The following is a 68,382-nucleotide window of genomic DNA, read 5'->3' as shown; positions in this document are numbered from 1 at the left end:
AATGATTTTTGTTATAGGTATTCTTTTTGATATTCTTGTACATTAAGCTATTCTTTGTCAGATAACTTACAGTACTTGTTTGATATAAAGTAATTTTATAAGCCTAATGGCATTTTAGCATTTTGCTAAAACTTTTTTTCAGATTTTAGCTTTTTTGCTAATGAATTTTTAGACTCAGCTTAAACCCTGTGGTGTACCCATCTTCCCCTGTTAAAGACCTTTTAAACAGTTTGTTTGATATATAAGTGAAATTTCTTCTAAAATAATTCGAAATGAAAGTATATAGTATCATTTAGGCAGGTTAACTGGTTGTTTTTAATTTACGCTTTGTTCTCTATCGATATATTTTTAAAAAAAAATTAATTGTCCCCGTCTTCCTCATCATCAAAATACCAGGTGTTTCTATATGAAATGAATAATCCTAAGAAACTAAAGTAGCTGTTAGATTCAAAATTATTCAGGCGAAAAAAAATCGACGTGCTTCGAGCGCTCAATAACATGACCTTACCAGGCAGGTCTTGAAAAAGGATGCATTGTTTTGTGGCGTTCGAAACAAGTCGACTTTTTCCACCTTAGTAATTATTGACAGGGAAAGAGGTTTTTTGTTGAAATTATTATTATTAGGAATTTCAACAGTATAAAATTACTTTAAGGTTTGTCTGTTAGCCTTTAAATCTTTAATAATTTTATAAATGATTCCAATAAACCAAATCCTAAATTTTATTTACAGTTCCACCTTGTAATACTTCTTTGTATGAACGATGTGTTGTAGCACCCAAGATGACAGCAGAGCCCTCTTGCTTTATGGCATCAGATACTGCTCTCCTCATCAATCAAATGAAAAGACCCTATATTTGCCGTTGCCATCCATGTCTCTACAGAAACAGTAACCATATTTGTGTCCCAGTTTGTCCAGTAGAAGAGACAGATGATTCAAATTAGAAGAAATGATTAACATATGCATGCATAAAGCACACATTTACTTTTGCACTCATTAAAAGTTCATATTTACTTTTTTATGCTTGTTAAAAGTTGCATCCTGAATTAAAAAGTGTCTCACAATAGAGAAAAAAGCTGAAAAAGTGCTTTGAAAGTTGATTGTAAATTCATGTTTTTGTTTTTTAAAATGTATTATAATTAAATATTGTATATCTATAGAATGAATTTCATCATCTAGAAAAGTTTATAGAATCTATATAGAATTTGCGTATGGATTAGCTATATATATTGAATTTCCTAGAAATCTGGATAAACGTTTAATTTTCTAGAAATCAATATTCTTTCAGCTTTAAAACAGTTGAACTTGTTGTACAGTACTAACGGAAATATTTGATTCTTTAAGAGGATGCTTTAACACGTGAGAAATCATGAGGAAAATGTATTTTTTTTCTTCTTCAAATTATGAAATTACAATCAAATTAAGGCAGGATTAGCTGTTGTTGTGGAGAGAGGAATTAAATCTGTTTTATTTTCATTGCAATTTGAAATTTTTTTCTAAAAAAAAATTTCATCATTTAAAATATCATAGTTTACTCTTGGTTTACCTGAATATTTTTATTTTTATTTTAAATCACTAATATAGTTGAAAATAATTTGAGATGCTGCCATGTTATAGCCTCCGCTTAATGTAACTTATTAGAGTCTACTAAATGTATGTCTGTAATATTCTATCACATTTCAACTTTCATATCGTTTGACAAAAAATATGCGATTTCTTTATATACATAATTGTAAGCTAAGTTACAGTGAGATACATTTGAAACTGGTTTCATATGAAAGAATACTTCCCGAAAATATCCATCCATACATGATATATCAAGTATTAAAATTGACGCTCTAGTTATTATAAAAATGACATTCGTTTAAACAGCAGAAAGCTTTTTACCCATATTTTTAACGAAAAGAATATAACAACAATTCCATATATTTAGACGATTTTCCGACATCAGAAATAATTAAACAGCAGAGAAACCTCTTTAGTCGATGATACCATAATTCTTCATTTTCTTACCCCGCAGCGACTTCTCAATTAAAACTGCCTTATATTATCACTACAGTCTCTATACTCTCAAAACAGTTCCGAAAATCACGTCAGCTTTTTTAATCTATCTCGTTGTACTACTTTTTATTATTACTTTACTTCTTATTATATTATTTATTTTATTATATATTTTTTTATTTTATTATATATTTTTTATTATAATGTGTATATTATATTGTAATATTAGTTTATAACAATGAGCAAGAAAATAATAAACAGAAAATTACATTTAATTGCTTTTTTTTTAAATGAAATATTTTTACAATTACAAATTATAAGGAGAAAACTTACAAGGATACAAACACTAATGTGATTTCTGTATTGTTTTAATTTTTACTAATTCTTTTATATTTAAAATTTTTAAAAAGAATTATTATTTTTTCAATTTAAATTAAGTTTGTGTGCCACATAAAATGCCACCTCTGGTTTAAAGTAACTTTATTTTTTATATGTCAAATATAGCATACACGAATCTGAATTATTTAGTGTTAAAAGTCATGTTTCTCTATTCAGATATTACCTTAAATTTTACATTACATTATGGGAACATACCAATTTTATTTTAAATTACGCTTGATGAAATCTTGAAAATTAAAGAATAAGAATACTGTATAAAATATGTATATATGTATAAGAATACTGTATATTAGATAAAAAATTATTTTTGGAAAAATTTTAAGAAATATATACAGAAAAGTTCGTTTTGTTCAGATTATATATTTTTTTAAAACTCAAAATTTCAGGAGAGGGATAACATGGGCCCTTTGCTCCATCACTGAGTAGAAACAAATATAGCCCATGTTAAAAATAAAAAAAAATAGTGTAGAGCTTTATTCTGTAATAATTCCAGGTAATGTTTGAGTATAGATCTTTATATTGAGTTATTTAGAGACTTTAAAAACAAACACACTTCAAAGAACCTTTATTTTTTTTAAAAACTTTTATGTATTCAAAGAACCTTTATTTAACTTTTATGTATTTTTCATATTAATCAACGATGATTGAATCAGCCTAAGTAAAAACATTAGAAAAGAAATAAGTTCTAGTTGCTCCGGAAGTTTGTGCGGACTGCAAGCGAAAATAAGCCCCGCCTACAGATCAGGTGAATACCCAGTATATAGCAAATCTAAATTTTTATTCACCTTTATTATCCAGTATATAGCAAAATTCTTAAAAATAGGTTGCAATTTTTTTTAAAACTATGCTATTTTATAACCATCGTTGAACAGCCAACCTTATTTCCGGTTTACGACTACTTATTCTGTAGCCTTGTAATTTTGAACCCAATCCAGAAGATAAAGGAACTCTTGGATCAAATATCGGGAGATACTCGTCTTCATGGAGGACTCTTTTGATGGAACTAACCAGCATTTCGTTACACGCAGAGGAAAACCACGAAAATTTTCAACGGTTAGCCTGACAGCAATGGGACTCTCACCCATAATCCATCTACCAGTGACGATATTTTATGTCAGCACTGTGATCGGTGTATCCCGAATGCGAAGTTCGGATCGACTAGCCATCGCTGGGATTTGAAACAGGTTCTGGGGTCCATCAACCATTGGGAGGCGAGTGCTCTATCAAATGCCCCCGAAAATTGGAGCATATTCACAGTTATTTATGTTACCCAAGAAAAAAACAAGAAAAATGAAATAAATATTAAAAAATAAACTGCTGAATTAATAATGCTTGATTATTTGGCGTATAATATGCATGGCCAGCAAATTTTCAATTTCAAACACGTTATTTTGAAATGCATACATACTGCATTTCAAAATGCATCTATACAATACTTGATCCATTTTCTCTAACATCACATTTACTTTCCAATTCCAATACTTTAAACTTAATTTTTTAAAATTGATTTCAGTAAATATTCCTTTTCGATAGCAAAAGAAGAAAAAAACTTTTTATATCCGCATTTAAATTTTTATAAATTAAGAAAGTATTAGCAGTGAATCCCGAAAATAATAGTTACTTATTTATCAAAGCTCTTCGATAATATAGTAAGATATCGTCAATATAATCTTTTTTTTATTGATACATTGGATTAACCACAATGAATTTTGCAAACCTAACTTCATATTCGTCAAGCGATCCTCCAAAACCATAAGTATTACATTAATATACTCTTTATCAAAACGTTTAGGTTTTCAGCCAGTTTTTTTTAGATCCAGACCACTCTGTGCACTGTTTTGAGTGTTCAACTTAACATTACATCTACTATTGCAAAACTGCATGACTTAGAAACTCGAAATTACGACAGTGTGTAAAAAAATGTACACGGAGTACAACAGAATAATAATAATAAAGCATTTGAGAGGTATTAACTGTCAAACTTGTAAGAAAAAACACCATGCGTGCCGCTCTACGGGCTGCAATTACATAGTTGAAATTCGACATGCTGAAAGGGCCATTTTTATTTATGTAACACGAGCTTCTACAGCGAGAAATTACGAAAGTATGTGAAAAACTGCACAAGGAATTCGATGGGGGGGGGGGGACAAGATTATTTACATATATATATGTCAGCCTATTTTTGCCGATTGAATTGTAAATACAGAGTAAGAATTTGACCAGATGAAAGGGGCATTTTCAGTTACGAACTTGAGGTGAATTTTTCTCTCGATATTTTAGTCCTTTCGAAAGTGACTGCATTTTAAGTGCTTTATTTCATGAATTTTTATTCATTTTTTTTTCTTTACGTAACATTTTGTTTTGCGACTCAAAATCAATTAGGTTTAGAAACTTGAAATTACGAAGGTATGTCGAAAACTGTGCAAAGAATTCCATGAAATAAAAAAAAAATTTAGATAATTATTTATTCTTTGTTATCAAAAAATGTATCTTTCTGGAGGTCATAAGTTCCTGCTTAATTTGTTGTCAAAAGTAACAAATAAAAATAAATAAATAAGAGAAAGTAAACCGATGCTGCCAGACATAAAAATGATAACATTCAAATAGAAATTATAAATGTCCACGAGAGAGAGAAAAACAGTTTCCAATTGGAACTGTTATACAATGTCAAATTATCATTATATATTTTGTTAACAAATAAAGTTACTTTTCATTTATTACTTCTTATTGTGTCACACATCCTGAAATTTTTCTTTTAAATGCAGTTGATCATTTTTCAGATCTAAACAATCGTTCATTTTGCTACCATTAACAAATTAATAAAATGTTCTTAGATAAAATTGTAATAATTATATATTTTATAAACAAAGAAATCATCGCTTTGAAAGGTATCCAATTTCAAGGAGAAAATAAAAAAAAGCAAAAACGAATGAGAGGCTGCCACTGGGGTTGGCTAGCAGAGCGAGCAGGGGGTGAATTCTCCTAGTCATTTAAAAGAATGGACCTTGTATACAGTCGAACTTTGAAGAAAATAAAACTCCCTTCAAATTTCCTATACACTCAATGTTAAAAAAAACTTGATTTCACGAATTTTTTTTTCTAATCCCTCGATAACTTGAATTTTTTTTCTCCACAAATAGTGCAGATTTTTTTTCTGAAATTAAAAAAAATATTCCCAAAATTTCTTTTTAAGAATGGCTGACAAGGCATGGAATGATGTGTCTTCCTCTACGATAATGAATGGCTTCAAGAAGTCTGGATTCATTAAAGATCACAAAAGTAGTCAAACAATCAATATCGTTAATTCTGCCGGAAACTACACCGAAAATGATTGGAACAGATTGACCGGACTCATGAAACTTGATGACATGGAATTTCATGACTTTGTAAACATAGATGATGCAGTAACAGTGTGTGGTCAGTGGGATGACAGTGATATCATCGCTCAAACGAAAGCTTCTTGTGAACTATCAGAAGAAGAGGATGAGAAAATCGAAGATTTACCGCCCAATGTTACTAACAAACAAGCTCTTTCTGCAGTGGACACTGTAATGAGATTTATTGAAAGGCAGCCGAATATGTCAGAGGAGATATTTAAAGCTATAGTCCACTTAGAAAGTGTTATAGAGAAACTTTCTTACACATCTCTAAAGCAAACAACAATTGAATCTTTTTTTAAATGAAATTGTAAAAAGTGTTTTTAGAATAAATATGGAATAGTAAATAAGGTATGTAAAGAGCATCTTTCTTTATTCTACCATCGATAACATGCGATTTTCGATATTTCAAATTTTTTCTCCTCTCCCTTCAAGTTCGAGATATCGAGGTTTGACTGTATTTCCTTAAAATATTCACACATGCAGTCAAATGCTTGTTTATAGAATTTTTTTAAAAACTTTTTCGAAGATTATTTTGATTTAAATTAGAATCTTGATTTAAATCAGATTTTTTATATTTATCAACCAATAATTCGTGTTATTACTTAAAAACAATATTATAGTTAATTCTAAGGAATTTTATACAGAGGAAATTTATCATTTAGATATTTAAGGAAGAGTAAATTAGATTAGATCAGAAAACATTATTAAAAAAAGCAATTAATTATTATTTACTTAATTATCATTGTATTATTGATATACAACAACTACATACTTAATAAGTTTTAAAAGCATTATAAAGCAATAAATTTAAATAAATATAAATCTAAGTAAATGTGGGAATAATTTAAATATATTTATTACCAGCAAATGAGTTTACTTACAGCCAATGGAAAATTTTAATTTCAAAGATTCATGAAATTCTTATGTATTTTTAATATCCTTTTTCAAATTATTTTTTAGCATAATTATTTCTTTGACCTTTCATTATTCATTGGTACAAAACATTCATTACTAATTAAACAGATATTAAAAGAACATACATGCACAAACAGCTATGGTTTAAATTACACTAGTGATTTAAATCATACCAACCCTGGCACATCTCGGAGAGCAATAGCAATTTGAACCATCTTTATAAAAAAAAAAAAAAAAATTCAATTGTAAAAAACAAATAAGAAGAAAGCTAGTACACCTATGAAAAATGGTAGCAATCAACACATTTAATCTTAAAAAAATTACAAACATAAATTATGTAATATTTCTTTTTAATAAAGATATTTTTATGTACTACTATTTTAAGTAATATTATAATATTAATATAAATTATGTAATATTTTTCAAAGAATGAAATTTCTTCAATAGTTTTCATAAAGCATTTATTAGTAAAGCAATTGCAATGCAAAAGGAGCTTATAGTTTGTTTTAAATAACTTTGAAATGCACAAATAAATAAATAAAAACTTGATTATGAAAAATGAAAAACAACTAAATTATTTATAATGAGTGAAGCAGATAAAAGTATGTATGAAGAACTATACATATATATATATACATAATTAAGATTGATTGTATTATCATAATTTTCTTTAGATCATTTTGAAAGTAGTAAAACCTATACAAAAATAATAATTTTAATATTTTAAACAATTATATAATAAAAGTTGTAATTAATGAAATGAAGCAGGAAAAAGTCAGTTTTAAATTTGCACTGTATGTTAAAAAGTACTGTAAATTTTTAGCCGAATGAAGGGCAACAAATATTATTCAATAATTGAATGAATAAAGTCTTAAATTCTTATAGGTAAATTAGATAATAACCATGTTTTCAAATATGAAGGTAAATTTGGGTATACTATTTTTAATTACTTAATTAGTCTTTTTCTTCTTCTTTTTGAATTAAAGGTGATACAGGAAGAACAAGAAGAAAACTCTGCTTAATTGCTACTTATAAAAAAATGTAATTATTATAAACCTAACTATACTATGAATAATAAATAAATTACAATATTAATTAATTATAATAAACCATTTCTTGTGCAATAATTATGAGTAGCATGGCAGAAATTTTTTAATTTGAATTTCAAAATATATGCTTGATAATATTTTAGGGTTTTAAAATATCCAATTTGCATTTCCCCTATTAATACACACTAAATACATGAATTGGATGCATAAAAAAAAGGGAATTTTCAAGACAATGAAAATTACTTAACATTGATTTCTTTACATTTTTAAGAGATTGTGTACTTAAACTATAATAAAAAAAAATTCTATCTCATACACATTTTTACACGGAATGTATACTCTAAAGTCTACACAAGATTAAATTTTTAATTTAAAAAAAACTTTTTTTTTTTAAAATAACTTTGTTTTTACAAATTTTTAGATTAAGCCACGAACTAATATTTGGGCTAGTTTCAAAAACATTTTTGTAATTTTTTTTTCAAAAAACAATTATGGAATTTAACTTTTCATTTTAACCAAATTTTTTAGAAGAAGCACACAGCGTTTTGCAATAAAAAATGTTTTCTTTAAATTAGCTATAGGCAGTTCTAATAAACAAAACAACTTGACAAAAATATACATGGATATAAATTTAGTGATTATAATAACTATGAAACAGAAATTTTATTTTTTTAACAATTCTTTTCTTGCACAATTTATGAAGTTTACAATACATATTTTCTAAATTCATAAATAAATTTTGTGTCTAAAATAAATATAGAATTTGCTTAGAAATTTCAATTTTGTGGCAAGGACTCAAATATTTTTCTTGCAATAGGTAGTTCTTAAAAGTCAGTAAACATAGCAGTTCGTTTTTTAAAAACTTAAAATGATTGCGGAATAGAAGCTTCAATTTGAGCCATACTTTCAGGTACAAGCTCTAACATTTCTTTTGCAATAGGTAGTTCAGTTTCAATAAAACGTTCATGTTCAGGATTTCTTTCTACATAATCTACAATATATTTATAGCAATCTTTAGACTTTGAGAGATTGTGTAGTTTGCGATTTATATCAGTCTCTATTAACTTGGAATGTAATCTGCCAATATATAACTGGGCCATCAATACTGGTCTGGCATTATCATCAGAAAATACATCTGGGTCCTTACCATCCTTATCCTGAAATGATTTTAGAAAACCATTAAAGTGTGTTATACCTTGCAAAATAAGAGAGTTAATCTTATTCACAGCATGGGCATTGGGATTTTTAGCCATTCTGCACTTGAAATCCATCATTTCGAAATAAATCTCTCCAAGTTCAAACTGTAATTGTCTACAAACAGACAGGTAGTACTGAGGATTGAGTTTCCTTAGAACATCTTCCAGCAAATCGATACGACGTTTGAACATTTTGCAGAGGCGGCCAAGATCCTTCTCGAAATGGGCAAGACATTTAAACAATGTGTTATGATCTTGCACGATTTGTACATGATAATTTGCATACTGATTTAAAGTGTAATGCAATTTCGCAACAGATATGTGATTCACAGCAAATAAAAAGACATTCTTTGCTTCAGTAAAAGTAGTAACATTAATTGGTATCTCCGCCTCCTGATCTGAAATTTCTTTCTCATCCGTTAATTGGAACTTATCGGGAAATAATTTTTCCATCATGTTCTTTGCAAGGTTAATTCCATTACGAGAATCCAGAAGGAGACCAATGCAATATTTTACCCAGAAACACGATATAGCAGCCTTCGTTTGTCGAACTTCATTCCACACATCTTTTTCTTCATCCATTTTCTTTTCATTTAATTCCTTTTCTTTCTTTGCCATGGCATCGGTGGCGCAACATAGCAAATGACGGGCCACAACATACATTTCATTCTTAGTATAATATTGTGACAATGTTGCACAATTGAGAGCCCAATCATTCACATCATAATCACCACTTTCCCTTTGTCTTTTAAGGGTTTCGCGGCAACAACTAGCAGATTTATCATTATCATCCACCGCTTCATATACTTGGGCCATGTAATACAAAGTATGAGTGAAAGTTTTTTCAAAAGTCGACCAATTTCTTTCTGTTGCATTTTCAAGAACAAACATGTCTTCAGTATTGTAGGGAGAAACATCACGAGTCGATTTGTAGCTGTTGTATATAGTCTCTGCTTTGGTAAGATACTCTAATGCTTTACCAACATCCCCACGTTCACTCCATATAATTCCAAGTTGATTCAGTATTTTCAAGGCAAGATGGCAACCTTCAGGTGCCTCTGCAAAGTCTTTAATGTATTCCCAGCTAACATTTAAAGCATCACAACCTGCTGCAATTTCATCAGTCTCTATAGATATTACACCAATTTCAAAGTTAAAGAGTGCATACAAAAGTTTAACTTGTATGTTTCCGTATGACACCCACTTCTTTTCGATTTCGGATGCCAGTTGGTTTAACATTTCTCTTGCACTGTATTTTGAACGATATGGCTCAGCAGGAGGATCATTTTTAGAATTTTTAAGCAATTCTTTGATTATAAGATACCTATCGTGCGCTGAAGTAACCCACACACTAAATTCAGAGACAAACATTTCGAAGGAACGAAAAATTACTCGATAAAACCCACAAGATAGGCTAGTAACTTTACTGGAGCAGCAATATTTAATTGTTTGCTAACTGTTGAAAAAAATTTGTTTACAAAACGATTTAGTTTTGTTTTAGAGCAAAATCGAAGTGAAAGTGTTTGTATTTGACATTGAAGTTGAAGTAACTATTATAAGGTGCTTTTTTGGCAATGCTCCGGAGCGAAATATTAACTGCAGCTGAAACTTTGGTTTGTTTACAAATAGTTAAATGCTCGAGCATCATCATCGTAAAAAAATAAAAAATAGTAATAATTATTATTTTTACTTATGATAATATCCCCATGATAATCCCCCCATTTATTTTGTGTTTATATCCAAGGCTCATAATACTTAAATTTCTTTTTTATTAGATCTCTTGACTTCAAATTATTGTAAATCAAGGATATAAAGGATCGTAGTTTGGATCACTTAATATGTCAGTTATTCTGACAGCTGGAGGCCAAGTTGATGTTTCTGACATTGTTGCATTTGACCCACAAGTTCAAGCAGAACTTGATCCTCTTAATAATGCAACAAATCTTATTAAAACACTGGAAACCGAACTTGATAGAGCCCGATCTGATTTTAGTTGTTTATTGTCTGAAACTTCATCGAAAGTAAACAGTTTGTGTAAAAAGCTTGGATCATGCGCTGAAAAGTCTAAACTTTGTCGGAATTCTCGAATACATGCAAAAAAATGGCTCACTGAAACAAAGAATACAAGTCATCTGGAAGACCAGCGAGTATTATCAGCACACAATGAATCTGAAAAAGCTGTCCATCAGCTTCATCAAGAATTGAAAAAAAGTATAGTTAAATCATGTCTTTCAACCCGGAGAAGTTTGCTTCAATTAAATAATTTAGCAAATCAACATCAGCTTCAACTCTTGCCGTACTTTGAAATGAAAGCTCAGTTTAATCAAATGTTTGAAGAACAAATAAAGAAAGTTCCTCCATTGGAATATAATGATTCAAAAATAAAAATGACTGATGTTGATACGCAGTTTCATTTAGAAAAATCGAGTGAAGAACTTCTTCAACATTGGAAGTTTCAGGATATGCTAGATAATAGAGAAAACAACACTATTCGTTCCAAAGCGTCAATTTCTATGACTTCATCTTATCAAGACAGCTTGTCATCTGAAAATGTATATTTGGAACATTTATTTTTTGAAGATTTGTTTATGGACCTTCCTTCTAGTTTGAAACTAACTCCAGGATTAGTTAATTGCACTGTAAGTCATTCAAGTAACAGTTGCTTTAAGTCTTCACATCATCATTCATTTGAAATAGGATCTTCCATTGAAAATGTAAGCAGCGAGTTATGTCACGAAAGCCCCTCTCATAATAGCTTGCTTTATGAAGGTAAGTCGAATGGCATTGTAAAGAAATGTTAAAACAATGGTAGGAATTGATGAAGCAAATGAATGATGTGATGTGAATAGGCAGTGTTTTCACTACAGCGCGAGAAAGCGAGAATCTCGTATATTTTTTTCTTTTCCCGCATTAAAAAATGATTACCGCGAGAAATTCGCTCATTCTATAAATTAATTTCAAAATTTGCGAATTTCTCTCATTTTGGAAAAAGCTTTGAATTACGCCATTTAGAATAAAATCCGTTTCACTTTTCTTCCTTGATCTTTCATTATTTTCAACATCTGCCCCATTATCTAGCTTCCCTTAAAAAATAGAAGACGTTAAAAATGTCGTTAGAAATCTCACTTAACTTTTTGAAATCTCACCCTGTTTCTGAGAAAGGGTGAGAAATTCTCATCCATTTTTTTCTATGATGAAAACACTGATAGGGATGTGATATCATTTAAAACTACTGATTCTACATCTTCTGTTTTTAATGGTTCACAATTGAATGTTAAATTTTCTGTTTTAAATGCAAACATTTCTGATGATGAAATTTTAGATTCAGAAAGTGTAACTAACAGTGATGAACAGTAATATGTTAGATTATGATCAAATATAATATTTTGATGCCCTGATGGTATTGTCATGTCACAATTTATTATAAAGTATAAAAATTATCATTTGAACTCCAAATGAAATTTTTTAAATAAAATTATTGCTAGAGAGATCAGTCAGAGAAAAGTATAATTCAAAAGGATTAACTATGAAAATAAATGTTAAATTAAGATATTTATAAAAGAAATAACATACGTATAGCCATTTAATTGCAATATTTTAAAGCAATATGTAAAAAGTGCACATTAAAAACTTTAAACCAGCTGGAATTTGTTAAAAGTTAATCTTGTTGCATTATATTTTTAAAACACCTATTATTAAAAAGGCATTCTAAAAAAATAGTAACTGTAAGCTTAAAATTACAAATACATAAATATAATGATAGTAAATCTTTTGTGTTTACTACGAAAGTAGTGCTTTTACAAAGTTATTTTTTATAAAATTTCAGAATTATCCCTTAAACATTTAAATATTTTACCTAAGTTATTAAGCTGAAATCTTTAACGTAATCTTTACAATGGTTATTGTTTTCTTCCGAATGGTACATTATCAATATATTAATGGATTATAAATTGATATTTATGAATTATATTTCTTGTTATATTTTATTGAAATCTTTTAATATGTATAATTTTTATTGTATGTTTTTGTTGTTTTATTTTGCTTCTAGGATTTGTCTAGTACAATCTGTTATTTTTGATTAATAAAGAGATATAAGTAGTTGAATATTTTGAATCATTTTAATTGGTTTGATGTTAGCAAAACTAGCATTTGAAATAGTTCTGAAAGTGTTTTCTTGCAAATTGGCATTGCATATTTAAATACTTTTTAGTCAAGGATGCTTCATGCAGTTTCAGTTTTAATAAGATTATGTATTAATTGTCTAGACCAAACTAGTTGCTAATTGCAATTTTTCATATTTTAATATTCTGATCTTTTTTATCAGAAGATTTTTTAGTAAAATGTAATAAGTTCTAAAAATTAAAATATAGGGTGACCCGGGGTAATTCACAATCACTCTGTTTCTGGGGTAAATAATGATCACCTAAGTTTTATTTTAAAAAAATAATTTTTTTCTAAATTTGAGACATGGACAAGAATGCTTGTACACTTTACTAAGGTATAACTACATTTACTTAATAATAGTTTCTTGTTTAATCTAACAAAATAAGTATCTTTAAACTGCTTTCTGTATTTTCCATTTCAAAGATGGGTTTCAAAAAGTGTACATTTCTGCAAAGATCTCCCTCCTTCTCTTAATAATAAATATTTTGAGTTACTTTCTTTTTCTTTGATATGAAAATAGTGTAAGCTCTTGTTTAATTGTTTCACATCTACTGTAAACATCATAATTGATTATAGGAAACTATATCAAATGTTGCCCCCTACAGATGGGGTAATTATTGATCACTGGGGTAATTCATGATCATTGTCATTTCTTTTCATAAATAGTATTAAAATAAACTAATAAATAACTAATTGTCTTTTCTTAAGTAACAGTTCATATTTTTCAAATGAAACTATAAAATATATTTTAACTCAATTTAATCACAAAATTTGTTTTTAACCGTATGCTAGACAAATGTGTTCCAATTTGTCTTACCTTGCTTCTATCTTAATTTTATGTGTGTACTTTGTTAGAATAATTTTTAAGTTTATAAATTAGCCTAATATAAATATGGTGAGAAATTATAAGCCGAAAAAGGATACAAAGCTTCTAGAAAGCAAAATTAGTTCTAGTAATTAAAATTTCTTAATTAGTAAATTTCTTTTAGTGATTGAAAATGAAAATTTCAGTTTGTGAGCTGTTGATATACCTTACTTAACTTTACACTCTCCCTTAATGAAGTTACAAAATCCAGCAAAAGTAACCCATGTGGGAACTCTTTCTTATATTCCAGCAGAACATGAGAATAAGTTAGCTGCTTGCCTAAAATGTATGGCAGGATACAAAGATTTTTGGAAAATTTCAAGTGCTAACCTTTATTTTTGCTTTTTAAATAAATCGTTTTATTAGCTGCTTAAACATATATTTTTGGTTTATTTGTTTGATCTTAATGTTTTATTTGTTAATTACCACTGCATAATTATTTTTAAACAGCCCCATTATTATTAAAACTGGTGATCAGTAATTACCCCAGAAGTGATCAGGAATTACCCCAGAAAGGATCAAGAGAAGGGGTAATTCCTGATCACTAAAAATTTAAAATATTTTAAATTCTAATTAAATTTTCAAACAAAACAAGGTAGCCTGGGACTCATCTCATATAGCCTCAAACTTCCAGTAAATATTATAATTCTATCTTGAATAGTTTTCTTACAAAATAGATGTTTGTATTTTTTGATCAGGAATTACTCCAGGTCACCCTATTGTATTAAGGATTTTTTATGCCTTTTAATTGCATTGGGTACAAAATTCAAATCACAAATAAAAAGTTACTTATTATTATAAATTTTTATATGCACAGATTGTTAAGAAAGAACACAGTTAGATTGATGTTAAATGCTTATTAGAGAACGCTTTCAAGATTAGAGAAGAAATTATGTCTAAGAATTCACTGTTTACAGGAAAGTTTATCATGTTTTTTTCTTTTTATTGGGGTTTCTTAGAAGAGCTTGATTTTTTTCCCTTGACACCAGAGTATCTTTCATTGTTGTTAAGAAATGAACGAGTCTTGGGAAAAAATCTTCCCCAAACAACTTGGAGTGTCTCATCGTCGGGGTTTAAAAATATTATAAAAGAACTAAATGAAACAATGCTTGACCAGTTATATTTGATAGGGTTTTAATTTTTTTTTTACATCTCAATACTTATATAATTTGTGTATCAAATCTATTTCTGAGACACTTAATCATTTGAAAAAATTTTTTGAAGAATTTTGAAGAAGTTTTCTCAATATAACTTCTTTTGCTTAACAACTGACTAGGGAGGACTCTGTCTGTTATAGTTCACAATCGACTATGTCAGTTCACCGGAAAAAAATTTAAAAAAATATTTTAAATTGATTCAAATCAAATACTTTTTTAAATGTGTGAAACGGTCATATTTTATTTTCAAAATTAAAATTCTGAAAAAGCAAATAACTCACTTATAGGCAATTTATTAATGAACTTTTTTTTCTAGTTTTAAGGTAATATTTTTTTCTAATGGCGGGCACTTGGGTTCATTTCCCATCGGTCTCAGAATTGCTACTCTGTTATCGTTACCCAGTGGGCACCTGTGGCTAAGCCACTACGGTGGAGTAGCGTCGCCCCGTCATGCAACCAAAAACCTGTTTATAGGGCTGGTTACATTAACACAATCGCAGAGAAGAAAGGACATCTCACAGAGAGAGAATGTTACATCCATGCCTACAGTGGGATTCAAACCCACAGACACTGGCCCCGTAGTCCAGTACAATAACCACTAGAACAGTGATTGGTGTTTTAAGGTAATATAATATTGTTAGTAATAAAATTTATATAATTATGTCCACAGATGAACACCATGCGAACGATAATCATAAAATTAAATATTTTTATACTTCACATTCTCTTCCAATTATAATTGCTATTGTTATATCATATCGTAACATTGTGTGTATTTGTCATATAAACATAAGAACTGACTTTTTTCTTTTGAAGCAAGAAAAAAACTTGGTCATGAGCCTATAATTAATGTACAGTATATACAATATATAGAATGAGTAAAAATGTGGAAGGTTTGAACACATTTATCACTTATAATGCTTCAAATTGAATCAATATTACCAAACTAATGTACAGTCATTATAAATAAATTAAGAAATTTAAAAGGCTGAACTTATTTAAGATGCTACAATTAGTGCTACAAATGGCAATTAGAAAATTGCCTGTTTCAAAATAATTATTGCATTGATTTATCAAATCCTGCAAAATAAGAAAATAAACAAATTTATATATAACTCTTTTATTTATATCTTAAGTATAGCTACTGTTTATTTTTCAACACCACATATATCTAAGTACATGATGTTCTAGTATTTTGCTGAAGTAAGTACAGATGTTCTAGTATTTTGCCAGCTTACTGATCCATTTTGCAAAAAACTCAGTTGCCTATCAATTGCACGTATGCTCTTTGGTTAAGAATATTTGTTCTTTTCTTTGAAATATCTGCAGCTTAAAGTTTCGGACGTATACAGAAGTGGTAAGTTAATACCGCAGTGGAAAAAGACTGCGGAAGAGATTATAGGTTTCTTCCACCCTAAGTGTAAGAAATTCTTTTTAAAATATAAATAGATATACTATTTTAAAATTGTTTATAACTGCACAGTCTAGTTTAATTAAAATATTAATTTCTTGGCTCTTCAATTTATCATTTTTAAATAAGGGAAAATTAAAGAGCTATGATTGGAAAGAAAAATAAATGTAACAAATTTTTAAAAAAATTAAATCAACTGGTTCCATTTTTTTTTTTCTCTAGACCTAATCATGAGATTATTGCATTATAATTTATAAAATAAACTAAAAAATTTTTAATTATGAAATTTCTTCATAGAAATTTTGTTTATGAATTATTGAAAAATTATACATAGTTTTGAAAAAATCTTATTTTCCTTTTTAAATTTAAATTTGATTTTTCTCTTTTTAAAAAAAATAACTTTTTTTTAAAAAATTCATTTCTTGGGAAATAAAATACTTCTCCAATAGCAACTGGATTTGAATATTACTATTGCTTGTCAATGATTTAAGAAATTAAATTATTTTATTGATCTTAACATTTAAACGTCTCATAAATAATAATAAAAAATTATTTTCGAATTGAGAGGGGACGTTTATTTCTGTTTGATGTGTGTAGATGGCGACATTATATACTGGTTATGCCCACGGTTAAATTAATATTTTTCGTAAATGCTATTTTGATCTTTTAGTATCTGGCATTAAGGCTTTTGCCGCTATTTTAACCTTTATATTAGTGGCAACGAATGTATTGCATTTATTTATATTTTTGTTTTCAAGTTTTGGTCCTCCGCATGTTCAGATAATTTTTTATTTATATTGTGGTATAATTCATTATGCAGGTATGATTATGCTTGACTCTTTAAATGTTAGAATATTAAAACGAAACCTTTCTTTTTATCTGAGAAGGATTTAATTTTAAGATATGACTGTTAGTTAATAATGTGTAATAAAATTATTTTCCTTCTCTCTCTCTCCGAGGTTGTGTGGTGTCGGAGTGCAGCTCTAATGTAATGTAATTATAGTACGGCTCTAGTCTAGAATCGAGGGTTCCTTGGTTTAGCAATAATTTTCTTTCAGTGTTGCTGAAATCAGATTTCTGGTTATCATGATGTATTTCGTGATCTTTGCTTTCGATGACATCACCTTCTGGTTACCGCAACTTCTGTTTACATTTATTAGATTGGTTTTAGGGGAATGTTTCAGTATCGTGATCGGTCACGCCATCTACAATCGCTAAGGCGCTAAATTGATTTTAAACAGGAAAAATTAAAAAATAAAGAAAAAGGGTTTGCTTGGGGGTGGCTACCAGTTATACCCTTCGAGTTGGTCCCTTTCTATATTTTTTCGCAGGCCGCTACCGGGATCAGATCCGTAAATCTGCCCGGTTTTTGGTTTATTTACATATATATTTGTTAATCTGGAACTCGCCAAAAATGATAGGGGTAACGATTGTAAACTATTACATAAAGTACTGACATGTCTTCTTTCTATAAAAATAGTTATTTAGTTAGAGGTTTTATTAATTCCGAGTTATTTAATGCTTATTGTGTTACATAAAAATTTGTAGCATGTGAAAAACTTATATATTTTTATAAACTTCAATTAAGATATTGCCAATTAATACGTCAAATGTCAAATAGAGGCTAATATCCAAAGTTTCATATTGACACTTTTCATCGGAAAAAGGATAATTTTAACTTTTTAGTGCACCTAGAAATTGATACAAAAATGTAAGTATTGTGAAAAATATTTGCTACAAATTGTATTGATTTTTAAGATTAATGGTTCAAAAGTTTCTTTCATTCTTCATATTTATTATAGTTAATCTATGTAAATAACTGTGGAAAATGTTGATGTTTCAATGTATTTCAAATTTGTTGACACATTTACGTGCATCTAATATTTTTTTTTGGAATATTATGAAATTACTTAAGATTTAACACATTCAATATCGAAACAACTTTAAAATTCATCAAAAAATTATATAGTAGTGCATCCTAACATAGCTACATTTTTAATGATAATTAAACTCTGCCTATAAATAGAGTTATTTTTTCCCCCATTCAATTGCATTACCTTGCAACAGCTTCCAAAAATGAGCCAAAATTAGTACATAACCTAACCAGTATCGAGAGCTGGCAGTTTTGTTGCAGAATAAGTAATTTTTATCCATCTTGAAAAATCATTAATTCAACTAAAATGCAGAAAAATTCAGGGAAAATAACACATTTGTATTTGAGGTACCCAGAGGTGATTGTGCTCCAGAAAGAATCTGGATTTTTCTCTAAATGCGATCCGGAAGTTTCCGGAAATCCAAGGTCCAGAAGTTTCAAGAAATCATCGATCTCATTTATGTATAAAAATTCTTTCATATTTTATTTAAAAATATTGGAACTAGAATTTATACTTGGCATCGCTTTCATTTGCAAATATTTTTTCTGGTAGAATAATAAATGTGATGAGACATAAAAGTAAACTTAAACATAATTATTTATTTAAATTAAGCTGCATATAATTTATTTAGAATTTCATGGTTTGAAAATATCAATGATTTCAATTTATGATGACATTAATTTTTTGAAATGCGTCATTAATGATTTTACTCGAGAAATTTTCAGGACTTTTGAGTTGGGTTCAAAATCACCCCTGGGTACCTAACAGTCTAATATATTTTTAAAAAATAATTAGTTTCGTAATAATTTTTATTAAATTTTTTTATTTTCAACTGATATTTTCTAACTGGATTGCTGATCCAATGCTACAATGTGATAAGTCATGGTTGGTGAAGAACAGGGTTCATCAGGAATATAATGACCCCTTGATTAAAACGCTGTTGCTATTTTGTTGGCGACATAATTTTTTTTCTCCATCAAGTTGCATCCTCTTTCATCACCACTCAATTTTCGACTTAATATTGAATGTGTTTTGAAGTTTTTCGCATTTATCAGCATGTATATCATTTATCCACACGTAAAATATATAGCTTAGTAATCAACGTAACTTATTCTTCAAAAAAGACGAAAGAAAATCTTTTCTCAGAAAGACTAATAATTTTATAATCATTTTGTTAAGATTAATATAATAATATTATAATTATTTTATTCCTGCGACAAATTATCTCTCTGAATTGTTGCTTACATTAAAACTTTTATTCTTTGTTATTTGTTGTCCTTTTCTATTACTTTTCCAATTCATAACATTAAGTTTATCAAAACAGAGAAAGTTAAAAGAGAAAAGATAAAAAGTTTCTTTTTTAATGAAATTCAGTTTCCATATTTACATTTATTTAAAGGGTTATTCATAATTCCCTCCAGCGTTTCGGAGCGTTATAGTAAAAAAAAGAAGACGAATATGAAAAAAAAAGAAACATAAGAAATTATTCCGAAACTATTCAAGTTTTACTTACATACATTACAGCTGTTCTATGTGTGAACCCTTGGTCACACGGCATGCATCAATGCAATAGTCCAGTTCCTGTCCGGAGGGAATTATGTTTGACCCTGTATAAATATATTAAATAACCATGATAGTAAAAATTAATCTCAATCACAATTTTTCCTTTGAATTTTCTTTTTTAAATTATTTCAATTTTATTTTTGATTTTTCTTGACAGATTTTTGTTGAAGTTAAAAATACAATTTGAATAGCAAAATAAATATGTGATTTCTTAGATCTTTCAAAATCCTAATTCTCGAATGTCACTCAGAATTATCAATTATGATATTGCCTGTGCAAACCTACATAGGAATAAACCACGGAAACCAAACCTACATGGGAACCTAACCTATGTATGAATCCAAAGATAAATAATTAAGAAAAAGCAGGTTATATAAAAATCCTTTTGATTAAATAAAGCTATAAGCTAGCATGTGATTGTGTTTCTCATATTGTTAAATACTTATGAAATCCTGAGAAAAATTCTTTTCTGTGTGATGTAGTGTAAAAGGGAGTCGTATAATGCAGATTGGTCTGTTGTATCTTTAAATGTATGAATGCCAAATTTGGTGCCAATTGGTTCAGAGTTAAAAATCTGTATGTAGTATATACACATATAAACATTCTGCTTTATTTTCATTTAAAATATATGTTCATTATATATGTTTCAGGCTAAAAGAAAGAAGCATTTGCCTCTCAAGATCAAGACTGAAAATAATGTTAGTTTAAATTCTAATGGTATGGCTTAGCAATATCTTAACTTTTGCAGTAATATTTCACCTAATGTATACACTGAACTGTAAACCATGCTCTTAATTTTTAACTGGGTATATCGTTGGCTAACGGCATTTGTTGTTTAAAACTGTAAAAATGAACATAAGACATGCTCATGCTGTGAAAAACAGGTTAAAGTTTTGAGCGACTGTTTTATCATTTTAGAGTAATTTATCTGTGCTTATTTCCAGATTATGTTTACCTTTTATAATATGTCTCTAGTCAATGTTTTATCATATAATTTATGTCAATATTTTATTTCGTATAAAATAAAAATGAAAAAACTGAACTTTTAAAATTTGAAAACTTAATTTTTAAAGCTGAAGAACTTAAACTTGCTGTAAGTTATAACTTCCAATAAGTGGGATGATTTAGTGGGTTCCACAGAACAATTCTACTGATCATTTTTAGTTTCAACCAATTACTTTCAGGTGAAATCCCTATAATACAAGAATGTATGTAAATTTTTATTTTGTTTTGTCTAAATTTATAAAGTTTGAGCTTAAAATCTGATTTATACTTCACTATCTTGTTGTTGTCGACTTATTCCCTTGGTCAGCCGCAGGCTAGACCAAGTCGATGAGCTCGAAAGTCTTCAGGAAATCAAATACAAGTAAGGGACCAGAGTAGAGATCTTTCTTTTCCAGACCAAGACAGTGCAAAATGTGATCGGGAGAAACCTGTGCAGAGTTGCACCTCGTGCACGTTGAATAGGTCTTTCGTCCAAGCTCAAAAGAGAGACACCTGATGTGTCCACTTATGAGCCTACTTATAGTGGACTGTATGGCTCTGTCAGCCCCTTCTATGGTAAGTGCCCCACCAGGAGTCTGTCCATTATACCAAGAGTGGGCCGGAGGGATGTTCCATAGTTGTTGGTTAGTGGTTCTGATCTTGGAGCAAATCTCAGGGAAGGTCAAAGGTCGACTTGAAATTGTGCTATCAGAAGCTCCCTGCTTGGCCAAAAGATCAGCATTTTCATTACCAAAGAGGCCTATGTGAGAGGGAATCCATTGAATGAAGATTTTACGCCGATGAGAGAGTTGTTTAATTTTATTAAGTATAGAGACAGATGTCTTGTCGCCAGCCTTATTCCAGTTACTTAAGTGCTGTATGGCACTACGACTATCGGATAAGATCCAGATATTAGCGGATGATGTTATAGACCCAATAGCGTTGAGTGCCTCTTCGATGGCAATTAGCTCAGATCTAAAAACAGAGCAGAAGTCTGGATTCTTTATCGTAAGTTTTCTAGAAAAGTCAGGAGGCTTAATGAAAATTCCGCTACCACAAGAACCACATTCGTCTTTGCTGCCATCGGTATAGATGAGAATATCTGTGGCTGGTATTTAGTTAATTATTTCAAGAGCAAGTTGGTGTAAGTAATCAGGCAAGTCTTGCTTTTTGTTAATATGAGCTCCAAGATCAGGCTGGAAATGTACCCCTGGAAAGCCCTCCATGGGATTAAAGATTTTTCTCACGGAGTGACTCTCAACATTTATACTTAGTAAATCCATCAGGTGAAAACGAGAAAAAAGGCTGTCTCTTTTTAATCTTTGTTTGTTTGTCCAATTACAGAAATAATTTGCAGTGCGGTTAAAAACACCAAAACTGTAAAGCTTGTTAAAATACCTAGCCAGTAACTCATTCTTTCTTAGCTTTAATCACTATCTTTTTACGTATAGTAGTTGATAGTTACATGTAGTAGTTGCATAAAGTAATCTTGTTACATATTGCAACATTTCACATGATTTGAAAGCATTAATGTGATTCATTGATGATAATTCCACTTTTAAAAAATTGATTCTGAAATATTGTTGGCGTGCAAAAGCTTGGAAATTATTTAAAAATGGTTAAGTTAAACTTAAATGTATTTTTGTATTTCATATGTCTCCAAAATATTTTTCAGTTGCCACCTGTAAATCCAACAGTATTAAATATTTTAATAAAATAAATGATTAATCCTTTCGCAACGGGAAGCGCGAAAGTACGCTTACCACTGAGGCTGGCAGTCTCTCCAGGGCCGAAGGGGTTTTTGCTGTTAAGCCTAATTCCATGAAATTACCGAAATATCAACGCGTTGTTTAATATTGTTCTGTAGTGTATTTAAATGACATATGCTTTATATATTTCTATGGATATTTTATTCAAGTTATTTCTTGTTTAACTATATATTTTACACATTTAATTTTCTATTGTACTTATCATTTAATAGCATTTAACATTACATATCTGAAATATAAGACTTAAAGTTCTTTTTTCGTATGAAAATTTTTAAAACAGGGATCTACAAGATCTAACTATCCACTAAAAACTAAACCGAGAATCGAAAGTAGCGAAAATAAACCTCCCCTGATTACTGTAAACAAGTACCACATGCAAATTTAAAGAGCCGTCATAAAACATTCCTTCCCCCTCCATACCTTCCCTCTAAAAACCATGTGAATGTACTCTCATCTTGAGTAGAAGGTCAAATCTACATGTATCTGGAACCATATGGACATACAATGGCATCTTTTGGAAGAAATTGTATTTTTTAAAACGTTCCAAAACACAAATGAGTGACGGCCGGGGGTGAACGAGAAAACTCTCTGGCACATGGGTGTGTCGACCGGGAAGTGAGCGCGTCTCTTGCTGGCACGTATATGTGAAAATCGGCACGAAAGGGTTAAAGCAAAGATGTTCAAGGTTTATTTATGAACTTCACAAGTGGGGAAAAATTATCAGCGGAAGTGTCAAATGTATTTGCAGCTGCGGAACCATTTCTCATTTTTCTTTTTCCTCTTCCCTGGTGAAGTTTTTTCTTATTTAAATGGTTTTATTGATCATTAATCCTCTTATTTTACTATGTTGGATAATCACTAGTAGAATTGATGGGACTTAACTGTATTTATGAACATTTGAGGTGTGAATGTGTATAAAATTTTAAGAATCTTTGTATTTTATTTCACTAAATATCTTGATGGTGTGGTATTTTTTTCTTATGTGTATGTCCTAAATTACATAAAAAAGCTAATTAATTTCATTTTTTTGTGCTATAAAATATTTTATAATTTATTTTAAATAAAACTTATATTTTTTATTTGTATTCATAATTGAATTTATGAATTTCAGAAAAACAATCTTCAAATCCAAATAAAATAAAAGATAAAAATAAGAAGACTAAGAAAAGAAAACGGCTTATTATACGCAATTTGTCTTTCCAGGTTAGTTCATAATTTTATATTTCATTTTAGTATTATAATAGGTTTTTTCTTATTTCTTTTTTATTACTTTTTTTGAAGATTAAATGAATCAAATAGCTTGATGGATTTTATCTTCAATACTAAAATATATTGTTTATATCCAAAATTTTTTGTTTTGAAAGTAAATTTTTACTGACAAGTTGGCTATCAATTCCTTTTGAGGGCAGGGTGATACTCTGACTATCAAAAGCTGGGCTGAGATCGGCAGCGAGCGCATCATTAACATAACGCAATTAAATTTTATTCAAGGTGTTTTGTTCAAGAGAAAATACCCCAATTTAAAAAAGTATTTTGAAAAAAAAAATTCAGATAGACCTTCACTATGTTTAAATTTGCAATCGGAATTTATAATTATTTGTACTAATTACTGCATCATTAACAGTGTTGATAATTTATCATTCTATAAATATACATTTCTCATCATGCTATTACTTTTGACTAAATATTTACCCCTGTGCATTACAACTATTTTCTAAAAGATTTGTATAATTTTTATTTATTATAATTTTTTTCCTGATTTTTCTGAAAGGATTTTCTTTTCCCAGACAGGGTTTCATTTATTTGACACTTTAATAACTGGGTTGGTTATGTTAAAGAGTTTTATTTTTAAAAGAACTATGTATTTTTTAATAATTCTTTTTAATAAATAAACTTTCTATTATTCACATAAATACTTTAAATCTGAATGTAATAATATGGAAAAAAATATTTCTCATGTCATTTTTAAAATTTTTTTAGTATAGTGCTAATGTGAATCTATCATACTTTAAATAAAAATAAATAAATTTTTTTTTAAAGCATTTATATTTAATTAATTAATGTGAGTACTTTGATTACTTTTGAGTAATATTTAATCTTGATATATTATGAATCTTGAGTAGTATTTAATCAAATTAATTTGATTTTTAAATAAATTAATTTAAGCAACTGTTAAGGTTGTGTCATAATGTTTCTAAAAAGTACTTATAGTAAAATTGAAAATCATCAACTCCATGACCATGTTCTGTTAAGTTTTAAAATTGGTTAAACAATGTAATTATCGAATGCGGGAAGTTTCTTTAACTTCATATTTTTCTCGTTAACTTTGTGTATTTGTTACAACTTTTTGCTTTACTTACTTTTTAAAATTTTAGATTTAATTTTTTTAAAGGTTTTTTTTTGTCACTAGTGTAAACAATTTTTTTTTTATTTTTATGCTGTATGCTTTTGTTCTTTATTGTAATTCTATTTTCAAAATACATTTTTTTATTAAAAAAAACATGTTCAATAAAGAGTATTCCAAATCCATTTAAAATATTTCCAATATCTATACTCTTATTTAATTCTGAACTATATTAATGAGCATTGTACTAAAACCCCCATTATGTTAAAGAAATGACAAATTTTTTTTAAAGATTTATTATTAATCATTAGTAGGGAAACATACCTTTACTATGTAATGCTGATAAAATAACTGAATCTCTGAATTCTGTGTTTATAAACACAAGTTAACTTGATGAGAAATAATCAAACAAACATGTAACACACAAAAAGTGTTACACTTACTAGTGTTGACCTCACTTCTGGTCTCCACACCGCTAACCTTAATTGGTGACCACATTTATGTAAGCAAAGCCTTTTATTGGTATCCTGAAAATTTCAGTAGATAGCAGCACAAATCATTAGTGGGAAAATCACTTTCTATTGATATTTGAACATTAATTAATTCTTTTTGAAGGGTTAAATACATTATTAAAATAACGTTAAGATTTTTTTAATGTTTATTCACACATTAAGTTGAGTTGCAAAATATAAATGTGAGTACATTTAAAATCTTCAGCTAAATTTTTTTTAATTATTTTTTTTTATTTTATCATGATAGCATATTTATAAAATAAAAGTGGATTTATTTGGATTATTTATCGAAAATATTTATTAATAGTTGAAAAAAGTTTCTGTAAAATTCTTTTTTATTTAGTTGCTTTTAATTTCTGGTTTAAAATATGATAGTCTTTTGTTTTACATAAATACATAAACTTAAACAACCTGATTTACAAAGGCAGATTTGCTTTTTTCCTTCAAAACCTCAACAAATATATAACTTTTGATATCATTGGTTCCGTTTTTATGTAGGTTCTATTTTTATATGCGATTTTTATGGTCGCTACTTAATTTTTTTAAATGAGGTAAGGAGGGTGAAAATAGAAAATTAATAATCCTTTTAAAGATGATGATTTGATTAGTATATGGATTTATTTGATTAGTATATTGATAAGTAGAGCCGCTGATTTAGTTTTTTTTCCTTATAAACCTATTTAAAAAGATCCCCCCCCCAAGAAAAGTTTACTTATTGAATCTGCTGTTATCGATAACTCATTTTTTTACGGGGAATAAAGGAAGTGTATGTTCTTTGCTAATTTCTGTTGAAATTTAATTTGATTACAAACTTGATGTTTGTATTTTTAATATTGTAAATATTTTTTTGTGAATATTTTCAATATAGTGAATATTTTTTTAAAATATAAAAATAAATTTTAATTTATTAAAAGTGAATAAGCTGTTTTAAATCATATCTCTGTACACCATAAATGTATCCATTGTTGTTGAAATGATTTATTTTTGAAAATATTTTATTTTTTCATTTTAAGGTATCATCTGATGAATTACAAGAAACTTTTTCTAAGTTCGGAAATGTTGTAAACGTAAACATTCCTTTAAAAGAAGGTAATTATTTTATTATGTACAAGTGAAAATTAAGCTTTTCAAGTAAACATTGAATTTAGGTAAATGTCTATCTTGAGCTAACATTTATTATAAATTAGGTTTAATTATGAAATCTTTATAAAACTCTAAATTTTTAAAATAAATTTCTTACTTACTTTCTTCCTTATACTACAGACTGTGTAGGATAATGTCCTCCCTAACAGTTCTTTTCCAGAGCCACTTACCTCGTGTTTTGGTCTTGGAAGTCTCTATTCAACCTGATCAATACATCTCTTCTCCGGTCTTCCCTATTTTCTCTTCTGTTAGTCTTTAAAAATCTCATTTATGCACCTGCTGTTGTCCATTGTTTCTAGAGGTTTCCAACTATTGAATTCTATTTGAATCTACTTTCCATCTACACGCAAGGTTTCATTCTTTACTTTATCATAACCATTTTATGTCTAAACCATTCTAAACAACCATTAAAGTCCTTAAAAAAATGCAACAAGCATCTTAAAATTTGGAATAGGGTAATAACTTTTATGATTTATTTATTGTCAGCAGTTTCATCTGTTTATTTTTTTTACATCTTATAGTAGTTATTTCTTCTAAAAAAATATTTCTTGTCAGTATAAAATTGTAAATTTATTGGTAAACATTTGAAGTATGTAAAATTAGATCAAAAGGAAGTAAATCTAACTTAGAAACAATGCAAAATACTTTTCAGAAATTTTTTGAAAAAAAAAAAATTAAAATTCTGTCATTATGAATTGTAAACTAAGTCAATATTGACTGCCTATTTATTATTACACTGACTTTGTATTTATTTTATTTTCCCTTTATTCTATACTTTTTATTATAATTAGAATTATAAATTTTACTTTATTATACTTACTATTTCTGCTATATTTTTTCATTTTGATGTATTTACAATCTATGAGGAAATGTGGAATTTTTATTCGATGTTCTTTCAAATCTGAAATCAGTTTAATCATGCTTATCTTGCTTTTGATGGTGCATACATTAATCACAGCTATTAAAATTTTAAAACTGATCTTATTTTTCATTCTATAAATTGAACTAAAAGTTTTAGCTTTGTTTGCATATTAATAATTCAACTTAGTTTTATTTATACTTAAATTTATTTTAAAAAAAATCAGAATAAAATATCTTGATTCAGATTGTGATCATGCTGTTTTCTTATTTGTAAGTTGGATGTAAAATTTTATACTATTTATATGACCTTTCTTTCCTCAATAAAACCCTACTAACTCATGCTATCTATTGTACTATCGCATTGCAAGGGTAATAGAATGCTAGATTACCCTTGAATAATACATTCATACATTCCTTGTGATGAATAGAATTCAAGTATTTAGTAGAACAGTTTATGAGTAAACAAATAAAATTTTATCTTACTCATTCATTGATTGTTCACAATTGTCAAGCCTTAATCATATGGTTTTTATTTTATGTTTTTAGATGGTCGCAAAAAAGGCTTTGCTTTTGTTGAATTTGAGGATTTTAAGTCGTTGATTAAAGCTATGAAAGCTCTGAATAACAAAGAAATTCATGGTAAATCAAGTATAAACCTTTTTTTTACAATAATTTTTTATGTACCATTACTTATGCTGGTGTAAAGTACTTTTTTTATTTTATAATTATATTTTGTGAAAATAATTTTTTATTTATTTTCTCCTTTTTTGTTGTTGTTGATATTACCTTCTATGTTTTGTGTCTGGTAGCACACCAGATTTTGAAAAGTTTTATGCAAACTTCTGAAATAGCCACATATTTTTCTTTTTCATTTAAGAATAACTTTAAATCTGCAATGCCTTAATAATTAAAAAAAAATTAAGGCGAAAAATTGTTTTAATATTTAACTTATGCATTGGCTGAGATAATATATTTTAAATCTTGTTCCAATTTGATCTATCGCAAAATTCTGCTTTTTGTTATAGTTGTAAAATTAAATCTTTTGACTAATAAATGTGATAATAAATCAACCCTTAAATTAATAACTAGCTATAAAGTATTTTTAAACTCTCTAATAGAAAGTAAACTTAATATATAAAGTTTTTGTAACTTTTTTTGTTTGAAGAAGATCTAAATATTGGTTTATCAAACTTTGAGTTGGTTATCGACCTTTCAACATTATTGATCCTTTCAAGATAAGTAAGGGAAAATTAAAAAACATTTCATTTCTGTAAAACCATAATTTGAATTATAGCTTAAAGATGAATTTTACTTTTTTTAATAATATTTTTTTGTGATTTATTTTTTGAAAAAGAAAAAAAAATTAAATTGCCAAGTTATATTTGTTTGGAAAACATTCCTGGTGTCCATGCGGCTTGCAAACTTTTGAGAATCGCAAATATACCTTTATAGTTTTTATCAGAAAATATCGTACTGATGTTGATGCATTTGGTGTAACTTGAATAATTTAATTTTATCCTAAATTTTAAATATTTATCATTGTCTAGTTTGGTTGTATAGTTGAATTCAATTAAAAAGAAAAACATATTTTTTTTTGTGATTGGTATTCGAATATTAAATTTTTTAACTAGTTGAATTATACATTTTTAATATTTTTCAAAAAGGAAAAAAAAAAGATGGTTTAGAGACTAAATTAATGATTTGTTTTATAAATTGTCATATGCTGTGAATCATGAAGGAAATAATCAACAATTCTAAATGTTTGTGCAGAAAAACAATTCTGAAATTGTACATTTGCACTTTTTGTTTAATATGTCATGTTAATTCTTTCATGATAGGTACCTATTCCTGGGAACCTATTTTTTAATATCATTTGCTAGTGACACGCTATATTATGGAGTACATGTGTTATTAGTATAATTTTAAGATGGTTTTAAAAAGTATAAAAAAATTGAGTAACAAGACTAAGAATTTAGATCTTATTTATCATCATATAAATTGTAATAATATTAATATTATGTACCAATGTGTTGCAATATGTATGTGACTATCTGTTTATTCTTAAAAAGCAAAAAATGATTGTAGCTACTGTGAGGATTGGTTAGCTAGTTGCAACATAGTGTGAAATCAATTATGCCATTCAATAGTTTATTTCTTTTTAATTGTGTAAAAATTAATATTGAGTTTATAATTTATCAGTAGATAAAAATTGCGTTACAATTTATTACTTAATTCCAGAGATCCAATCTTTAAATATGGCAGAAAGTGTGATTTTTACTCAGAAATGTATTACATAGAAGATTGTTTACTCATGAATGCAATAAAATATTTTTTTTGGTGCAAAATTCAATTTATTAAACTCAACTATCATTTTTTTTTAGTTATTTTTAAATGTTACTTAAAAAATTGAAAAATTTTAATTTGAAGCATTTTTTGCTTATTGTATGATATTTTTATAGTGTATTTCTTCACATTTTAATCTTTGAGTAAAATCCACTAGACTCAAATAATTAGATATTTATATACCATAAAATTTTCTAAAATGTTAATTGAATCAAACCCCTCTGATGATCAGAGACTGATAGAAGTTGTTAAATTTTAGTAAAAATTTTCAGAAGCCAGCTTTTAGAATTTATGTGCTCTAAAATAAAAAAACTGACTTCTTATAGACAGACTTGAATAACCTTTTGGGTTGTGGGTTATGTGCACATATTTTCTCAGTAAAAGAGTTGTATATTTAATTAAAAAAATCAAATTCACCTAAAATTTTATCGATATCTTTAAAATTGCAATTCCTCTGATTTTATGAAACAAACTATGAAAAAAATTCTAAAACAGTCGGTAATTTAATATTGCTACTTTTAATATAAACATGAATTAGATAAAGAAAAAGTGATCGATTTTGACTTTTTCCCCATAAAGAATCCTACTGTTTATAATAACAAATAATAAGTAATTGAATAATATGTTGAAAAAGTTAGTCATCAAGGGAATTTTTCTAGTGGTTTTATAAAGGCATACAAACATAATAGAAAAAACAATCTTAAAATATTGTTTTTCAAGTAGTTTTAAAAAAAATTGTACCAAATGTTCTCTAATTTTAATGTTGAATAATGCTGGATAATAATAATAATATTTGCAATATTGCGGAGTCTTAAGAGGTTAAGTAGCATCTTAATTTTATATTCTTTCAAGTTAGACAAGGTTAAAAATAATAATTTTTANTGTGTCATTTCAGAAAATATGACAAATGTAAACAAATAATTAGGTTAGTAAAAAAATTCACAAAAAAATGTTCCCATTTGGGAACATCGGCAGGTAAAAGGTTAATTTTATATTCTTTCAAGTTAGACAAGGTTAGAAATAATAATTTTTAATAAAAATCACATTGTTTTTGACATATTACAAGGCATAATGATGTAAAATTAGTATGATATCAGTAGTTAGTTGATCTTTAAGTGTGCTGAAATCAATTATTTATCATCAAATAGAAAATAATATTTATTAAACTTTATGCATTTATTACCTACTTAATCTGCCCTTAAAGTTTGACATGTTTATAATTTTTTAGTATTAATTTCAGTTAAAATTTCATTCTCAGTTTATATTGCAATACATATTGCATTCTAAGTCTTGTGAAATCTATTATGACATCCTTAGTTAAATATTTTGTTATAATACTTGTGCTAAAGTCAATGTTGCAGAGTGTCAGAATAATTAAAGTAAAAACTTTTCTCGCAACTTATTTTGTTAGTTAATAATGCCAGCTTTTTTTAAAAAAAAAAGAAGTTTTTTGTAAAACAGTTCTTTGATTTTTCAGGACGTCGGGTTGCTATTGATTATGCTGTTGATAAGACCAATTACCAATTGAAGTTACAAAGCATTAAAAAGGAAAAGGACGATTCACCACAAAAGCAGTTAAATGCAAAATCGTCAAGTTTATCAAGTGATGATGATTCTGAAGAGGAAAAACCAGATTTAAGTTTAATTAAAGATGAAGAGGAAGATATTGATGAGGATGATAAACGAGTTAATGAATTTCTGAAGGAATTTGATTCTGGTATTGAAGCTGTGCAGGATGATGATGATTCAGATGAATCATCTAATGATGGTGCGCTCTTTTTTTTTTTTCAAAGTAATTAATATATATCAGTGTATTCATTACAGAAAGAAAATGGGAGAGAATTTCTCCCCCTTTCTCAAAAACAGGGTGAGATTTCAAAAAGTTAAGTGAGATTTCTAAAAATTAAAAAAACCCGAATAGACTTGTAAAAAAATTATTTCCTTAATTATAACATTTTTCACATCTTCAAATTGAATATTTTTGCTGCATCATCATATGGAAAATGTTCTATATCTACTTTGTCATCGGCTATTATATTTATTTGACAGAAAAATATCCGTATTTGTTTCGTTTTGACCGCTTCTACCGATATTTGTTTCATTTTCATTTGTCCGTCATGGAGTAAAAGATGTCGCCTTAACAAGTTATTTGTCCATCTTACATTCATGCACAAAAAATTTAAACGTCTTACATGAAGAAACCTTACCTACGGTGAACACGTGGTTGCAGAGAAATGTGTTCTGAAAGGTGTTCGGGGGAGGGGGGTGCTCTGCTGTGTGCACGGGTGCAAACAATACTTCTGAACAAATAGGGAAGCTAGATAACAAAGGCCGATGTTCAAAATTATGAAAGATCAAGGAAGAAAAGTGAAACGGATTTTATTCAAAATAACAAAAGACGAATTTTTTTCCAAAATTTGTGCATTTTGAAATTGATTAATAAAGTGCGCGAACTTCTCGCGTTACTCGTTTTTTATTGCGAGAAAAGAAAAAAATCGGCGAGATTCTCGTGCTGTAGTGAAAACACTGTATATCCATAGTATATTTTTTATTAATGCTTGCAAAAATAGTTGTTGGTATAATGATAAGATGTTTTACAGTTATTGAGTACTTGTTTTACATTGAATGAAACTGTGAAGTTTTGTGCATTTAATTAAATTTAAAGAATGAGGAAGATTAAAATGTAACTTTTTTTTTAAAGAATAATAGTTTAAACTGTAATGTCTTTGGGTCTTTTGAAAATATATTAAAAAAATATTTTATAATTATCTATTCATGCAAATTATTTTTTTATTTAGGTTCTAGAAGGAAATTAAATTTAACCTATTCAAGAAACATAAAATAATTAAAAATCATTTTAAAATTATTAGATAATTCATACTTTCTAAAGGTGTACTAACTTTCAAATGAAATGAATGAAAAGTTAAACATAAACTAAAAATAAGATGTATCTTAATTGTTAATTTTTAAATTTTTTTTTTTTTGTTTTTACCCAAAAATTTAACAGTTATGTTTCTAAATTTTAATTTATAATGAATTTTAGAATCTGAAAAGGATGAAGAAGATGAGGTGTCAGGAGATGAGGATGAAGAAATTGATGATGAAAGCGATTCAAGTTTGACTGATATTAAAAAGCATCCTTATAAGGAAAAATCATTTAGTAACAAAAAACATTCTGATGATATATCAGAAGGGAAAACTGTTTTCATAAGAAATGTGTCATTTGCGACAACTAAAGAGAGTCTTAGAGAATCATTAGAGAGATATGGAGATTGTGAATATTGTTTGATTTGTGTTGATCCTGTTACAGAACATTCAAAGGGCACAGCATTTGTGAAATTCAAAAGTAAAGCAAGTGCTGATAAATTGCTTGAAGAATCTATGAAAGTGAGCATCATTTTTCATTGATTTAAAGTTTTATCTGTATCTTTCTTTTGGGAGGGGATCAAGTGGTTTTTTTCTTTTCTTATAGAAATTGCTTAAATGACAGTTGTTGATTTAAATGATTTATTAGTGAGAGATTAATGAAAGCTTGATTTTTTTTTTGATACCATATAGTGAAAGCATCCTCATGATTTTACTCTTCCAGTCAATGATTATTTTCATAGTAATTTATTAGAGTAAGCTTTTATTAACATATTTAAGGACAAACATTTCTAAAGTATACAATTTTGTATAAAAAATTATGCACAATATTTTATTTAATTTTAAAAATAAGTCATATTATCTCACACTTTTTTTATATAAACATACTTTTTTTTTCAATGGATTCGGATTTCTGACCTCCAAAATATAGGGGTAGCCGCAATCTGGAAAATATGGTCCCAATAATTGGTCAAGAGAGCAGTCCAAAATTTGGACCCTTTAATGTTCATTTTATTCTTGCTTATTTCGCCATTTCTTGAAAACTTTTTAGGAGAAGTAAAAATCTTTGCCCGTAATTGTATATCCAAAGATAATTCTATGCAAAAAATAACTTTTAGTAAATATTTATTATTTTATTTAATAATGTTTGAAAAAAATTTGAATTGTAAGGTATACTATTTTAAAGAATATAATTTTACATGGCAAAACACAAAATAGTTCCTGGGAAATTGAATTTCAAAAAAGTAAGATGTGTAAAATTCAATTTCTCAGGAACTAATCGACTGATTTTGCTCAAATTTTGCATTACAGTTTTAAACATTTTTTTAACCTTTTAAACTAATATATTTAAAATCAGTATTGAAATAGTTTTATTTTACTTCATTGTAGGAACCAGGTATTCTAGTTGATGGGAGAAAACTGACATGCTCTCCTGCTGTAAGTAAAGAATCAATATTTCAGCAAAAAGACCAGCTGAAAAAACCAAAAGACAGGAGAAATTTGCGGCTGCTTAAAGTAGGATTAATTTTGCCCCATTCTGAAGAAAGCAAAGCGGTATCTCCTTCTGATATGGCCAAAAGAGCTCAGGTGCAATATTTTGTTATTAATAGTTTGTTACTTTATTTTGACTTTAATGAAGGTATTTATTTTCTTAATAATTGTTATATAAACAATAAATAAAAAAAAGTTTTTAATATCTATATTTAGCTATATTATTGTGTACCTTAGTACCAATTACTTGCATTTTCTGAATTACTAAAAAAAATATATGTAATTTCTAAATTTTATTAAAATTGTAAAAAAAAAAATTTGGTAAAAAAATTTAAAAAAGATTGCGTAAGTTTTTAACAGTTAACTTTACATGTTTCAATCCTATAGTGTATAATCTATCCTATTGTACAATCTAAGTACCGTAATTAATATATTAGGGTTAACAGTTATCAATTAGAAAAAAATGCCTACTAAGGAAAATTCGTGATTTTGTACTTATGATAATTTTTTTTTTTTTTTTGAGGATTTACCAATAGAGATTTAGTGGTTAGGGATGAAACAATTAGGACAAACATTTAAAGATTTGCAAACTTAATTGGGAAAACTTAAATTGCAGATAAATTTTTGTGACCAGTTAGATCAGAGGAATTAAAATTGTTTTAAATAATTTTTTAAAATTATTAAAAAATTATGAAAGAATTTTTTAATAATTTAATAAAATTTTAATTTTTTTAATAATTTTGTAATGTTTCTTATCCTTTGAATAGACTATTTTCATCATCGTGTGAAATTGTACCATTTAAAATGTTAGCTTGAAATTAAAAAAATTATCAAAACTACCTGTAAAACATCCCTTTTATAAACAAACCTCTTTTGGAATAGCGACTAATTGTTGTCACTTACTTTCATTAATTAATAAAAATAAATTTAAAAAATATAATTATTATTTCAAACTTTTAATTGGAATATTTCAGCTAAATAAGTTTTTTCCTTTTATTTTAACTTTTTATTTATATTAGTTATTTTATAATATTTTTTTACTTTACAATTTCTAGTGTAATTTTAAAACATATTGAAATAAGTTGATGATTTTAAAATCCAGATGTTTTTACTTTCCTTTTTCTTAAGATTTTATCTTTCTCTTTTTTTTAAACACAATTCTTTTTTTGTTATTCTTTGTCAGTTGGAAAATGTTTTAAATTATGATATTTTAGACATTAAAAAAAAAAAGAAAAACATATTAAAGTACATAGTAAAAGCATTAAAAAAACATTAATAAAGTACATATATAGAAGAAAGTGCATAATAAACATGTAAAAATTAATGATGCTGAATTTCCTACTTATAAAATTTGTCTAAAAAGTGTTCCGTGCAAAGTGAAAATATTTCCTAATTTGATTCTCTCTCATTTTTGTATTATATGGTAGTAAATGAATTAAATAAAGGTAATGAATTAAATAATTTTTTGAAGAGTGAGGCAACCCCATCTTTATTTGTTTTGAGATAAAGATATTTATAAAATTGCATTCAATTTTTATATATAAAATTATAGATAATATATAAAATTTCTTTGATTTGTTTCAAATTGCTTTTATTTTTGAGGCACATTTTTATAATATTTTTAGTGATTGCATATTAAATGTGTCTTATTTTTTCTGCTATTGCGTTATTTATCTGTATATGTAATTCAGTATATTGAACAAATTTGTAGATTCATTTTAATGAATATATATTCAATAAAATTAAGTTATTATTTTTTTGTATAGCTGGAGAGGCTTAAGAACCAAAAATTGAAAAACGTCAACTTTTTTGTGTCAGATAAAAGACTGATGGTTCACAACCTTCCTAAAACATTAACAGATGTTAAGTTAAGAAAAATATTTAAAGATGCTGCTGGTAAAGGAGCTGTTGTTACAGAAGTAGTTATATTACTTTTTTCTTTTAATTCTATGAATTATCCTAAATACTAAGTCCATCAACTCCACTTTGATTTTATGTGTGGCACTATTAATCAGTTGTTTACGATTTTCTTTCTTCATGTTTATCTTAAACAAAAAGCTAACAAACGTGCAAATATTATGTATTTTATTTGAAGAAAATTCATTATATAAAGTATATCATGCTTTTTTTTATACTTGTAAATGTTTGTTTTTCTAATAGACTTTTAACAATAGACTGTTCAACATTTAACTGAGCAGCAGCAGTAGCTGAGTAATAAAGATAACGAATAGACAAAAATAGGTTAGAAAATAATGATAGGGAGTAGGTAATGAAATAAGTGGATGAATAATAATATTTGTGTGTGATTGCATTGTACAATTCCGATGATTTGAATTTAATGATTCAAATGTCATTCTAAGCGCTGAGGATTCTTAGAGAAGAAGTTACAGCGAGTTCAAATTTAATTGAATTTAGGGAAGGGAAGCGGCTGAGATTTTCTGTGAATCAGAAACTTACTTAAAAAACAGTTTAAAATTCTTAGTTACTTAAATGTATTATTTTAAAAAGTTTTCTGATTTTGTATTAAAAAATCATTTACATTATAATGGAAGCAGCCGAGTTGATTAAAATCTTGTTACTGAGTTATAGATTATTTAAACAATTAGATAACTCTTCAATTTTTTTGCTGTTTCTCATAAAAATATCTTAAATTTACGTAATACATATTTTCTTTTTTAAAATCTGGATTACTTCACATTTTTAATTTATACACTGCTATGCTAATGAAAGAATACAAGTGCAGTTAGCTTTTGAGAATGCGATGAAAGAACACACATAGCTTTTGAGAAAAGCAGCTCTACAACTATTTTCTTCCTTTAGTTAATGTTATAAGGCTGAAATAAAATTTCAAAACGCTATTAAAAATTTAAAAGAAAAAGCTTTTTGTACAGAAATGCCAAATATATAAAAATTTAGATTAGATATTTGACAGTCTCAATTTTGAATTATTTCAATTTGAATTGCATGGCAGTACGGTTCTATTTAATTTTTATTGTTAAATAAAATATGACACACTAGATATTTTTTTACAATAGACTGTAAGTGCAAAAACTGCCCACAATAAGAGAACAGAGAGAATGGGCCATTGTAATTTGATTATATTCCTCTGCTGTTGAAAAAGAAATAGGATTTTTTTTTATATTTTAGTTTTTTTTAAAAATAGTTTTGTTTAATTTAGCCTATAGTGACAAAATTAACATGCACTATTTTTTTCCTTCCATAACCTGAGTGAAAAAGTATGCATATTGCTGTATGTGTCATATCTATTAATAACACAAAACAGATACAAAAACATACCTTCTCTGAATAAACATACTTTTTTCGATGGATTCAAATTCTTGACCTTCGAAATATTGGGAATTGCCGCAATCTGGAAGATGATCCTAATAGTTTGGTGAAGAGAGCAGTCTAAAGTTTAGACCCTTTAATGCTAATTTTACTTTTTGTGTATTCCTTCATATCTCAAAAACTTTTTAAGTGAATGGAAAATTTTTTACATAATTTTAAAATTCGTTTTTCCAAAGATAATTCCATAAAAGATATAGCTTTTAGTAAATATTTATTATTTTATTTAATAATAGTAGAAAAAGTTTTGAATTGTGAGGTTTAAAATTTTCACATCATTTTACAAGCTTAACTGGCAAAATACAAAATTTGAGTGGAATCAGTTGTAGATCTTGAGAAATCAAATTTTGAATATTTTGTATTTTTAAAATTTGATTTCTCAGGAACTATTTGGCCAATTTCTCTCAAATTTTGTATTTTGTTATGTAAACTTACATTCTTTAAAATTGTGTTAAAAATGTATACCTTACGATTCAAATTCTTTTGACTATTATTAAATAAAATAATAAAAATTTTAAATATTTACAAAAAGTTATTTTCAGCAGTTATCTTTAGATAAACAAATTTTATAATTGTGTGCAAAAATATTTCAATTCACTTATAAAGTTCTCGAGATATGACGAAATGTGCAACTTTGAACTGCTCTCAACTATGAACTCAAACTGTGGGAACCATATTTCCCAGATAGCAGCTACTCTCTATATCAGGGGTGGTCAAGCTCCTTGATAGTCGAGCCATTTTTCAAAATTACGTATTTAAAAGCTAGATGAAAAAGGTATGAAAAAATTTTTTTTTCACTGAAATTATATTTATCGAAAACATATAAATAAAAGTACAAAATATGTGTATTGAATTTAAATATTAAAAATTAAACACATTCATTTCACTTCTCTTGATAATTCTTTGAAATTTGGTGAATAATTGGTTACAACACTTCTCAGTAATTCTTTGAAATGCTGGTTAGTTAATACTGATCAGTGTTTTGATTTCACGAATTTTAAAGTGGAATAAAATTTTTCACATAAGTACGTTGCTCCGAATATTGAAATAATTTGACAGGCAGCCTTTTCTAATTTAATATACTTTGATTCTGGTACAAATTTCAAAATTCAGTAATCAACGGCGACTTATATTTTTATTGAAGAGCTTGATCTTCTTGCATCTCTATTAATTCTAATTCTCCAGATGCCTTTTGGGTTATAATTATATTGGAAATGGGAAACTCACATTGAATTATGTTAATTTCAAATAGATTCAGAAAAAAAATCAAGAGACAATTTAAAATATTTCAAGTCTTGAAATCTATTTTGGAATTCCGTCAATATTCCTTCTAGTGTTTTTATATACTGGTTGAGTTTTTCTTGTTTAATATTGGAACATTTTTTTTTTTTAATTCGAGGAAAATGACAAAATGTTTTATTTTTAATGTCCTTTTGAAAAAGTTGCAATTTAGTTTGAAAACTAAATATACACTGTGAGAGGTCAGATTATTTCATCTCTCCCCCGCAATTGTAAATTCAGTGTTTGCAAATTTTCCATGACATCAGTTAAAAACATTAAGTCTTGTAACCATTCGTCATCGTCTAATTCTGAATCGGCTATTTCCTTTACTTTTAGAAATGCAGTTATCGGATCAAACAAATCTAGAAAACGATTAATATGTTGTAGCTAGATAACCATCTAACAATGCAAAAGAAATTAATGACATTTGGAAGTTCTTCGTCCTTTAATTTTTTAAGGAAATTTTTGAATTGTTGATGATTTTTTGCATTGGTGCGAATGTAATTTACAGAGTGTAACACTGTTTTCATGATATCAGGATATTTCAAATATTTTGTAAAGAGATATTCTCAGTGAATTATGCAGTGAATCGGTATGAATTGTGGAATTTGAGAATCATCTCTTAAAAGCCCAATAAAACCAATTTTTTTACCCAGCATTGCCGGAGCTCCATCAGTTGCAATGCTTACAAGTTTATTAAGAAGCACATCAAAAGTTTTCATTATTGAATCTTATGCATTTTTAATATCGATACCGCTGGTTGACTTTTGAAGTGCTACTAAATCTAATAATTCTTCAATAACGAAGTCAGGTGAAACAAAACGTATGAAAACTGCTAATTGCGGAAGATCTGTGATATCTGTCGAATCGTCAAGAAACGATGATAATTGAAAAAAAATATATAATAGCTCAAAAATGAAAAGGGAACTCGGGTACATTTATTGAGAGTCTCAAATAATCCTTCAAACAGCCGCAGGTTGGCCACCCCTCTTCTATATTATGGGGATCAAAAATCCGAATCCATCCAGAAAAGGGTATGTTTATTCAGAGAAAGTACGTTTTTGTGTCGGATTGCGTAATTTAAAATATCATTTTCACTAATTAATTAACGTAAATAAATTGAGTCCTAGAACGTGAAGATCTGATTATTTGATCAAAAGTTGATCAGAGTGGTCTGTTTTTTATTTTGTGCTTTGTACACTTTTAAATTTACTTTTCTGAAAATGTAATGTAAAAATAATTCAGAATTCTATCATAATTTTGACAAAAGAAAAGCCTGTTGAAATTCTAGAATAATATTGATTTTATTTTAACATTGTAATTGGGCAAGGACATTCTATATTACATGTTTCAAAAGAGACTGCTAAGCCCAGTTAATAAACTGTTTGTGAAGTTGAATAATTAAAAACATATTTATTATTTATCCCTCTAGCTTCAGTGGGTAAATTTTGGTTGTTAGGAAAGAAAGCCTCTTAATGAATGTATATTTCTAGTTTGTTATGTTAGGGTTCATGCCAGAATAAAGACATAGCAACAGTTATCACCAAGGCGTTAAATGTATAAAAAATCATAAGTTTGAATGCTAAATTTGTCATTTAGAATATTTGTGTATTCATCAATAATACCATTGAGTAAAAAATTAAAATTTTAAAATTGTATAGAAATACTGTCAGAAAAACTAACAAAAATCCACATGAATGTGAAAGGAAACTGTTGTGAATACAATCCTTTAAATCTCAAGTAAATATTATATTAAAAATTTTTAGATTTGAAAACCATATGAATATCCATAGCAAAAACTAAGAAAACAATTAAAAAAGCCTTGAGAACTTACAATTGAATGGTCAGGAAACTTTAATGGTTAGTTTAAATGACTAATTTTTTATTGTTTTTGTGAACCCTAGTTGTATTTATTTATTATGTATTTGAAAACTATTATTTTATTTATTGTATTGAAAATATAAACACATTTCAGGCAAGAGTGATGAGAGATTTTAAAAAGACTAGTGTCCAAGGAATACCATTATCAAGAGGATTTGGTTTTGTTAGTTTTAGTAAACATGAAGAGGCATTGGAAGCTATTGGAAAACTAAATAACAATCCTAAAATTTTTACAACACAAAAAGTAATTTTTCTTGATTATTTTAAAATTAAAATTTTACATAGCATATTTTGTTGTAGATGTAACCTTTATTTGAGTTCTCTCACGGTTCTTAACCCCTGTGTGTTTGAAAAAGAGAATTAAGTGGAGTAATTTGTTCACATAAGAATGAAAACTAAATGTGTTTGTTACTCATAATACTATTATTTTGATTCACCATTCCATGCATCATCGTTGAAACTTTTCAATCTTCTAACAGATTTTTGAAAAATTTTAAGAATTAGAAAAAGATAAAAGGTTGTAAAGTAATATATAATGATAAAAAAAAAGTTTAACTGTAGATTCAACAAATAATGTTTTTCCCTAATTTCAATGTGTGTTATTATTCTGCTAATTTTATTCATTAACTAAAGATATTACTTTAGTTGGTTTTTTTATTCCCAGATTGTATTCATTTTGGAAAAATATTTTTTTTCTAAAGTATTAAGTTTATATTATTTTAAAAATAGAATGAGTTATAAGTTTTGTTCTTTTATTTTAAAATTTAACTTGCGTTAAATATTTATATTTTAGGGTAAACACCCTTATTAAATGATCAAAACTTAAATGATTAGATAGATCATCCTTTGTTAAAATTTTATTTAATTTTAACAAATTCATTAGTATTTTGCACATTAATTTTTACTTTCTATTTTTCACCAGTTTTTCAAGACTAATTTTCATAGAAGAATTGGTATCTATTTTTAAAGTGTGAGGATTTATATTTAATATTTTTATTTTCTTAAAAATTTGAGATAGCTTTTCATTTAAAGAATTTCAGTTTAATTATATTCTAGTCACACATCAGCTCTATGTATAAGTGCTCGAGTGTTTGCCAGATATTCTTTAATTTTTTTTTTCTGCTTAGGAATTTTAATTTCCTTTTAGATTTGCTAGAAATCTTGATAAGTCGATGAATTAGGGCAGCCTACATCATTCCTAGATATTATTTTATAAAGGTTCTATTAGCATATATTATGCACATGCACTAGCTCTGGATACTACATAGATTTTTTTTATCATATACAGTATCAAGTACAGTAATTTTATTCAGTTTTATAGAAATATTCATGAATAGTTTCTATTTTATATAGCTTCTCTTACTGATGGATAGTACATTTCTTTTTAAAAATTTATTTAAAACTTGTAATTAGAACTAAGAGTACATAAAATGCTCATTATTGTTTTTTTTTTTTTACCCCCTCAGAGACCAATTGTAGAGTTTTCAGTGGAAAATAAAGTAGCACTTTTGACAAAAGAAAGAAGGAGGGAAAAATTAAAACAGCGGAACAAGGTTAGTATTTAAAAACTTTTTTAGATTTTTACATAAAATTTCAATATAAATAGGTAGATGTTAATGTATAGTAAATATAAATTACTTTTCTATAGTTAAGAAGTAAAGCAAATTTTTAGAAATGAGACGAAAAGCTCTTCTAGTGGCTTAATTTTTTAGTGTTTTTCAAAATTATTTCTCTCTTTTTCAGGGTATTAATTAACTTCTTATTGTTTGAAATATTGAATATAAAAGTATAGTTCTGCCTATAATTGTACTAATTTATTTTGAATGTTTATTAATTAATGTTACAAAACTAAATCACTGATTGTATTTTAGAGGCGAAGTGAAGAAAAAAGTGGTAGGAAAATGAACGAAAATGTAAAAAACAAGGTGGAAACTTCTAATGCAAAAGTGCTCTCAAAAAAGGTAAAATATTTCATTAAAGTTATTGTACAGCGGCGATTATCCGATAGCCAATTTACCAGATTGTTTAATTATCCATATCGTTGAAGAAATGGCTTTTTTTAAAACTCTTGGTGACCTTGAAAAGAGCATCATGTTCGTTCTGTCCAGTTTTAGTACATGTAAGTAGTATCAAAAAAGGAATAAGTTCTAATCAAATGTTAAAAGAAATTAAAGCCACACATTTGTAATTTGCTATAATAGGCACTACTGTAATAGTCAATCCTAAGCCTGGAAAAAGTGTGAAGGATAGTTACTTAAAGAAAATTTTTCATTTTATAATTATTTTCTTAACAATATCACAAAGAATTCTGCCCAAGGAGACTAACTGTGACAGAATTGATTAAATCATAACAAGCAATATTTGATTCATCATTTTCAAAAACTTAACTTAAATTGTAGTCTGCAAGGTGCTAGAAAATATGTTCCATCTCAGATGAAAGTTTCTTGTTGAAGCATTTTAATACTAAATTGTTTGTAATTTGATTCTCCTTTTCGAGGTTAAAACAGATTGAACTTTTTCAATTGTTTAAACTGCTACAATAATTTGGCACACACTCAACTGGCTCCATGTTGCAGAACTCAATTATTTTGTTCGAATTTTTATTATGATATAAAATGAATATTTTTAGCATTTGAAACAAAGATATTTGTTAGCAATTCATGAATGGGATTAAGTGATAATAGGTCTGAGATCGATAGATTGAAGTATGCAATTTATGTAAGGACGTATGATTCTCACACTTTATTTCATATATAGCATAAATCATGAATATGAATGATAAATTCTGTGACAGACAAATAAAGTGTGATTTCCACACTTTAAAACGTTTGAGTGTTACGATTTCAAAATATATTACAAATAATTTTTAATACCATACTTTTTTTTTGGAAAGTATTTTTTAATTCTCAAATAAAGGTTTAGAATATTATCTTCAATTTTAATTTAAGAATTTAGAAGCTATTCTTTAGATTAAATTTACAAATGCTTTCATATTTTTTCTTTTTTATAATTTCACCTATATAAACAATTTAGGTTAATATATATTTTTTGTTCGAATAAGTTGCGAAATTAGAGGCATGTATCCATTTTGAAAGTGTAGCTATTCTTAATATTTTCTTCTAATATTTTTAACTAATCTTGCTTAATTCTTTTTATAATCTTGCTACACAGACTAAGAAAAGAAAAAAGATATCTTCTGTTTCTGAAGAAAAAGAAAGACCTGAAAATACTGACATTTCAGAAGGTAGTCCGAGAAAAAAACAAAAGGTAAATAAAACTTTCATTTATTTCAAAACTTTAATAACTTAACTAAAAGGTAAATAAAACTTTCATTCAAAATTTTATTTAGCGAAATTCAACACTTGAAGCACAATGCAAGGTTGAACCTATGACACACTCATCCAATATTTATAAAAGTTTACACCTTAAAATAGGGGTGCACAGCCTTTTTGAGTGAAAGACCTCTTGCACTGCAGGTTGACTAACAAAAGGCCACACACATATTTAATCATGTTGATGGCAAATATGATATTTTTTTTATAAATGTTACTGTTTTCAGCTCTAAATTTTTTTTAATCAAAAAAATTAGTAATATATTTGCAGAAAATTAAATACTTTTAATTTTTATGCTTCTAGAAATTTTTTTCCTGTTTTATCAATTATTGTTTTTGTTATATATATATATATATATATATTGAAGGGGGGATATAAATTCTAACAAAAGAAAAACTGTAATGCTCCCAGAGTGAAAGTGAGCAAAAACAAAGAATAAAACATAACCATTATAGTACAAAATAAGATTCAATATTTATTTGGTATTATATTTCAGATATTTTTTCTATTTCTTGAATTATTAAAGGTATAACATTTCGTGTTTTCTAAAAAAATCCATGCTACAAAATTTTAAAACAAATAAATTACTAACAGTGAACATGTTAAAAATTCACGTTTTCCTACAATTTTTCAAATTTTTCAGTTTGCAATAACATTGTGTCAAAATATCGAGATTCTAAAGAACACATACAAATGCATGGCACCACCTGTCAGAAAAATTACTTATATTTAGAGGGAAATATGTACAAATAAATAGTATCAAAAAGTGATTTATATGCGCTATAAGAAACTTGCATGTCATAATAATAACATAGTTAAAGTAGCAGAATTGTCAAAATCATGTGAAAAAACATCACAATAATTTCAACAAAAAAAAAATGCTTAAATTTCCGATGAAATTAGTATGAGTAAAGCACCTAAATAAGTAATTATTTAAATACGTGATTTAAAATTCTCATGTTGTAGCAAAATCAGCATTTTTAAAGCTAAGTGAAGATGTATCGCAAAAACTGTCTAAAAATTAAAAAAAAAATTAACTTTGCTTTACAGTAAAATCAGCAAAAATAAAGCTTGTCAAAAAGTAATTATTTAAATGTGCAATTTGAAATTCACATGTCGTAATGATATTGTAGTAAAAATATGAGATCTTCAAAATCGCGTGTGCTTTCCAAACGTTGGCGGTTTCACCCCTACACTTATATATTTTCAGTTCTGCCCAAGTAGTGTTCCAGAGAAATGTAGTCCAGTTATAAATCCTGAATGTCAGTTTCCTTATTCAAAGATAACTTTTGTTATTGATAATTATTAATATGTTAAGTTTTGTTTGTTGATAATTGATATAGAACTGCAAATGTGTAAAAGACATATTACGCTCTTTTCAAAGCCTACATAAACACTTTTTTTAATAATAATTTCAATTGTATAATACAAAAAAAAAAAAAAATTGAAGTTTCAAACATGTTTGTTGGGAATTTTAAACTTTAGTACATTGTTTTGTTACATTGTTCTAATTAAAGATTTTGTTTTTAGGGCAGGGACAAAAACTCAGCAACAGATCAAGGTGCTAAAGCAGTAAATATCCTTGAAGGTAGCCAAATATCAACAGAAAAGTCTCCTAAAAAGAAGCAGAGAAAAGTAAGTATTTTGAAGTAATGATGTGAGACAGGAAAATTAATGTGATTTATTTATTAAAAAAATCACAAAATATGAAAATGTGATACAGGAAATTTTTTTGTCATGCAGGCAATTTTTTTGTGATACAGTAGATGCTTGATAGTCAAAGTGTGGTTAAGACCCCTAACTATAGAAAACTCTTAACTAATGAAATCATAGTATTTAATAAATGGAAATATGCAATTTTTGCATTTTAATGTAGTATATTTAACTCTTTAACGACCCAAGCAGAGGAAAATTTACCCCCGTAAACATCCTGAGTTTTTCATTCGCAAATGAACTCACCCATTTTGTTGGGGCTATCTTTGGTCATTTGCTTCACAGCTGGCAAGAGTATCCCCCATGTCACTAATAAATCAAAGGTGTGCTCATCTTGATAGTGGAACTTCCTGGCATTCAAACTAACAATCGGTTTGTGAATATCGCTTATTCCCCCCCCCCATAGAACATTTTCTCGTTAAATATTGAAAAGCGGGAATAAAACGATTTTTATATTTTTTTCCCACATCTTCTTTTTAATTATATATTTATTTATTTCTCTTCATTTTTTTTTAAAATTCTGGTTATTTTTTCTCAAAACTGATTATTTTAAATGCCTATGTCGTACAAAAAAATATTTTATCTTGAAAATGTGTTGAAAGATCAGCTTTTTAAAAGTAACAAAAACATTTTTTAAATTTTTTTTTTGTATGAGTTAATATTAACTGAACTCGCGTTCTTTTTAGTTTTAAAAGTCAAATAAAGTTTTGATTATATTGAAGTTTGTTAATGGAAATGTTTTTGTTAAATATTTCTTTGAACTATTTTCCTGATTTAATTGAATATGTGAAAGAATAACAGAAATAACTTTCCAAATGCATAGATATTTAGTTGTAACTGTAGCAAGAGACGCTGAAACTGGCAATTACTGTTTATAAATTACTGTAAAAAGCAGATGACTACCCATAGTATGAAAGTATGATTATCCATCACTGGAATTCGAACCTGGTTCACCTCATTGAAAGGCGAATGTTCTATAGCCTGAGCCGCAACGGCTTTACGTCATATTTTTAGAACTAATGAGATTATGACTACAATTTTGAGTAGGGAATATCATAACGTTGACCAAGTTTTTTGCAGTAATTGGATTTTTTACCGCTTGTTAGTAAAGATTTAGAAATCAACTGAAAAAAGGAAATTGTGATACTTTTCTTTTTTTTATATTAATTATAGAATTGTTTTTTTAAAAAACAGTTAGCATTTTTAACAGAGTTCGTACTATTTTAAATGAAATATTTTTATTCATTGATCTAACAAATTAAACCTGCAGCAGAAACAAATAATATTGTTTAACAAATAAAATTTACTTAAATAAAATAATTTCTTTTCATACAAATATAATATAAGCTTTTTAAATAATAAATAATGAGTTTCTTCACTTATATTAATTTAGAAGTTTTTCCGTTTCGCGTAACGAAAATGGGCGCATATTAGCTATTTCTCTTTTATGTCATACTCATCAAAGATCAAAGGGGAGATNTTTAAAGTAAGTATTTTTTTAAATAATTAGGAAACCTAAATTTCTCGTAGGTGGTATCTTTGGTATTGTTTAATAGTACATCTAAATAATTTTTTTTAAATGCATATAAATGAAATATATGAACCTGAATCAATCTGAACTATTTTGATGTCTGGTTTTATCCATAAATATGCTACACCTTTAAAGCCATATTTTGCTCAACATAAAATGTCTGAAATATATTGAAACATGAAAATAGTTTACTTATACTTCTCTTTACTGTATTAAATTCATTTATGGTGACAAAAGTTTATTTTCATAAACAAATAAATATCGGATAATTCAGCTATAATACTGTTTTTAGAATAGTACCAAATCAGACTCAAAAATTAACGTTTAAACGTATGGTACTTTTTAGCAGGTGAGTTTGTTTTTATTTTCTGAGATTAAAGATTAACTTTTAAAATTGCTATTAAATTAAATTATTTATTTATTTGAATAAACCATTGACTGGGTTAAATTTACCATTGCAAATGAGCGTATTGTCAATTCTATTTAACTACCTGCACTCAATTACAGACTTTACCTACTAATCATATGAGAGTACTACCGGATGGTTACAAATAATTGCGGCGTTTAGTGAATGGAAATAGATTCCAAGTATTTTTCAAACAAGATAAGTTGCTATTGTCAATGCCTATCTATTTACTTCACTTTTCGGCTTAGTCACAAAAGAACACAAATATACCATCCTTTCGCCGTTCAGTGACCAAGGAATATCGCTTTCTGCACTTCTCCTGACTGATGGTTTTTCTTTGTTGCATTCAAACTCGTTTTTAGCAACTAATGATTTAAAAGGCTCATTATCACCTTATTCTTTTCTCTAATAAATCAGTTAATTTTGAAATTTTTCCTTATATATATCTATATTAGATATATATTGAAATAATTTTGTTAAATTTTTTAAATTTTTAAGTCAACTAAAGTATCTAGCAATTTGACTTAAGTAATCAAAAGAGTGACTAACAATTAAAATTACACTATTCAGAAAACTCCAGATAATAGATATTATGTATTGTGATTTGAAGATTACCTGGATGCTTTTTACTGCTATCTGATCCAGGACTCAAATTTATATACAAAATTTATATACAAAATTTATTTATTTATTACATAACTTACTATAAGATTATTCAATTAAATTAAATTCTTATCAGCAATGCCAATAAACAAAGTGATAAACTTATTTTTAAGCTGATTTGGAGATTGTAATAGTAGTAAAAAAGTAAATAATAACTAACAGGCTCTGGTTTGCAATTAGAATATATAACTTGTTTCTTAAAGAAAATGTATTAGAATTTAATAAGCTATTTTCATAACAATTAATTATTTACAAACATGACAGGTGAAATCTGAAAAACCATTTCATTCAGGAAGATCTACAATATTGTTTGACCATGCCTATTGAATTACTTATATACAATAATTGCATTACCAAAACTGCTTACATATAAGTGAGATAACATTTACAAAATTCCTTTACATGAAAGTAATTTTCTGTAAACAATAATTTTATATAATTTATTATCCTTAATAAATAATTTATTTAATTTTGAAAGCATTTCAAGTGTAAAACCACTGAACTTCAAGTTTGTTAACGAGATATAATGTGTCCAAATTTAAGACTCGAAAGTAGTAGGAAATTAATACCAAAAAGAACGAAATTCCTATAACGATACAAATATAATACAATGAAACGAAATTGAAAAAAAAAACAAAACAAAACTGCATTATTTTTTTAAAAATATTTGTATAGCATTTAAAATTATATAAAAGGGCATAGTTTAGTTCATAGAAATTTAGTTCAATGGAATAGCCAGTTATGTATAAGATTTTTTATTCTCTTAGGTGTGTGTAGGTAATTTTACAAATAAGTGAGTGACATCAGATGAATAATTTTTTTGAATAAAAATTGAAATTATCAATGGCTAAATCTAGAACAAAGTCAATATCAAACCCTTCTACAATATCAAAACCCTTCTAGAATAATTTATGGAGGTAAACCTCTATAAATTATTCTAGAAGGGTTTGGTTTTGATTTCGAAAAATTATTTAAACTAAAAGTAAAAATGAAGCTAAAATGCATAGGAAGATATTAAATTAAAATGAAGATATCTAGACAAATTGTGTTATTAATAACATTATAAATGTTGAAAAACTTTATTTGCTTCAAAAATGTATAAATAGGAAATATCAGTCGACGTGCTTTAAGTGCTCAAAAGCGGGTGCCCATTTTCAAGACTAGCCAGACGTGAAAGACAAGAAGCAAAAGTGATTTGATATATAAAATAAAGATGCGAAGCAAAACTAAAAAAAATAGTGTAAAATGCAATTCCACATGCTATGAAGAGGTGGTGAGGAACTATTGCCATTAACAAGGGAATCAACATACGTATGAATACATCAATATTCCAGGGCATCAAGATGCGCTGATGTGGAAATAATTTTGGCATTGTTGAATTAAAGTTTATGCCCAGTTTAAAGATTTCAACAATGTGCAGCAATTAATGATTTCTTATATTCTTGATAACAAACATATCTAACATATTCCTTAAGCCTGAATTTTAAAGTGTTACTAGTTTAGCCGATGTAGTCAAATTTGCACTCACAAGGAATGCGGTAAATGCCCCAGCCATTATTAAATTTAATTGGGTCTTTTAAAGGCTTAAATTTAATTTTGTTAACAGGCCTAAAAATGACTTTAAAACCAAAACTGCACAGGATATTAGCAATTTTATAACAAACGGGAGAAAAATACAGTAAAGTAATGAGTGCTCTGTAAGGATTAGAAGAAGAGAGACGTTTAGGTCTTGTGATTTTTAGTTAGAGCGGAATCAACTATAGAAACGTTTAGGTCTTGTGATTTTTAGTTAGAGCGGAATCAACTATAGAAACGTTAAATCCATGGTTAGCAGCAGGAAGTTAAATTTGGAGTTTAAGGAAGAAGAGTGAGATTAAAGAGATGCAAAGATTTTCTAACAATTAGGGTGAATAGAATTAACATGACGTGGAAAAGAGACGGCAAAACGTTTACTGTAAACAGAGGTGAAAAAATGTTCAGGGTATTTAGTCACAAGAACATTTTAAAAAAGTACACAAGTCACAAGAGCATTTTAAAAGTAAAATTAATTTCACCTTTAAAGTAAGTTGAATGTTGGGGTTAACTAAGTTGACAGCAGAAAGTAATTCTTGAAAACCAGTATCACCGTCTATTAAGACAAATGTATTGTTAACATATCTTTTCCACCATGGGAATTTGGAAACTTTTTCTTCAAAATAATGCATGAATATGTCCCAAAGAATGGGAGAGAGGGGGTCACCCAAGGCTAGAGTCTCAGTTAGTTAATAGAAATTATCATTGAATGGAAAAGCAGTTAGTTTTGATAATTGCAAGGACTTTTATCGAATACCTTGTCAGTGGGGACCTTGGTTACATTGGACAAACTAGAAACGCTTAAAAACTTTGACTTAAGGAACTTGATAGATATGTCTGTTACCCAGAATTCGAGAAATCATGAATTGCTGCGCATTTCATAACTATCATTGAACAGCCCACCCCATGTTCTGGGTTTACGACTACTAAGATTTACTTTGGATTAGTTTTATTGGTCTAGTTATTTCTATATTCAATTTAACTAAAATTGGAAACAACTTTTGGATAAATCTAATAGTTAGAAACTTTAAACCTAACTAATTAGTTTAATACTATTAATAATATTCATGAATTGTTTGTATAAAAAAATTTCTCTTTTACAGAAGAATAAATCAAAATTCAAAAAGAAAACTAATCCTGAAAAGTCAGACAACTTTAATCAAGAAACATTTAAGACTATGGTCGACAAGTTTAAGGAAAAGCTGTTAAATAAAATGTAATTTAAGTTTTTAATTTTTATTTTATTTGTAAATAAAATATTTTTCTCACATCTTTTGTGTTCATTGTTAAGTTATGTACTCAATATTAATTCATTAAGATTTTAACTTTTGTTGAATAATGTTCAAAAAACTTTGAAATCTATTCAAAAATTCATCTATTCCCATAGTAATTACTGGATTAAAATATTTGGATTTTTAAATATTCTGAATTATTAGTCTAAGCTTAGTATGTTGAGAACTATAGGAAAAGTTATAATAAATGAGAAACCAAGTAAAATAATTCTAATTTTATAATTCTAAATTTTATTTTATATGCAGATTCTATATGCATTATGTTGCCAATTTTAATGGTTCAAAGCATTGACATCAAAAATGTTAGATACAAAAATGAATTTTTTAAAAAATAAACATAAATTTTTTTCAAAGGATTTGAATTTTTTTTAACCATAAAATTGTTAGGGGCAGTCTGGAAATTATGGTCACCGTTTAATCAGGAGAGCTGTTGGAAGCTCCTGCCCCTTCCAGATAATTTTACTTTTTGCGTATATAGCCATTTTTTAACGATTTTTTGGAACTTTTTAAACAAATCTAAAATTTTTTGCTCTCTTAAAAAAATTGGTTTATTAATGACAAAAATAATTTTCAATAATTTTTATTATTTTATTAATTAACAGTTGAAAAAGTTTTGATTGACATAGTTTTAAACAATGTATAAGTTTCTCATTGTTAAATAAGTTCATTGTTAATAAGAATACATAATTGAAGAATAAATATTTATTAAAAAATGTGTTTTGCATAGAATTTTTTTGGTAAACCAGTTTTATAGCAATGTATAAAAATGTTTCAGAACATACTATTGAAAAAAGTGAATTTAACTTTGAGGGGTTCAAACTTTCAACTGCTCTGCTTACTAAACAATTGGGACTCTATTTTCCAGATTGCAGCCAATGCCCATATTTTTGGCAGTCAAAAATGTTTATTCAGATAAAGAATATCATGTCTGATATCTTAACTTAATTCATTGTTAAAACTAATATATTACTAAATTAAAAGGGGGGGGGGAGAGCCTATTAACTGTTTTGTTTTCAAAGTAAGTATTTCCCTCATATATCATATTTGATTGCATATCATAAATAAATGTCAAGTTTAGCTAAGTTAGTTTAAGGCAAATAAAAGAAAATTATTTTAATTTATCAGATTCTTCAAACAGTTCTTATTCATTTTTCTAGAATAAACTTGTCTATTTAACTTTCGAGCTTGTTAATCTTAGATATTTTAACAATTAGGAACTTATTTTAGATGTATGATAGAAAAAGAAAAAAAAAGTTACTTTCTGAATCCGTGAGATCCAGCTTTTTCTTGTGAAGTATAAAGTTGTGTCTCAGTAGATCATAGAAGTCAAATATCACTGACAGTTGTAGTTCGTTTACGTTGCACTATAGCTACACAATGGGCTGTTGGCGATGGTCTGGGAAACATCTTTGGAGATGATGTGAAGACCAGCCATCACAATTTGATCCTTTGCCGAGGGGGTGGCACCGACAGCGATGTGTGAGCAGGGCCTAATTGGGGTCCCCCTCTGCTTCACTACTTTAGGGTAATGAAGAACCGAACTTTACGGAGGTATTTAAATTTTATCACCTCATTATAGATAACATAACAAGAAAATTGACTAGAACCTGGACAGACGAAATATCGTTCTGTCCATTTTATAGATTTTCTGACAATTCTATGTCCATCATGCCAAATGCAGTTTTCTGATTGTCATCTAGCTGCGAAAAATTCATATCCCTGCTGACAAGGTGGAATTCATCTAAATTTTAGCAATTAGGATGGCTCAATTAAGCCAATCAAAAGCCTGTATTTGTGTAAACACATCGCTTTTTGCGATATGTAAAAATACAGGCTCTTGACTGGCCAAATTTGTCCATCGTAATTGCGAAAATTTAGCTGAATTCTTCCTAGAAAGCCATGGATTTACGAGATATAGATTTTTCTGTTCATACGATAGATTAATGAAGAAGCTAATATGAAACTGACGGATTTTACACTGTACTGATATTTTGTTTAAAAACAGTTCATTCTAAAAGGAAACTTAAAATAAACTTGGCCCGGGCCCCCTCTGATGTGAGGCCCGGGGCAACTGCCTCGTAAGCTCCTGCCTTAGTCAGGCTCTGTGTGTGAGCGGGTGGGTGACCACTTTGATCAGCCTGTGGGGTGTCGGTCGTCGTTTAATTGACCTAATATAAAGTGCTCGACTTCTTGATCCTCCTTATGTATGTTTCCCAAACCGTCGCCAATAGCCCATTGTGCAGCTCTTGTAAATAAAAGTATTATTATTTTTTTCTTTCCCACTCTCACCCTAGATGGTTTTTTGACTGCAGGTGGACAATATAGTGTTGATGAGCAGGAGTTATGCCTTTGCTTGCTTAAATAGAGTTTGACGACGATATGGATAGCCAAAAGCGAACTGGTTTAAGATTAAAACAAAAGAACATTTGAAATCGTTATGGCAGTTTACCAAAAATGAGTCAACGCAATGCTGCAGCACAGTTCTCAACCTGTACATAAATGTCCAGTCTCTGTTCAAATGTGAAATGCAATTGGCGTTCGAAACGGGCTACAGGTCGCGCTGAGCAGAACTTTTTACCTATGTCAACTCTTCGCATGCTTTCACCAGTAGTAGTTTCCACCAGTAGTAGTAGGAAGTTCGTTAGTTTCTGTCTTTATTTTTAAACAGATTAAAAATTTTCAAGTTATTAAACTATATGGCACTCGATACTGCATTAAAGTTAGTTCTTAAAGAAAGCCTTATATACTTCCCATAAAACTGAGCGAAGGTGGAAAGGGAAGGGGAGAGGGTCAATACATAAAAACCGGTCTTCTCCCCAGATGGCGTATTGCAATCGCGAATGCCATTCCGATGACTTTAAAAAGCTTTAATTTCTAAATAAGCTTTTCGGAAAAAATTGTACTTTTTTGTGTGAATATTCTTAGTTTTTGTATTTTAAAGGAGATATACAGCACATAAATATACGTAATATTTTTTTCATTTTGTTTTCACACTCGGCATGTGGGTTTTAATTTTTCTTGATTCGTTTCTTTTTATTAAAATCACTTGTGTTCCAAAGTGATAACATTTTAGCATTAATTTTGATTTTAACAAATAATTAAGACTAAGTAGGATTTAAAAAAATAAATTAATGTTTAAGTAACTATCGATTCATAAAATTACATTTAGTTAGTTAAGAAATACAAAATGAAAATCGATGCATCACCACGCAACGTAACATATCGAGTATATAAGTATATCGTTCACGTTTGGTGCAGTATAATAAATTCATGTTCGTGTATCACTAAACTTTACATTTAACCATTCAACCCAAGAAATCACTGTAACTAACTTAACTTTTGCTCTTTAATGTGCAAAACTGTAGTAATATGAATTAAGCTTTGAACTTTAAATTGCAATAATTTATAGATAATGATAATTTTTTTTCCATGCGAAAATAAATATTTCATTTTGGAGAGGAGAAATTCAGAGAAATAAGTAATAAGCTACCTATGATCACCTATATGCCATTCATAAGTTTTTCCAAAAGTGATATTTTTACGTCAATTGTTACCGAATACTGTTTGTAGGTAAGTACTTATTGAAATTTCCTCTAAAACACAGAACAGTACACAGAATATCTTATTGCCTACATAGAAATTCTGGTATCTTTTATTGCTAAGAAAACTTTCCTGAAGTATTTGATAATGTGGCTTGTTATTATTCTTTTTCTCTTATTCTCTTTTTACTTTTTTTTATAGTAGATAAATAGACAAAAAAATTTTAAAAAAAAGCAATATATCTGAATATTTGACGAAAGGAGGGTAAACTGTATTAATTTAAAATGAGTTAGGATTTATGTTAGCAGTCCCTGTTTGAAGAGAATATCTTTTTCAACGTTTATAATCGCACGTGCGATTATAAACGTGTAGAAAATAATTGAAATAATTGAAGCTGCACAGAGTGAAACTTCGCGTATCCATTATTAAACATTTTAAAGGCGTTACAATAATGTTAACGTTGTCAAGAAATCCCTTTCTTCTTTAACGAGAGAGGTGTACCGCAAACTTCTTAAACCTTTCCAAAACTTTAAAGGTGTTTCAAGAAGAGGGCAATTAGAGTAGAAAATATTTGTAAAAGTTACCGTTATAAATTGCCGCTTAGGGGAGTTTTAATAACTTTCCTGATTGCCCTCAATCTCCTTTCAATTCCTCCTTTAATAAGCTCATCATGATGTTACTGAAACGGTAGTCTCATAGGAGTTCTACCTAACCGCCTGAGGTTTTGTTTTGTAGGAGCACTTCATTAGCTTTAAAGTGCTTGGTGGTTCCAATTTGGGGAGAGTTTTTTTCGCCGTAGGAAACCGTGAATTTTCTTTTAAATTTAGGACATCAATCGCTTCATTTTACAACTTTCTGTTACACTGTTGAAAATACAAAAAAAAAAAAGAATATTTTTGATATCTCGTTAAAAAAAAGTTAGGAGTTTACCTTGGTTTTTATCTGGTATTGCATTGAACAATATTAATAAAAGCCAAACGGAGAAAAAAAATCGCGACTTAATGGTTGAATTTTTATGAACTCAAACGAAATCTTAATAGTTCATTTATGCTGTATGTAATTATTTCTTGCTGACGACATAATTTCTACGAAGAAACATTATTACTATTATGCTTGACGTAGTTTACTTTTTGTCTGTTAACCCTTTAGTGGGCCATTTATTTCTAGTAAAGGTAAATTAAAGAGTTTTTTGAATTGAAATACATATAAGAATAGTAATTGATATAAGAAAAGAAAAACTCATTTAGCTTATAAAAATTAATTTAAATTTTAATGCCATTTTATTTTTTTAAAACTTTAATGCCATTTAAGTACATTTACTACGACCTATTAGGAACTTATTGACTTTTATTTTTCTTTATTTATAAAATAAATTTTATAAATGCTACGAACTTCAGAAGGAATTAAGCATTTTATAACTTTTATACGTTTTCTTATACTACTAAAAAATGGTTGCCAACTTTATTCAAACGCACTTCAAGAAAGCTGAAGTTATTAACAAATTTAAACCTAAATTAAAAGTGGTAGAGAAGTGAACATGGACTTTAAAAATTGGTGGTAAGTATACTTACTACGTCTTTAGAAAGGGTTAAAATACCAGAAGCTGCTACAGTCTGAAAAATAGGAACTACATATAGTTTAGTCAAGGTAGTAGTTGAAGTTGATGTTATTTCTATTTTGCACGCATTGCGCCATATCTCTAGAGCTATGCACTTATGCGAATCAAAATCTGATTGCACCCAATTACGAAACTTGTTTATTTAAAAGATAAATGCCCCGCAGAAATAATTATTTAATACTGACTGTAAAAAATAATTGTTAAAAGTTATTTCTTTTTTAAATTTTCTTTATGTAGTTTTAAAGGACGAAATCCGAACCTTGGACATCAAAGTCGGTCGAGAAATGATTAATTTTTCGTATCATTATTGAGTTTAGTGAACACTGAATGCTGGCTAAAAAAATTAATTGGGATTTATTTTACCCAAAATATTTATACGTTATATACGTAGGGATGCTCAACTTATGGTCCGCCATCAAAGAAACTTTTTTACTGAACTGTCTTAAAAAAAAAATATATTTGAAAATTTCTTTTCTGCAGGCCGTTCTGTAATAGTTTACTAGCTTTTCTCAAAGTATCCAATTGTAACCATTTCAATTTTTGTTTGTGATAATTGGTTTAATATTTGCAGTGAAATGTAATTTACTTTGTGCACATATAAAACCGAATCATTAGGAAAGAAAATAACTAAAGAGAAGAAACTAGAAAAGAATAGTTTTAAAAAATCAAAGAAAAAAAATTATGCTTTTGAAATTCCAATGATTAACAACCATAACAATAAAAATGTATAGTTAGCAAATTTTGTCTTCTGAATACACATTAGCGTTTGGGTAAACGAAAATTTAAATTTTCAGCTTTTCCTTTTATATACCAATATTAGACATAATCAGTAGTTGATTTATTTTCATTAAATATTTTTATTTATTTATTTTTTGTACTTCAGCAAAATATTAGGTTATACCTACTTGCTTAACTCATCAATATTGCTTTCAAATATAATCTAAATATTTCTTGCATTTTCAAGATTACAGAGTAATGCTAATATTGGCCCCAGCAGTTTATTATTAGTTTTTGTGACCCCCAATAAAAAAAATCCCTGTTATTCAGACTTATAAAATGCTAGAATCTGGCTAGGAATTGTAAATTCCTGATCTAAGTAGACTTGAATAAAGTATTCAGTGACGAAACACTACGTTGTGCACTGTTCATTAATTTTAATTGACATTTGTCAGGCTAAGCGCTGGAGAACTTATCATCAGTGATTACAATATCTTAAACCAGGGGTGGCGAACCTTTATGCACCAACGTGCCATTTTTTCTAAAAAATTGTTTAATTTGGTCATAGACGTGCCGTCAAACAATTTTGACTTTGTGATTATTGGGAAAATAATAACACTAAATACTATCAACTCATAACTCTTTATTTACTATGAAAAAGAATACATTTCGCAATGTCTCAGTTATACGCGTAATTCAACTTAAAGTAACATCAGTGTGACTTCTGTTGTTGCAGATTAGATGACAAATAACTTATATTAGGTTGTAAGATGTTAGTTTAAGCAGGTCTGTTAATTTTTTTTTTGCTAGTTATTTATTGTTAGCTTGCTAATTAATTGTTTTTTTGGCATTAATTGTAACTTTTTTGTTAATAATTGTTTATTTTTTTATGCTTGTTTTTGTGAATTTTAATTTAATTGGTAAATTGCTTCACAGTGAACTTCGTGATCGGTGGCGTGCCCAAAATATTATGTGGCGTGCCATAAATGGCACGCGTGCCATTGATTCGCCACCCCTGTCTTAAACAGTTAAGCACCTTCAAAATCTGTGAACTTGTACCCATTTTACATTTAGAGGAATGATTAAATCTAAGGAGAATAATGAACTTTAAAAACTACATTCCAATACGTCAAGACATTTGCTGAAGGTGTTTATGTGTTTCAACAAGATAGCTAAAGGCAATAAATCCAAGATGAAAAAAAAAGGTAAATAACAGTTTGGAATTGACCTGAGAATTTTCCATATTTAAATCCCATAGAAAATTAGTGGAGCATTGTGAAGAAATTTATGAATAAGGTGAACTACAGTCTGGCTAATACGATATGAGCCCCCTACACTAGACTCCTAAGTGGCGGTTCCTTATAGAAAAAAAAATGTCCGATATAAAATAATTATACTGGCTTATGAAACACCGGTTCTAGTCTGATATTGGACTCATATTATACCAGACCCTAAATTGTACCGGAATCAGAGTTTCATAAGCCGGTATCATATTCGTTCCGATATTATATCAGGTCTGTTAATGCAGGAACCGATGTTTCATAAGCCGGTATCATACACGTTCCGGTATGATGCCGGATCCGATTATTATACCGGAACCCGTGTTTCATAAGCTGGTATCACACAGGCTCTGATAGGATACCGGATCTGATTATCGTTGTTTATTTATTTTTATTAAAAAATTATGCCTTGTTTTCGCTGCCGCGTTGAATTATAAACTATAGTTTCTGTTTGGCTGTTAGTTTTAGCTAATATCCATTTTCCTTATTACTTCGCGATATGAACAAGCCTCTAAACCTTACCAAAAGTTTATCTCATTCTTGAAAGACAGTACTCCATCCAAAGGAAAAGGTTGAGAAAAACTTCGATTCCTAAAGACGAAATCCAGCATTTCTGTCGTACTCATCCTGTCGAAAACGGATCTTTTAAAAGCTAGGAGAACATATTTTCAGCTCGGCTGTATGTCATAAAGCTAATGAAACTAGATATGTTTGTGTTTGTATCAATTAATTTGCACAGTACTGAAATTACCAAGTCGGAGGAAACTAAAAAGTAAATTTTAGAACAGTCTTTCATCATCATCTGGTAATAAAAATAGTTTGAAATATTTTTTTCACTTTTAAATATTATTTGCAATTCCTAATGAACATGTTATTTTGCACTTCTTGCATTCCCAAATAATTCTAAAAATACATATTACCGACATGGGTTAATCTTGTTTATACATATTTAAATAGTGTAAATCTTTAAATAGCTTCTTTATGATTTACCAAGCATTTAATAATTTTTTTTTATGTAGTTAACTAATTAACTCATTCATTAAAATGTATTCGCTACCACAACATTCGAATGTCTTGACCCTCCGCCTTTCCCTCTTCTCTGCTCAGTTGTATGGGAATGTACAACACATTTCCCCCCCTTCAGTAATATTTTTCGCATTTAATTGTCAAAAGCATTTCCTAAAATTTCTCAGTCACTTTCTTTTAAAATTATGTCCAATGCAGTTTTGAGTTTCATACATTATCTTAACTTAAAAACATTTTAAATCTTTCTTCTTCTCTGGCCATCCATACGCTACTAATGAATTCTGATCTGCTCCACCTGTAGCCCCTTTCGATCACCAATAACTCAAACCTTAAAAAATGTATTTTAGGTTTCTGAACATACATAAACAACGTTGCCAAAAAAGAACAGTTCTGACTGTTCTTTACTTTAACATCAGGAATAGGGTTAAAATTATTTTGATTAGCTACATTTTTGATAAAAGGACTGAAAAGAAAATATGGGAAAAAAACAGGTGTTTCATGAAAAGTCAAGATTCTTTGAGATTCTATTTTTGGCACTTGCCAACCTTTCATCTTCAATGAAATGTTAACAAAAAAGGCAAAATTTAATTTCATTTATAAAATATATTTTCTTTTCTAGGAAGAAAAATTCGAGCTACTGTAGAGCTCAAAAAAAAAATTTTTTTTTATAAACTTTTCATACTTTTTAGAATAACATACCTTGCAAAAGAAAAAGTAGTTTTTTTGCTCTGTACGTCAGGAAGCTCTAAGCTAATATTTTTTGACAGGTTTATATCTTGCTAAAAGAAACAAGTTTTTTTTATTTTTATTTTGGATGAATCACTTTTTCACGAACTTTCTTTTCAAAAGATGATTTTGTTATTAAGCTCTTGCAGTTAATTTTTTTTTATATTTTGTTTAACAAGGAATATATGTCATATATTTCTCTCAAAATACTGCATTTTTCTTCCTTTGATTTTAAAAAGTTTAATATAATTTTTTTTTTATTTAATTTTAATATTTATGTTGTTTTAACGATGCTGAAATTCGTACAAGAAGAAAAAAATGTCCTAAACTGTCTTATTAAGTTCATTTATTTATTCCATTTTGAAAAAGTTTCAAGCTAAAAGATATGCAAAATTTTTCATGTGTCTAAGAAGGTAGGAAAAAAGTCCCCAAGATGTAACACTTCTTTTAAAATTAAGATTGTAACATATAACTATTATTCTTAAATTTAATATGAAGTGTGCAAAAAAAGTTTAAACTTTAAATATTCTTTGATCTAATGATCAGACTTTCATGTACCAAAACTCAGTCTAAATGATTCAAGGTTCCAACCTTAAATACGCTGATAAATTAGGTGCCAGCGATTTTTAAGTTACGAAATAAGGCAGGGCTCGAAAAACCACCCGTCCGCCCGTCCTCAGCGGTCAAAAATTCCCAGCGGACAACAAATTTCTCGAATCCGACGTCCGCGCGGACGGCCATTTTCCCGTTAATTATCGTGATACATTTTCAATTTTTGTTATCTTACAATCTTTTTTGAAGGAGTAGATAAAATTTTTTTTCTCAAGAATGGGTGTCATTAAAATTTAAGATACATAACATCGTTAAACACCAGAAAACTTCAGCCTTCCGAGACCAAGCTATTTATAACGACCTAATGCATCAAAATTATCCACAATACAGCAACATATTGCGCATGGTGGAATTGATAAACAAGAAGTGTTAAACGCAATTATGAAAATCTACCTAAATGGAAAACCCCTTTCCGATTTCTGTGCAGAAACCTCTGTAAATCATTGGCATTGTGTAACTGGCAAACGTCATATTTGATTCATTTAAAAAAGCAGTACCCTCGGATAAATTGATATTCCAGATAACTTGGCCTTTGTAATTTAAATTATTTCATAAAAGAAATAAATCATTTCATAAAAGAAACACTAGGTTACTATTAGTAACCTAGTATTTCTTTTATTACTGTATAATGTATTCCTAGTAACTACTAATTCATTGTGCAATTCATATAAATGTTTGTAATAAGTAAGGGAAAATTATATTTTTATTTATTTAAAAGCTATGGGTTAGTTTCAAAGGAGGACGGGTACATTGTTGAACAAGCCGTCCTCGGGGACGGGTAAAATTTTTGAGTTTTTTCGAGCCCTGAAATAAGGCACAGAAATGTTTTGTCTCTGAATAACCATGCTTAACTTTCAAAGGATTCCGATTTTTTGACACTAATTATATAAGAAATCCATAGCCACAATCTTGAAAATATGGCCCTAATAGTTTGGTCAGGCGTTAATTTTACTTTTTTGTTATTTCACGATTTCATAAGAACTTATAAATCGAGTGGGAAATTTTTTGAACATAATTATAAAATTCATTTATCCAAAGATATTTTTGATTAAAAAATAATTTTAATTTTTTTATTATTTTATTTAACACTAATCGAACTGTAAAGCATTCAAATTTTTACATCATTTTAAAGAATGTAATTTCAATTGGCAAAATATAACATTTGAATGAAATTAATCAAATAGTCCGCGAGAAATTTAACTATACGACTTTTTTAAATGCGTTAACTTGTCACAACAACGGTTTCCAATTTTCTTTCGCCAATGGAACTCAAAATGATCAACTTTGTTCTGGCGGAACTCTTACATTATTAATACAGTATATGAAGACAATTGGGAACGTATTAAACAAACAATAAAAAAAATGCTAATTATGTTAAAAATATTTAATGAGAAGAAGACAATGTTATTTTATAACTTTATTATTAATCATCATAAAATTAGGTAACGCCCCCTATAGGCGTTGCGATCGCGAATTTCGCGATCGCAACGAACTATAGGGGGCGTTGTTGTGTGAGCCGCTTACCTGCGATTTCTATATGAACCGTCATTCAGTTACTCTGGAGACGTCGTTAACGTAGCGTGTAGCATTGCAACGTTCCTTCTTTATTGTGGCTAATTAAATTTAAAAAAGAAAAATGCTTGATATTCTTTCTTCTGCAAACGAAAACTAAATGGTATCTCTTTTTATTAGAGAAGGAATATCCAAAACGCATCGGAAAAATATTTGTACATTAACAGAAAAAAATATGTATATTTCTTATAAGAGTTAAAACCTAATTTCCCGAGAAATAGTATTACTAAATTTAATGATATAACATGAAAGGCCCATTTAAACTTTACATTCTATAGTTTTAAGAATCATATTACTTCAAAAATTAAAATGAACAAAAAGTATACATAAANTTAATATAAAAAGTTTCAGAGCTTTTTATTCACTTTACTTTTTTGGGATTTTATGAACTGAAAAATGACAGTTTTCGTGAGAATGACCCATATATTAAAAAAATTATTGTTTTGTCTGGTGTCAGCTGACCGGTGTAACTAAGACAGGTGAAATGAACGAGCAAAATGATTTGGAAAAGAATTTCTAAAGCTTATTTCTAAAGAACAAAAAAAAAAAAGAAAAGAAAAAAAAAAACAAAAGGAGGAATGAGTAAGTTAAGAATCAGTTTTTGTTTTCGAAAAAGAAATGAAGTAACTTTCTGCAGCATTGTAATTAGCAACATAGAAACTTGAAAATCCGAATAAATTGTTAGTGTATGCAAAATAATAAGTAATTATAAAAAATTATTTTTTGCGTGGAATATTATATCAGTAGAATTTGGGGTTGTCTGATTTTTTTTGAGTTTGCTGCTGAAGTTTCTTCTCACTGGTTGATTTCCACTATATTAAACCACTTACTCCATAATCGTGCCACTGATGCCTTAATTTTCGCGGATATGTAATTAACTAGTCGCGAAGTCCATATTTACACAAAGACCCTCTGAAAAGGTAGAGGTTGAAGCGCTCTGATTATCAGTGAGAAAACGAAAATCACACAAACGTGATATTAAAACAAATAGCGGGAAGAAAAACGTCCATTAGTGTTGGTTGATATATATCTATACTCAGTCACGCGACAGCTCATGGTTGGCCTAATGTGCTCATCACACTTTCATTAACCACGGGCTCTGGGGTGCAAGAGCAGATGCTCCGGTTTGTGGCCAGCTGAATGTGGGACACCCTGTGTTTTCTTTCCAAGCATGCTTGGTACTCCTTTTATCGACCCACTGAAGGGATGAAAGACTGAGCCATTCTTGTCCGCGTTAAGGGGACAGAACCCCGAACGAGGGCCACGGGCTAACATTTATCCACCGGGCCTTATTTATAGGTTGATAAAGAAGATTATGTATGAATATATATTACCTTAGCAATTTTTATTCTTATTAAGCAATCAAAATTTTAACTCTGGCTATTAATAATTAAGGTACAAAAATGAAGGAGTTAATTCGAGGATTATATCAAATGTCTTTGGTCGAAATGCTTGTGAAAAATACAACACCAGGAAGGAATAATGCAAATTGAACCAAACTAACATGAAATGTGAAGTGAGGTAAGGCATGCAAACGATTAAAATTACAAAGCGATTGCTCATGCGTGGAATGAGAACCTTATCAGCAGCTTGTATTGAGAACTGTAAAGATGCGTTTAAAGCAATTTCTGTCTGCGGCAAACATTTAATGAGTGGTCGAAACTGGAGAGTAAGCGCCTCATCAACAATAGAGTTCGTATTAGTTGTGTTTCTGAGCCCCTAATTGCGAGGATTTTCGTAGCGACCCCGCATGCATACGTGTTTAGAAGAAATAGACGTGTGAGAAACAAAGTGGGGCATGCAGTAGCACGGAACATCCGAATGACTGTGACGAACCGTACATCATCCTTTTGTGATTCAGCACAATCCCAGAGTACAGATGTTTTGTTGTCTAGCGCCATGCTTTGTCGCCATCTGCTGCAGCTGTGCGGAAGATTTCCTCTACGGAAAGATTCCTTTCTCGCTGACGCATTCAGCAACACAGTGCATGGCTTGCTCCGTGAATACATGTTACTTTCTATGATGAGTCTCGCTACAATCTAGAGTACAGTGACGGAACAGTCCAGACGTTACTGAGTGTATTATCAAGAGTCTAACCACAAACGCTCAGCAAATTGTGGTCAACCTCAACAGTGATCTTTACATAAGAGAAATTGATGACCGCCAGAGGGCCACCCTATTCTTCGAGGCAGTCCGATAGGCAGGATAACGCCCAGGCAAATAAGCCGTCTTCGGTTCTTCCATGGCCTGCTTATTTCTCGCCCATTGATGTTTGTCTGTTATTACATATGTCGGTGACTCGCTCGTACAGCTGGTGAAGCGCACAGTGAAATTGAACTTCGGCGTCAAGTTGAAGCCATGTGGAATGCCATTCCTTCGGATTACATTCAGAACCTATATGATTCAATGTCACGATGTAAGCTTCTCATCGCTCAAAGTGGTGGATACACAAAATATTAAATTACAATTTTTTTTGTCTTGTAAATTAGATCGTTTAGTGGTGCCGGGATAGCCTGGTTGGTAGGGTATTGGGCCCATTTCCAAGAGATCATGAGTTCTATCCCCGTCGGCCGAAATCTCCCCATGTAGTAAATGGTGATTGGGGCACTTTAAATCTGTCGAGTCACAAAGGTCCTCCATGTTCCCATAAAAAGTCATATCCCTGGGGGTACTGAATTGGAGATAGATCGTTCCCTGGTTCAGGTCAAACTCACGATCTGTGAATGGATGTATGAATGATCCCGCCTTATAAACGGGCTATGACATATGTATGGCTGAATTCGTATTCTTCGCCACAGATTGCGCCACTGAAAAACAAGAAACGATCACTCTGCTTTCAATTCGCCGGGTTTCATCAAGCAGGCTTGCAAGGATTTGCAAGTGGCATTAGAAACAGCAAAAAAAGATCGTTTAGTTGTACCACTAATATGATATGTGGAATAAATTTCCATAATTTCTGACAATTCCTTCATAGTGCGGCAATTTTTACAATCATTATTGTAGATGTATAATTGCCGTGCAATTGAAAAAACAGCGTAGGTGCTTCATGATTGATTCCGAGAACAGTGGCTTGACAACTTTTCTCCTTCTATTAATAATGCTATGAACGCTAAAATAGAATTTCAAACAACTGATTAAATAAAATTTATTTTTTAAATTCTTTTTTGTAATATATATTTGTTGCTTACCATATAAAGATGCCAAACATACAAAAATTTTACTTATGAATTTTTCGTATCCTACGTCGATTTTTTAATTGCACAGCAGTGAACACCTTTTGAGCAGGGCAGATGCAAACCTTTTCAGTCCTCCTTGTTCGTGTTGTCCAGCATTGTAACCTATTTTAATGGATAAATGAATAAAGGTTCTGGCCTATAGACAACCACCCTATGATGAAATTTTTTAAAAATAATTTGAGTCTAAATTGTAAGTTAAATTAATTTTTTTTTCAAAATTTGAATGTTTTTTAAGTCATAATTTTTTTTTAAATTATAAAACTAATTACCCGTTTGTGTTGATTTTTATATCCCTTTTGTGCCTAGATTTGTATCTTTGAACTAATTTTTGTCTCTTTGCTAAGAGGCAGTTCTAACACTTCCCAAGCCGTGACTTCTACAGCGACAGTTCTATTGTTTCACTTAATTTAGGTCTTGATATGGAAATAGAATCTAATCTAAATGCTAATTATATCCTTAGGATATGAACATTTCGAACTAAAAGTTTTATTCTGTAAAACTTTAGAGCCCTGAAGATTCTGTTTCGCTTTCGTTACATTTGTAACATTATTGATTAGATCTAATTAAAAATTTTTTAATCATATTTATACAATTGGAAACTATTGTACAGTGCTCAAAAAAGGAAGAAAAAAAAACAAATAAAAATCGAACCACTCTGAAAAACTTTTGATTTAATGGTCGAATCTTCACGTTCAATGACTCGTAATGGTTCAAATATGCAAATTAATTAGTGCAGATGATAATTTAAGTTATGAAATCAGATACAAAAATACCCTTTCTCTGAATAAACATACCTTTTTTTCAACGGATTCGGATTTTGAACTCCCAAATTTATAAAGGGTGGCCGAAACTGGAAATATCGTCCCAATAGTTTGTCAGGAGAGCGGTTCAAAGTTTGGACCCCTTAATGTTAATTTTATTTTTAGCGTATTTTGCCATATTTCGAGAACTTTTCAAGCAGATTGAAATGTTTTTGCATGCAAATATAAAATTCGTTTTTTTTCCAAAGATAATTTCGTGTAAAAATTAACTTTCAGTAAATAGTAATTATTTTTATTATTTTATTTAATAATAGTCGAAAAAATTTTGAATTGTAAGATATACGATTTTTTACGTCTTTTGAAAGAATATAATTTATAAAATATAAAAGAAATCGAACATGCAGTTCGGAGAAATATAATTTTAAAATAACGACATTTTTTAAAAATTTGCTTAAAAATTCCCAAATATGGTGAAATACGCACAAAGTAAAGTTGAAGGGTCTAAATTTCAGACTGCTGCTCTCCTCACCAAACTATTGGGATCATATTTTTCAGATTGCGGCTACCCCCTAGATGTTGGGGGTCAAAAATCCGTATCCGTTGAAAATGAAAAGTTTGTTTATTCAGAGAAAAATTGATTTCGTGTATTATTTTGTAAGTTAAAATATCGTCTACTCTAATTAATTAGCATATTTGAGGTCATCTGTTCAAACCATAAAGATTGAGTCCTAGAACGTGAAATATGATCATTAGATTAAAAGTTATTCTGAGTGGTCTGTTTTTTTTAATTCCCGCACTGTATATTTAAATAATGATAAAATTGACTGGATTGCTCATTTTTACCTATTGCTGTATTTTTAGCGTCAAAAAAACTATTTTAAAAATAGCTTTTTCTGTTTAACTAGTAAATAGATAAGATGAATGTAATTTTTTTTTTTTTTAACTTAACTTCTTAGGGTCAGGAAATAAAAATTTAACAGAATCTTTTACTCGAAAACTGATTTATTAGGTAATTAGTTCCTAAGAAATCATTGCACCTCTGGAAGGATAAAACTTAAATGTCTGTAAAAAGGGAGAAAAAAAAAGCATTTGCTGGAGAACGATATCGTCGCGGAACACTATTTACCGGTAAGACATTCAAATAAATTAGAGGAATTTCGACACTCCATAAAATGTAATGCGATTTAGATATTTCAGGCGAAATTGTCGCCAAACGTGGATAAGAGTTGATCGTTTTCGAAGAAGTTGTAGCTTGCTTGGTATTTCTTTTTCTTATCTCATCTTATTTGTAACTGTAACTGAGCAAGTTTATTTCTGATTTAGAGCCCAGGAGACGACATTAAAGAGAAGAGTGATTCGAAATTGAATTCTTTTTTATTTAGATTTCTTTCTGAGACACTTTTTCTTCCTTTACTTTGATCATTGGCTTGGGTGATATTATTCGACGCCGGTTTGGCTCGAAAAGTATTAAAAGAGAGGAAATCTGAAGGTCGTAAAAAGAAAAAAAAAAGCTAAGGAATTAGGTTGCCAGAAAAAAAAGTTTATTTAACTTTTTTTTCAAAATTTAATACGAAAGGAAAAGATAAAACTTGAATTGTAAACGGTAAGATGATAAGAAAAAAACTTGGAATTCTTAAACTTTAATATAAATTTATTTTTTATTTATTACATGCATAGATCTTTTTAGTCACAGTCAATGAAAAGTCAATTCGGCTCAAATAATCAAAAAACTTGTGTGTCAAATAGGGGAGCAGATTTGTTGCAATATTCTTTGCGGAATAAATTAATTGGGAATTCGTGTTATATATGAAGAAATCTATTTATCCAAAACACGATGGCAATGTTCTCATTACTTCAATAATAGTGATATGAGATTTTGCTAAGATAAGAAATCTGTAAATACGCGACAGTTTTCAGCTACGCAGGATATTTTATAAGTAATTGATGTAACATTTGTAACTCATTTTCGTCTGTTTCCTCTTAAACTTAAAAC

General features: G+C 28.5%; 3 protein-coding genes across 5 annotated transcripts; 2 read left to right on the top strand and 1 right to left on the bottom strand.

Annotated features, from left to right (window-relative positions):
• Positions 1–8,386: 8,386 nt before the first annotated feature.
• LOC107448111 (KIF-binding protein) lies at positions 8,387–10,309 on the bottom strand. The gene has a single exon (XM_016063218.4). It carries the CDS (start codon positions 10,307–10,309, stop codon positions 8,606–8,608), a length of 1,704 nt encoding a protein of 567 aa, XP_015918704.1. The 3' UTR covers positions 8,387–8,605.
• A 174-nt stretch (positions 10,310–10,483) lies between these two features.
• Positions 10,484–13,042, top strand: LOC107448112 (SH3 domain-binding protein 5-like). 2 transcript variants are annotated; one of them, XM_071184681.1, is made up of 2 exons: positions 10,484–10,608; positions 10,714–13,042. In XM_071184681.1, the coding sequence occupies exon 2, from the start codon at positions 10,777–10,779 to the stop codon at positions 11,737–11,739; it is 963 nt and encodes a 320-aa protein (XP_071040782.1). In that variant the 5' UTR covers positions 10,484–10,608; positions 10,714–10,776; the 3' UTR covers positions 11,740–13,042. The 2 variants fall into 2 exon arrangements, with proteins under 2 accessions (XP_071040782.1, XP_015918705.1); XM_016063219.4 differs by lacking the exon at positions 10,484–10,608 and having other exon boundaries at positions 10,616–11,787; positions 12,148–13,042.
• A 4,167-nt stretch (positions 13,043–17,209) lies between these two features.
• On the top strand, positions 17,210–51,279 carry LOC107448113 (RNA-binding protein 28). Of its 2 annotated transcripts, none has more exons than XM_016063221.3 (15): positions 17,210–17,355; positions 20,623–20,689; positions 23,837–23,928; positions 26,595–26,670; positions 28,132–28,224; positions 31,406–31,696; positions 32,972–33,315; positions 34,183–34,380; positions 36,051–36,203; positions 40,886–41,035; positions 42,258–42,344; positions 42,663–42,752; positions 43,963–44,058; positions 45,655–45,759; positions 51,113–51,279. In XM_016063221.3, exons 1-15 carry the CDS (start codon positions 17,350–17,352, stop codon positions 51,227–51,229), a joined length of 1,965 nt encoding a protein of 654 aa, XP_015918707.1. In that variant the 5' UTR covers positions 17,210–17,349; the 3' UTR covers positions 51,230–51,279. The 2 variants fall into 2 exon arrangements, with proteins under 2 accessions (XP_015918707.1, XP_071040772.1); XM_071184671.1 differs by lacking the exon at positions 17,210–17,355 and adding an exon at positions 17,817–18,246.
• The last annotated feature ends 17,103 nt before the right edge of the window (positions 51,280–68,382 follow it).

The sequence above is a fragment of the Parasteatoda tepidariorum genome, chromosome 1 (genome assembly GCF_043381705.1).
Source record: "Parasteatoda tepidariorum isolate YZ-2023 chromosome 1, CAS_Ptep_4.0, whole genome shotgun sequence".
Taxonomy (NCBI): domain Eukaryota; kingdom Metazoa; phylum Arthropoda; class Arachnida; order Araneae; family Theridiidae; genus Parasteatoda; species Parasteatoda tepidariorum.
This window is presented reverse-complemented; position numbering and strand designations above follow the sequence as displayed.

Coding starts and splice junctions, on each gene's coding strand:
- LOC107448111 (XM_016063218.4), bottom strand. CDS start 10,309: ATGTTTGTCTCTGAATTTAGTGTGTGGGTTACTTCAGCGCACGATAGG.
- LOC107448112 (XM_071184681.1), top strand. CDS start 10,777: ATGTCAGTTATTCTGACAGCTGGAGGCCAAGTTGATGTTTCTGACATT.
- LOC107448113 (XM_016063221.3), top strand. Junction 26,671..28,131: donor AAACATTCCTTTAAAAGAAG/GTAATTATTTTA, acceptor TTATGTTTTTAG/ATGGTCGCAAAAAAGGCTTT. Junction 31,697..32,971: donor AGATGAATCATCTAATGATG/GTGCGCTCTTTT, acceptor AATGAATTTTAG/AATCTGAAAAGGATGAAGAA.